Source organism: Lathamus discolor, chromosome 13 (assembly GCF_037157495.1).
Source record: "Lathamus discolor isolate bLatDis1 chromosome 13, bLatDis1.hap1, whole genome shotgun sequence".
NCBI classification, from domain to species: Eukaryota; Metazoa; Chordata; class Aves; order Psittaciformes; family Psittacidae; genus Lathamus; species Lathamus discolor.
In genome coordinates this window covers 2,928,444-2,994,477 of record NC_088896.1, presented here as the reverse complement: position 1 = coordinate 2,994,477, position 66,034 = coordinate 2,928,444, and the positions used below count along the sequence as shown (strand labels likewise).

The window sequence follows — 66,034 nt, the reverse complement described above, 5'->3', positions numbered from 1 at the left end:
AGGTGGTGGCCCAAGAGGACTGTGTGCTGAAGCTGAACCGGGGACTCAAGGATGCTGAGCACAGCTGCAGTGCTGTGCAGAACAACTTCCAGGAGTACTGCCCCGACCTGCCACGGCAGAAGCGGGAGGTGCAGCTCCTCAATGACCGCTACCATGCTGTGGCAGACCAGCTGGACCAGCGGTGAGGAGCTGTGGCATCATCTCTGCTTCTCTTAGCTGACATGGACCAGCATTAGTTAGAGACTCAGGAATATGTTCTTCATTGCAGAACCATCCTGAACACTATCAAAGAATACTGAGGACTAGGTCTGTCTTGCTGTGTAGTTGCTTCCTTCCTATGCACAGCAGAGGCTTTGAGCTTCCAGATAGCTGTGAGAAGGTGGCCTTAAGTAGCTGACTGCTGGCCTCTGCCTGATCCATGACCCTGCCCAGAGAGACCCTGATGTTTAATAATTCTCACAGGCATTGCTGTTGCTTGCCTTTTTCTTTCTCTCATCCTCCCAGGTTGCAGTAGCAACCACAATGTGCACAGCTGTGCTCCCCACTCGGGGACCAGTTATCACCCCTTTATTTTTGTTGTTTTGGTGTTTATTGTGGTGACATTCTCCCCACAGTGTCTTTTTAGGAACTTGCACATGAATCTTTGCCCTTCCCCTTTATGTTCCTGATCACTTCTGTGCTATGCAGAGAGAAGACCCTCAGAAATATCAGCCTCACCTACCAGCAGTTCCAAAACTCCAATGAGAACCTGATGTTCTGGATGAACAACCTTCCCAAGCACCAAGTGAAGACCACTGATGGGCCAAGCCAGATCAACTACAAGCTGCAGGCACAGAAGGTGTGTTCTAGGGCAAGCATCATAACCTGTAATGTTACTGGGATTGGGGAATGTGGTTGTGAACAGCTCCTAGTTGTGTGCTCCACCCATCACAGTGAATGAACTAGAACAAGGAGGCAATGATTGCAGCCCACAGATGCTGTATCTCACCCAGCTGCCTTCATCCTCAGTGCTGGTGTCCTCATCTGTGCCAGTCTCCCCCAGGTTGATAACCTTTCCATGGAGAGGGCACACACAGATCCTGAAAGATTGCACCTTGGGCTGAGATGTTGCATCTGGGTCCTGCATCTTTCTCTCCCTGAGCAGATCCTAAGCTGACTAGTTCAGAGGATGAGATGTGGAGGTCTTTGTGTTGGCTGGTATTTATCTCTTACATGATAAATCAGTATGGCAGGTCCTGGGCAAGTGCGAGTGCTGCTGAGATCCTCTGAAACCTCTTCCTAAATGTATTCGTGTTCCCACCACTCTAGTACGAGGCTGAGCTACTGCTCTTGATTGTAAGGGTATTATTGGGTTTCTGTATTTCAACCTGTCCTTAACATCATGTGTGTTTCTTGCAGAGGCTGGTGGAGGAGATCGAAAGCAAGGAGCCAGAGAAGAACGCAGTGATCAGACTATCCCGGAACGTGCAGTCCACACTCAATGTATGGCTGGGTGTTCCCAGGTAGCACGTACTTACTGTCTCACCTGAGAGATCCCAACTGATTCTTCCGCCTCTGCTCTTAACAGGACTATGAGCTCCAAGCAGGCAAATACAGCTCTTCTCTGGACCCTGCCCTGACTGACTTTGCTGCAAAGAGGCTGCGTGTGACACCCCTGCAAGAAAGCATCCAGGCCCAGGTAAAATGTTGAGATAAAGGCATGGAAACAGTTGTCCAGCTCCTTGCCCAAACCTCATGTCGTCTGCAAAGCCTTAATCCAGCCTTGCCTCGAAGCCTTAAAGTGATCATGGTCCTAATCCCAAAATCAAGTGTCATCAGGGATCTCTTTGTCTATCGGTCAAAGCAGCATGTGATCCAGAGTTAAGGGTGTGCCTGGTACTGCACATGATGCCTCCTTACCATATGGTGTGTGAAGAGAAAACACAGGGTAGGTGTGTGGGGACAGGACTGAGCCAGAGCTCCTGTGTGCTCTTCCCAATTGCACCCAAGTTCTCCTGCATCAGCTTGGGCTGTTTGCCCACTGCCATCCATGTGTGGCCCAAAGTGAATCTGGAAGTCTGGACCATATGTAGGCTAGCAGGCACCTAACAGACATTCAGCTGAAGGGGACAGGATCTCTTACGTGAGCCCTTAGACTCTGTGTCTCTAGAAGGTCAGACGTGAAGACACAAATCCCTGGAATATTGCAGTACACAAAGTGCATCCAGGTGAAAGGAGGAGTGGCAGAGTGTGCTGTCCCAAAGAGCTGTGCCAGGGCGAGGGGGACAAAGCTCTCACTTCCGTTTCTGTTTCAGGAAAACGATGTAGCCAAGCTCTACATGGAGCTGGCAGCAGCAAACAAACAGCAGCTCAGCCGGCTGGAATTTGCCAAGAAGATTGTTGAGAAGGTACCAGCTTAACAGCTCCCAGCAAGACTGGGGTACTCTAGCTTGGGGATTGAAATGATCTTTCCAAAGCTGTCAGTCTGGGATCATACCGCTCCCCCCCAGGTCTCCACATCCAAGTGTGAGGAAGGACAGGAATGGAAACCCCTGTGAGATAAGGACCACGAGTTACCATGGTTTCACCCACACTGGTCCTGTTCTCAGCTACATCTAATCGATGTTCACAGGCTGAGAGTTTCAGATTCAGCTGTGGCTGGTATTTAGTGCTCACAAACTTCTGGAAACATTCCAAAGCAATAGAACTTCTATGCCTTCTTAGAGCTTGATTTACCTGTATTAAAGATTTCTGGGCTGTATGATTTTCAATGTGCTCAGGAAGGACAAGAGATTAAACTGGGGCACTCTGTGATGCTGCCATGAACCAGCTGCATAGTGAGGACTGGCCATGTTACACTCCCTCAGCTGCAGATACAAGGCAGCACAAAGCACCTTTACGGGCTGCTGCAGCACCTCCATGACAGTGGGAAGACACTAAGTCAGTTGCTTGAGGTATTGAGAGTGTGTCATAGAAACCTAGAATGGTTTGTGTTGGAAGGGACCTGAAAGCTCCTCCAGCTCCAACCCCTGCCATGGGCAGGGACCCCTTCCACTGGAGCAGCTTGCTCCAAGCCCCTGTGTCCAACCTGGCCTTGAGCACTGCCAGGGATGGGGCAGCCACAGCTTCTCTGGGCACCCTGTGCCAGAGCTTCAGCACCCTCACAGGGAAGAGCTTCTGCCTAAGAGCTCAGCTCAGTCTCCCCTCGGGCAGGTTCAAGCCATTCCCCTTGGGCTGTCCCTACAGGCCCTTGTCCCAAGCCCCTCTCCAGGTTTCGTGCAGCCCCTTTAGGCACTAGGAGCTGCTCTAAGGTATCCCCTTCCCTTCTCCGGGCTGAACAACCCCAACTCTTTGCTGTTTATCAGCAGTTTTATTTGGTGGTTCTCTGTGGATTCTGTACCAGTTCTTTCTGACTCTTACCACGCTTTGTTAGGAAAGGCCTCAGTGCCAGATTCAGGGACTCAGTTTCCTTGCCTTTTTTTCTCGTTTTAGTTAATTTTTGGTTTTCCCTTGCAGAAGGAAGTGCATGAGGACATTGAAGCTGTACGTGAGCAAACCCAGCAATCAGAAACCAGAGCCACAAGCAGGGAATCTGAGGGGTTGAAATCGCAGCTGGAGGAGGAAAGGAGGAAAGTGGCCAAGATTGAAGGGGACCTGGAGGAACACAGAAACAAGCTGCTCATGTTGAAGACTCAGAAGCCCATTGAAAAAGTGGAAGAAAAGGAGGTGATAGAATATTACAGAGACCCACAGGTGGAAAGCAACCTGTCTAAGATGGCACAGCAGATTGAAGAGGAAGGTAAAAAGAGGCAGAGGTTGCAAGAAGACATTGACTTGATGAGCCGGAAGCTTGCCCAGATGGAGAGTGAGAAGAAAGACATTCCTGCCCAGCTCCTCACCAAAGAGATCACAAAAATTGAGAGAGATCCAAGCCTAGAGAGCCAAGCAGCCAGTCTTCGTCAGGAGATCAAACGTCTCCAGGAGGAAAGCTTGGCTGCTGCTTCTGAACTTGAGCAGCATAAGAGAGAGCTGCACATGCTGGAGCGAAAGCAGCCCAACATCCGAGAGAAAGTGGTGGTGAAGGAGCTGATCAAACTGGAGAAAAACCCAGAAATGCTGAAGTCTGTGAGGACCCTGCAGCTACAAATTGATGAGGAATCCTTCAAGAGGAAGTCTGCGGAGGAAGCCATAGTGAAAGTGAAGAACAAGATTGAGGAGGTGGAAAGACTAATTGAAATGGCAGAACCCAAAATTATTGTTAAGGAGGTGAAGCAGGTAGAGCAGGACCCAGAGTTATTGAGAGAGTCTTCCAAGCTGAAAACTCTGATTGAAGAAGAGAGGAGCAAAAACGTGATGCTTACAGGTGAGCTGGGAGAGCTGCAGAGCCAGTACAGTATCGCAGAGAAGCAAAAACCGAGGGTAGAGGTTAAAGAGAGGGTCAATGAGATTTTCCTGGTGGATCCTGAAACAGAGCGGCAAATTGCACACCTGAAAAGGGAGCTGCAGGAAGTTACTCTGAAAAGGACAAAGGTTGACAGTGAAGTGGAGGAGGCCTTAGCAGAGCTCAACGTCCTCAGGTCGCAGAAACCAGTGGTGGAACTCAAGGAGGTTATAGAAGAGGTGGTGAAACATGAGAAGAGCCCAGAGATTCTTAGAGAAATAGACAGGCTGAAAGAGCAGCTCAATGAACTAGTGAACACCAATGGCAGGACCCAAGAGCAGCTCATTAGGCTGCAGGGTGAAAGGGATGAATGGAAGAGGGAGAGATCCAAGGTGGAAACCAAGCTAGTCAACAAGGAAGTAATCCGCTATGAGAATGATCCACTCTTGGAAAAAGAAGCTGATCGCCTCCGTCAAGAGGTGCGTAACATGTCTCAAAAGAGGAGAGCTGCAGAGGATGCAATCTATGACTTGCAGAATAAATACATGCTACTGGAGAGGAGAAAGCCAGAGGAGAAGGTAGTAGTTCAAGAGGTGATACTGACTCAAAAGGATCCGAAGCTCCGAGATGAGCACAACAGGCTACGCAGGAGTCTGGATGAGGAGGTGAGCAACAGGCGTCGTCTGGAACGTGATGTGCAGCAGGTTCGTGCTCTGGTGGAAGAGCAGGAGAAGTTGCTCAACTTTCAGGAGGATCGCAGCAAGAGGCTTGCACTGGAGAAGGAGATGAGACAAATTACACTGAGAATAAAGGAGCTGGAGGAGAGCCCAGCCCCAGTGCAAGAAAAGATCATTATGGAAGAAGTGGTCAAGTTGGAGAAGGATCCAGTCCTTGAACAGTCTGCTAGCAACCTACGCTTGGAGCTGGACCGTGAGAAGATGGAGGTGCTGAACTTGCAGAGAGAATGTAAGAACCTGCAGATGCAAGTTGATGTCCTGCAGAAAACAAAATCCCAGGAGAAGACCATCTATAAGGAAGTGATTCGAGTAGAAAAGGACAGAGCACTGGAGAGTGAACGTGCACGCATCTGGGAGCTGCTGAACAGGGAGAGGGGAGCCAAGCAAAAGGCAGAAGAGGAGGTGCGGCGGCTTAGGGAGAAGATTGAGAGAGCTGAAGGCATGAAGAGGACATGGGCTCGTGAAGAGACGGAGCTGCAGAAAGCCAGGAACCTGGCCATCCAGGAGAGAGCCAGCTTGGAGAGCGAACTGCGGGAGCTGGAGAGGCAGAAACAACAGAAAGTCCTCTTCCTGAGGGAGGAGTCCAAACTGCTTAACCAACGGACGGAGAATGACAGGCAGAAGAAGAAGCAGCTGCAACACGAGTTCTCCCTGCTGGAGGCAGACATCCTTAGGGAGAAGGATCAGATCTACAACAAGGAGAGGTTCATTCGAGATCTCCAGTCAAGAGTCAACCGGGAAGAAATCAACCATGAGACCCAGATGAGAGAGACAAACCTCTCCACCAAGATCTCCATCTTGGACCCTGAGACAGGGAAGGATATGTCCCCTTACGAGGCCTATAAGAGAGGAATCATAGACAGAGGTCAGTACATCCAGCTGCAAGAGCTGGAGTGTGACTGGGAGGAAATCACCACCCTGGGCCCAAATGGGGAAGTCTCATTGCTCCTTGACAAGAAAAGTGGGAAGCAGTACTCCATTGATGATGCGCTAAGGCTGAGGAGGATCACAAAGGAGGAATATCAGCTGTACCGGGATGGCAAGATTCCCATCTCTGAATTTGCCTTGCTGGTGGCTGGGGAATCCAAGCCTCCCCCATCCCTCTCTATTGGTTCCATCATCTCCAAATCCCCAGTCTCTTCACCCACCACTCACCAAACCCAAAGCTTCTTCCCCCCAGCCTCACAGAAGGGCTTCTGTGATGATACATCCCCCATTGCCGGGGTGTATGACACCACCACCGACACCAAGTACAACATCAAGACTGCCGTTGTAAAGAAGCTGCTTGATCCCATGACAGCTCAGAAGCTCCTGGAAGCCCAGGCTGCCACAGGGGGCATCATAGACCTCATTTCTCGGGACCGGTTCTCAGTCCATAAGGCAGTTGAAAGGGGGCTGATTGACAGGACCTACATGCAGAGGCTGCTTAATGCCCAAAAAGCTTTCACAGGGATTGAGGACCCGGTGACCAAGCGAAGGCTGTCTGTGGGGGAAGCAGTTCAGAAGGGATGGATAACCAAGGAGAGTGCTTTCCCCTATCTGGAGGTCCAGCATCTAACTGGAGGGCTCATCGATCCCAAGAAAACTGGTCGCATCCCCGTGCTGGAAGCTGTCCAGACAGGGATGATAACAGGCAACCTGGCCAACAGGCTCCAGGATGAGTCCAACTATGAAAAGGATCTCATTGACCCTATCACAAAAGAGAAGATAAATTACAAGGAGGCCATGGCCCTGTGCCAGAAGGATTCTCTGAGCAGCTTCCTGCTGCTCCCAGCCGCCTCAGAGGGCTATCAGCGGTACCACCAAGCGAGCCGTTCCCCCAAGCTCTCACGGTTCAGGCACTGAACGGATTCAGGCACATACTGGATCTGGTTCCTTCAGGATTTCTTCCCTTCAAAACACCCCTCCCCATGGAGGCAGCAGCGATCACAGGAACAGAGCATCTAGCATTTAGGGCTGCACACTCTTCTATCTTAGCTATCTGCTTCCCAATGCAGCTTGGCCGTGCAAGGAAGGAAGTGTGATCGTGAGTGTGTAAAAGGGGTCTCCACAGCCCCCCGGGCGCTGCTGTGACAGCAAAGGGGGGTTGATTGTGAGAACTCCACTGGCAGTAGGTTAAATGTGTTCATGGCCAGAAAGGAGGAAGAGCCAGAGTGTTTTCTAGTTGGGTCATTCTTCTGCATGCAATAAACATAGAAAGTGTGTCTCTGTGGCTGTGTTGTCTCTGTAGGCTGAGGAGCAAAGTGGCTGAGGACATGGCTCCACTGTGGAGTGTCCCCTGGCTTTATGGGATGAGAAAAAGGAGTTTCTATTGAGATGAGCTGCTTCTCCCCCTCTCCCGAGGGCTCTTTTAGCTGACGTTGTTTGGGAACTCTGACACACCCAAAATAATCCATAAGGGTAGAGGTTTTCTCCCTCTCCTTCCCCCATCAGGGCAGCAGCATAGCCTCTGTTTCTATACAGCCTAGCTGGGATTTGAAGTCAGGGCTCCAAGAAGTAATTGTTCTCATACTGGCAAGCTCAGTACAGTCACAGGTCCCATTCCTTTCCTGCTGATAGGTAGTGGTAGTGCTCAACATTAACAGTTGAGTCCCATATAGAAATGCCATTTCCAGTCCAAGATCTGCCTGGGCTCTGTCCCATCCCTGCAGGGTCTGTGTTTATTGTCAGGCCTATGGCTGGTGTCTGTGGCCATCTCAGCTGCCATGATAAACAGAGGGCAATTTGTTGGGTTACAATGGGGAAAACTGATGCACACACCCTAGAGCATCCATGCATTCCCAGCCAGTTTCCTCTTGGTATAGCACTGCTGTGACACGGCGCACTGCGCTCCCCTCCTGGCTAGTCTGGACCAGGGGACACATCAGGAGAGAAATTCTGGCCTGATCTCCTGTCAGGGCAAACCCAACAGCCCTTGGAGCACAGGAATATGGCCAGATGAGAATCACATCCCAGCACAACCAGTGTGGGTCCCAGCTCCTCAAAGCTACTGGGAGCAGCCTTGCTCTGCTCCAGACTTCTCCCCTTGGCTGGCTGAACCCTGGGAAGACCCAGCAGCAGCAGGGCTGTTGCCTTCCTGCAATTCACCTCTGCCCAGCACGTGAGTTTGCTTCAGCCTTGCTTTGCCCCGTTCCGTGGGACTGCCCCTCTTGCCAAGGAGACAGAACAGCGCTTGCTTTTAATGCACAATGTTCACGTACATGGTGACTCTTTCCTGAAGTGCTGATTGAATGGTTCTAGGGGAATGCTCTGTAACTGAAGGACTTGGAGTCCTGGTAATTAGGCAGTCAGTTAATTAGTGTGGATAAAGTGTTTCCCAGCTGTGAGGTGGGAGGTGTTCACCCAGGACTAGGTGAAGGCATTAAGAGATGATCAGGTGCCTGAGTAGGCTCCCTTCAAGGCTGGTCTGCCTTTACTTTCTGAATAAAACCCCACTAAAACCCCTTTTCTTTGGTACCAAGTGGTCCTCACCTGCAGAAAGTAGCTGGTATCATGTATTCCTGATGTGCCTCTACGAAGCACCACACAGCCGTGGAGATTCCCCAGAGCCCAGGTGGGTTGTGAGTTGCTCACAGGTAGTGCTTTTCCTCCCTTCTTGTGCAGAGGGTGATGTTGCCGCATCATGGCTTTCCCAGAGTGGGTGTTTCGACACAGCTATTATTGGGTTCCTTTGTTGACAGTGGGGTTGGGTCACAGATATTTGAAATTCAGGCTGTTGCTTCATTTTATTGGGCTAGATGAGCTGTAGTATTTTAATTTATGTCTCTGGTCTGGAAGAAGGCTGTATGGAGACCTCAGAGCAGCCTCCAGTATCTGAAGGAAGCTACAAGGATGCTGGAGAGGGACTCTTCCTCAGGGACTGTAATGATAGGACAAGGGCTGATGGGTTCAAACTGAAGCAGGGGAAGCTCAGGTTAGATATAAGGCAGAAGTTCTTCCCTGTGAGGGTGGTGTGGCACTGGAACAGCTTGCCAAAAGAAGTGGTAAATGCTCCATCCCTGGCAGTGTTCAAGGCCAGGTTTGACAGAGCCTTGTGCAACATGGTCTAGTGGAAGGTGTCCCTGCCTGTGGCAGGGGGTTAGAACTAGATGATCTTAAGCTCCTTTCTAACCTGAACCATTCTCTGATTCTATGAATGCCCTTCGTATTTATTTTTTAATGCAGATCTTAAGAAAACAAGTCAAAAAAGCAACCTCTTCTGAAAACAGCTTGTCTGGTACAACACAAGCGTTTGCTTGCATAGAGCAAACAACAGAGTATTGTCTCCTTGAAATGAAATAACCTAAAAAAATATATGCAAGCGCAGGGAAATTATTCCCGTAGCAGAACTCATCCATGTCTCACAAATGTGCCTCTGTGAGCTGGATGTTGTCACATAGAGGCTATGAGATGCTGCAGGAGCACAGCTTCTCAATCTTCCTGCTACGCAGCTCTAGAGGCTGCTGTTGAGCCCAGCCCAGGGGCAGGTGAGCAACATGTCCCAGGGTTTCGCTGTGGGGATCTGTCAGGAGTTGTCCCAGGGTTTCATTGTTGGGATGTGTCAGGAGTTGTCCTAGGGTTTTGTTGCTAGGATCTGTCAGGAGGTGTGGCTGCTGCAATAGGGATTCCAAAGGTCTTTTTGATGTCAGGAATAAAGCAGAGCCACCAGCTGCCTCGTGTTGGGTGGGGAAGAGGAATGAATGATGGAGGATGTCCTCAACATAAAAAGTACATGGAACTGTTGAAACAAGTCAAGAGGAGGGCCACGAGGATGATCAGGGGACTGGAGCATCTCCTCTATTTTTTTCTCACAGGCTGAGAAAGTTGTGGCTGTTCAGCCTGGAGAAGAGAAGGCTGTGTGGGGACCTCAGAGCAGCCTTCCAGTATCTGAAGGGGGGCTATAGGGATGCTGGGGAGGGACTCTTCATCAGGGACTGTAGTGACAGGACAAGGGGTAACGGGTTAAAACTTAAACAGAGGAAGTTTAGATTGGATATAAGGAGGAAGCTCTTTGCTGTGAGGGTGCTGAGGCACTGGAATGGGTTGCCCAGGGAGGTTGTGAATGCTCCATCCCTGGCAGTGTTCAAGGCCACGTTGGACGTAGCCTTGGGTGAGATGGTTTAGTGTGAGGTGTCCCTGCCCATGGCAGGGGGGTTGGAACTAGATGATCTGAAGGTTCTTTCCAACCCTAACTATTCTATGATTCTATGATGCCAAAGGATGACTGAACTTGGCTTTAGACAGGCAGGTCTTGGGCTGAGAGGGCTTTTCAGAAGACACTCTAAAGCTTTCCTTCCCCTGTGCAAGTTCTCTGATATGTGGTATATGAGGAAGGGGAGTGTTGCTACAGCTCTGTGTGCTCTGTGTGCCCCTCTCCTTTACTGCAGTGTTTATCTGTCATGAAATCTATGAATGTGATGCCTTTTGGGATAGCATTTTTATGCTGAGGATCACAGTCATTAGGATGGCACGTGTGCGAGTGTGTGCATGAAAAGCAGAAGCACAGAAGTTTGTCTTTCCTATGTTAAAAATCTGTCTTTTGGGTATTTAAAAAGTAGAACATAACTGAAGTGGTTTGTGGGAACCTCTGATGGAAAGCAAGCCCATCTTACCATCAAGACAGCACTGACCTGCAAAACCATCAGCCCCATGTCCACAGTGGAAGTGAGAGTACATCTCTGCACCCGCCAAGGGTTTGGGCTGGAAAGGATAAAAGAAAGATCAAAAAAATAAGAAAAGGACAAGAGCTCTGTGGGAAAAAAGGCTGAGCCAGACTGGGCTGCCTCACTACCTGATGGGCTGCCCCAACCAAAGAACAAATGCCAAGGCTTCTGAACAAATGACAAGCCTTTATTTTTCTTCTGTACTGAAAAGAAAAAGATGTAAAAACCACACCAAAAGTTAGGGACAATTCTCGAATCATTTGAACAACAAAAAACATTTTCAAGATAATAAAGTGAAGGAAACAGCATTATGTCTGGACCAATGGTGGACAACCAGTGTTCTAGCTGTTTCTGTTTCCAGCCATATGCAATAAGTGCTTTATGCTAACTGGATCTTTTGGATTTTTGGTCCCAGCTAAGGTACAAATTAAGACATCATATAGTGCACTTCAGCTTGTGAAAGAGCAGAATGTCAGCTCTGTTAAACAGCTCAGATTGAACAACTTGTCTAGTGCTGACAACCCAAAGCTCTGGTAACAGCAGCAGAGCAGAGAAGTGCTCCCCTCCCTGCAGTGGAGCGCCTGCACACTCTGCTGTCAGAAACTGTCACCGGCACAACTGGAGATGTGCCCGGTGCTGGAGATGCGGGGATGACTGCAGTGCTGGCAGACATCCCTTTGTCACCTTAGCTCACCAATGCAAGGACAAACCTCTGAAAGATGATCTCTCACTTACATTTCAGTGTTTTACGCTGATAAATACCCCCCTACTTTTTCACGTGACCCATTTAAAAGGGTTCTACCAGCTCTAACTCAAACTTTCCCCCAGGAAAACAGGTTGAGAGTCAATAAATGCAAGAATGTCCCCTCCAGGCTCCTCAGGAGAAGGGATCCTAACTGTGTTTTCTCATCTACAGTGCTTCAGCAGCACACGTTGCTCTTCAGGCTTCCGAGGGCTTCTCTGGAAGAAGTACTGGTGATTGAGGGCTGCCTTGGCTGAGATGCGCTTGCTGGGGTCATACAGGAGCAATTGCTGCCAAGAGGAAACCCAGAATTAGCAGTTTAAAAACAAAACGATGGATTGTACCTGCATGTGGTTGTCCTAGATGCAGATGTTGGTCCTGCTTTTCCTCCTCTCTAAGCTTTGGGGGTAACCCACAGCTGGAGTTACTATGGGAATTATGTTAGAAGGGTTTCTTGACCCCCAGTGCAGTGGTTTCCTAGAGGAAGCTGCAATGACAGTCCTGCTTTAGAGCCAGGACTGAGCCCTGTTTGATGATTTGTTGTTTCTGCAATGGCAGAGATGAGCATTAGAGCCAGGTCAGCTAATGCACATCCAGGTAGATCAGTCCCAAATGTCCCTGTTCTTTTCCCAGTTTGAAAACGTCCTGCATGTCCCAGGGTCTTGTTCTGATGACTCTGTGGTCAGAACAGAGTCCCTAAAAATAGTGCATTTGCTACTCACCACCAGTAAGTCTCTACCATCTTGATCTAAGCTGGGAACAATTTCCGTCATCTCCTTCCTTGCCCACTGGGGAAAGTTCTCCTTGTAGTCAGGCAGCTGGGTCACTCCAGGCCAGGTCGCCTCAGTGGGAGTGCCCAGAGTGCGAAAGATCCGGAAGAGCTGATCGATCTCAGAGTCCCCTGGAAACAGGGCCTTCCTGCTCACCTGTCGGGGAAAGAAAAGCTAATTCCTACCTTTCTATCAGCTCTATTTCCTGCTCAAGCAACCCTATGTCCCAGCAGTTGCAAACAACTGCACAGACCAGGCAGTGGCTGGGAAAGCCACAGGTGTCTGGCTGCTTGTCTCCATCCAGCTCCTCTCCATGGATCCATGTTCCCCTGAAGCCGTCCCCCTTTCAGCCAGTTCCTTATCCTTCTTTGTCTCCAGTTTCCTAACACCCATTCTTGCAGGTTAGCTCCTTCCCCTCTTACTTGCCCAGGCTCTGCTGCTTGGCAGCTCCAGTGGCTTCAGGAGCTAGGGATAGTGCTATTACACTGCAGGGATAACAAGAGCTCTTCAAAGTGGTGTATGGACCCTCAGGAGATCCACTCTGCCATGCTGTGAGAGTGTTAGTTCTCTGCAGCCTATTATGGGGACATCTGCAAGAGGCATCTCCTCCCAGGATCAAAATGCTGCAGCAAAAAGATTGAAGTTGCCCCTTCTGCAAAGGGAGGCACCAAATTCACACCTACCTGGAACTGCAGCCAGACTACAGAGGCTTTGCCTTCTGCCAGGCCCCTGAGGGTGGCAGATTTCCTTCTGCACCCACAGTTAAAGATCAGCTAACCCTCACAGAATCATAGAAAGGCTTGAGTTGGAAAGGACATTAAGATCATCTTTAGTGTACTTCCCATAAAACACACCCCAGCATAGGGTGGGATCACACTATCACAGATGCTCTATGTCTTGCCCCTTCTTCCCCACTTCCCATTGCAGGTGCATCCTCCCTGCTCATTAAAAAGGCTATTTAAACCCATTCTACCATTTCTGCAAAGACGCAGCCGATGCTCCAGATATCCACAGGGGTCGAGTAATATTTGCATCCCAACAGTATTTCAGGGGCTCGGTACCACAGAGTCACTACCTGGTAAGGAACAAAGAAACAAGCTTTGTTTGTTTCCCTGGATGAAACCAGAGGTATGGAATCCTCTCTTCTCAGCTATAATGCAGTGACTGTACAAATCAGAGCATGCTAAGGCCATGCTGAATTAACAAACACCTTAGTGACAGCAAGATTGGGATTAACAGATCATCCTTCAACAGGAGCCTCTGCAACAAACAAATATACCCAATGCAGGGAAGGTGGGAACCCAGCTTGCAGGCAGGCTAGGGTAGAAGCAGTCAGCACACTCCGTGGGACATGAGGTATCCCTGTAGCTGCAGACGATGTTAACAGCACATGCCTGGGCAGGCCTGTGCCTCCGTTATGGATGAGTAACTCATGATGCTGCTTTTGTTCATGCACTATGGATTGTGTACCCCACTCTCGGGTAGCAGAGAGCCCCAACAGTACCTCATGAGTGTATGTGCGCAGGGGGACACCGAAAGCTCTTGCCAGCCCAAAATCAGCCAGCTTGATTACTCCTGCTTCATTAATGAGCAAGTTCTGTGGCTTCAAGTCCCTGTGGATGACTCTATGTGAGTGGCAGAAGCTCACACCCTGCAGCAGCTGGAAAAGGTAGTTCTATGGAGAGAAAAGATTTCAGACAAGGCCACAGTGAAACTACTTTGAAGGCTGGATCTCATTTATAGACCTGAACGGGAAAAAAGACCTTGTTATAACGCAATACTAGGCTGGCAGGCCACTACTCAGAGACCCACACAAACTGCTCCCACCCTACATGGAGACAGAGAGACTCCAATGCAGCGGCAGTTCCTTTCACACATCTATTACTCCGTAACAAGGCAATTAGTAATAGATCCCTCAGTTGTCCTCTTAAGAGCAGTTTGTGCTGCAGTGAGATGGGCTGGAGAGCCTGGAAACAGCTGGGAAATAAAAGCACTGAGCAATAGTGTCATGAGGGTTTCCCAGCGGAAATGTTTGAGATTTGAGAGGTTGAATGCCTCAGCCAAGGATGAGTCTCTTCAGATGCAGTCTGGGTACGAACAGCTCAGTGCTGGCTCTGCCCAGCAGAAGGCAGCAAGGACACATGCCTTCTGCCCTGCCTGTTAGCATTCCTTTCACACTGTACCTTGACCAAGCTTAAAGGAAGCCCTCTGGGTTGGGATGAGTCCATATATTTCTTCAGGTCCTGATTCAGATACTCAAACACCAGATAGAGCTTCTTCTGGCTGTGTATGACATCCAGAAGCCTGCAAAAGAAATGCAAGTGCTCCCTTCGGTACCTTTCGGCACCTTCTCCAGACCCAAAAATCCCTGCACCCACAGATAGCTCTGCTCTGGGAGTCCTTTGGAGCAGAGAGAGGCAGATACAAAAGCAGAATCTAGCATAGGATAGCAGCAGCTTGGACCAGCCTGTGCTGCTGGAGTGAAGTGGCAGTGCTGTGAGCTATTGCTGAGAACCAGGGAAGTGTAAATCATTCCTGCATTTTCCTCTTTATTTGGCTCCTGTCCTGCAGTCAGGAAGGACAGGAAAACCTCTCTTGCTGCCTGTACCCAGAGCTCCCAGAGCAGAAGCTCATCAATGAGCTGGTGGGGAGCGTTCATCCAGGTCTTACCTCACTATGTTGGGGTGCTTCAGCTCCTTCAGCAGTGAGATTTCTCGGATTGCAGTGCTGGGGACACCCTCCGTGTCCCTGCGGCAGAGACAGGCTGCATAGCTCCCATCCCTCAGGATCCCACAGCCTCGGTCCCTTCTCCCTCCCTTTGTACCCCATCGCCCTGTGTGGGGCGGCGTGTCTCCTGCTGGGCACCCTGAGTCTGGGATGGAGCTGTGTGCGAGGCAGGCTGGAATGAGGCACGGGGAAATGGAGCCGTGGGGAAGGAGAAGGAAGGAGGGGTGGCCTTAGTGCAAACTTTGAGCAGAGCTGGTTTTAGAGCACCTGAGGGCACACTTGGAGAAGCAGCAATGGTTGAGACGCCCGAGCCTTGAAGTTGTCTCTGAGGGAGATGGAGCCTTGCAGGCACCATGTCCCTGAGGAACACCACACCTCCCAAAATGGTGGCTGCTTCCCCCTGCCCTGTGCTGTGAAGCCAGAGCCACACAGGGCCAGATCAGGCCCTAGCTGCTTGCATGAGCTGGTAAGAGACATTTCTTTCCCTCAAGTCAGGCTTTTTTGAGCCTCTTGCCCCATTTTGGACACTGGCAGGGCTCAGGACCCTCCTGCTCACCCCCATGCCAGGCCTTCGGCCTTAGGCCCCAGAGGAGCCATTTGCCTTCCTCACCCCCCTCTCGCCGCAGCACCCTGCGTGGCATTCCTGGGCCACGGGCTTTTCCCCACTCACGAGTCCAAGCGGATCTTCTTGAGGGCCACCAGCTGCCCCGTGCGCTTGTTGCGAGCCTTGTACACCACGCCATAGGTGCCCTCCCCGATCTTCTCCAGCTTCTGAAACACCTCCTGGAAGGGGTCCATGAGGCTGCCGCTGCCCCGCGACGGCAGCGGGGGTGGCTGGCACTGCTTTCTGAGGAGAAAAAGGAAGTGGGGGGGGAAACCTACAGCCAAATGTGTGTGGAAAGGGTTTGCTCTTCCCCTGAGCTGCTCTTGGGGTCTGGGTCCCCTCTTGCTGCTCCCCCAGCGCAGGGACCTGCCTTCGGCTGAGGCAGCAGCAGGCAGACAGAGCCCGGTGGGGCTCTGGGGGGTGTTTGGGGGTCTTCAAGCCCACCCGAAAAGCCAAACACACCGTGCAGCAACCAGTACTGGCTGCAGCGTGACCCACAGTGTGCTGGCTAGAGCAAAAATAGGGCAAAATGGAGGCAAAGGGTGCTTTGGGCCTGCGGCACGGGCACAGGGACCGCGCAGCGCCGGGGGAGGCTCTTCAGCCCTTTTACAGTGCCTGGCACCAAGGCGATGCAGCGAAGAACGGAGGGTCCCTGGGGATGCTCAGGTCGAACATACAGCAGAAGTGTCTGGTTTTCCTCATTTCTTGTTTCATGTGTTTGTTTTCTCTTGCGCAATTGTCCCTTGAAGCTTCCTGCTGTGGGCTGTGCCACTCAGCCTTTCGGGAGATGTCCTTGGGGGGGTTAATCATTGACTTGAGAGCTGGCAGACAGCAAGATTAAAAAGCCATTATAAATATTTTGCATCGTGGCACACAGGCAGACAGAGCCATTGGGCCCGTCCTCCGGAAAGCCTGGGGGTTCCATGTCTCTGGGTGGGCACAGCAGGACATGGGTGCGTGGGTCCACAGTGCAGACCCCAACTTTTAGGACTGCTTTAACCCATTTTACGACTGCTTTAAGCCATTCCTGAGCCAGCTTAACAGCCTTGTGCAACTGATCCTGATTTCTGCCAATGTGAAAGACCCAAAGGGCGGTTGCTCTGTGGCTGCAGAGGAATCCACATGGCTATGGCCAACCCCAGTGTGGGTTCCCCAGTGACTTGTGAAGGTTGAATTTGTCCTCATGTCTCCACTTGGAGTCACTGCTAAATCTGCTCTCTTCATGGTTGGTTGATTTTCTGGCTGGAGTTTTCTTCATAACACTTGTAGGAATCTGGTATTTTGGCTGTTCCCAGCCCTGGCATCCCAGCTATTACAGAATCCCAACTCTGTGGCAAGCCTGGCCATTTGGATAAAATTTAAGCATGGGGAGGAAGGTGGGAGAAGAGACAGGAGATGAGGTGTAAACATAAACCCATCATGACAGGCTCGTCACTGTCTCTTAAAGAACCAGGTTAAAATCTTGGCTCTTGAGTTCATGTTTTTGGACTTGGGCAGAACAAAGTGTGCTGAGGCAGGGTTTTTGTATTTCTCTGTGTGAATGAAAAACATAAGGCTAAACTAAGATTAAAGATTATAGAAAGCACTCTAATTACTGAGCTATCTCAGGCCCTTGAATCAAGCCTGTTGGTAACAGGGGACTTTGCCAATACCTGTTGTGTTTTGATCTGCTGCTGTGCATTGTACTGCTTCAGTCCCTATTTTCTGAACATTTCACCAGCAAAAAGCAGAAAAGGCTGAATTTTGCCTGCAAACCACAGTCCCAGCTACCTCCAGGTCTGGGGATTCCTATAGCACAGGAGTCTCCTCTCTTGAACTAACTTATTCTCATCTCACGTTAGATGATGGTTTAATTCTGCCAGGTGGGCTTAGCACCATGTTCTTAAACCAGAGTGGCTCTGATGTAACTTCATCTCCACTTCTTGCAACTTTTTCAAAGCCAAGCCCTTCCTTATACACCCAGTGCTGAGAAGGAGGCAAACTGCACATTGCCAACTTTTCTTACATCATCCACCCAGGAAATCCAGGGGTTTCTGCAAGGCCTTTGCGTTATGCATTTGCCTTAGCAAGAAAGAGGGTTTCAATCAATAAGAGACGGGCTGCCTTCTTTTTAAATCTTTATTTAGGAATATATCTAGCAAAAGCTTCAAAAAAGTCATCTAAGGTCTTCTAAACTTAGTTGTGTCAGGGAAGAAAGTCGTGATTCTCAGGGCATTGCAGATATGTTTTTTAGAGTTAAAATTGCACCCCCTTGTACACCAGCTCCTGAAAACCTGAAGAGGCAGTGCTGCTGAAATAGTAACTCTTTGTTTTTCTTGTTTCTTTGCTGGTCAGCGCAGATCTGTGAGTGTTTTGCCAGGAGCGCTCCTGTATGGAAGCTGAGTCATAGTAACCAAGCACATGGAATCATGGACTTGCAGCCACACAGGGCTCATGAACTTTGTGCTAATGCCCTTCACCCTCCATCTGCCAGCAGCCCAGAAGCTGCTGAGCTTTGAGAGTAAGTTGCTTAACTCCAGGTTCAGAGACTTCCCCTGTTTCCGACCTCTCCAAGCTTTGCATTACAAAAGGACCAGTATAACCCAAGTGCTCCATTTCCTTAGCCGCCCTTTTAAAACAAACCAACCTGCTTCCCAGAGGTTATTTTCAGCGATGACACCTGCATGAACGGACAACCCACAGGCACATACTGACTCACAGTCTTCAAGTGTTTCCCTCATCGTGACTTTACTTTGCTATTTACCGCAGCAAACCCCAGCATGTCGCAAACCCACCTTCTAAATTTACTTTTAACACCGCTGTTGCAAATGGCAGCGCAAGGACCAGCATACAGCTGGTCTCAGAGCTGCTGTCAGGATGTGCTCTTTCCTATCTTCTCCTCCTGCCTCTCGCTGAAGTATTTCCTCTGCTCCTGTATGGCTTGTTCCAGCAAGGGCACGTTCAGCCCTTCCACGCAGGTCAATATTCGTGCTTTTACAACGGGACCCTCACCTGGGAAACACAGGAAGTTTCTGTATAAAGAAAACCAGATGGAGCAGCTCAGAGGCAAACAGAGAGGTTCCCTCAGGCAGCATATGGCTCCAGCTGACCAAATAATCATAGCCTGAGAACTTGCAGGAGACTGGACCAGCCACCAACGTGAGCAGCAGGCCCAGGAGCAGGTTAATTTAGTGATGTGCGTTCCTTCTGTTGGCTACAAAATGCTGACACCGTGCTCTCCGTGCACTAGGGAACATTGAGCCTAGGACATGCCAATGTCTACCATGCAGCACCTGTTTACTTCATGACTGGATGAAGTTTGGATTTCCCTGTCTGAAAAGCACTAGGGATGGGTTCTAAGCTCATTTCTGAATGCCTCCATGCAGATGAGGACAGAACAAAGCTGGGCTTAGAACAGGCTCAATGCTGACTATAACTGACAGTTCGCTGGTAGCATTCAAATGGTAAAAGAGATGCACAAAAGAGGCTAAACACTGGTGACACAGCCACCATCTCAGCCTGCTCCCCTTCCATCCCTGCAAAATGGGGACAACTCACTCCTAAGCTGTGATAAACAAAGTAGCATGTCTTTCTAAAGGAATTCTGTAGCAGTGGCTTAGCCAGTTACTCACTCAATGCCATGTGCAGTGTGGCGTTCCACATGCCACTGAGGGTTTCAATGGCATGAATGCGAACGCTTGTTGCCAGGTGTGGGCAAGACAACACTTGGGATTTGCTTCCCAGCCGCACGGCCCAGCCCAGATCAAGTCCCCAGGCAAAGAACCATGCAGCTGGAGTAATGCTCAGGGCACCCAGGAAAGGACATAACAGGGTGCCCTGTTACACAACAGAGCCTGCTGCATTCCTCACGCCCCATGTCTGAGGGATATAATTAGAGCCTTTCAAGGATGGCAAAGACCAACCCAGCCAGCTCACAGTGAGGTATTGCTGCAATCAGCCACCTTTGGAGTGAAGATGATATGGTGGCTGGCAATGATGCCAGAAGGTTCCAGTACAGGTTTCACTAACCCAGCGATGCTGCTGAGGTGTCTCTTTTTTAGAACAAAATCTGTGCCAGAGCATCGGATTTTCACCAAAATAATGGTGGTGGCTCTTCTCATGGTCAATGGGGAGAGACAGGCTGCTCCTGCCCTGAATCACACACTTGTGTGACCAGAGGCTTTGCCTTGGCCAACACCAACCTCAGTGACAGCGTGTCTCACTGTGCACGCAGGGAGCCATGAAGAAGCTGTTGAACAGCAAACAGCAAAGGGCACTGGTGCCTGAAGCATTTACCTTCCCTATGTTCAGCCTCTCCCAGGACCATGTAGCGAGATCCCAGCTGGGCTTGGAATGGCTCCACAAACTTCGTGTCGACACAAACCTCGTACTGAGCTGAGCTGTGCTGTGCAGTGAGAACAGCTTCAGACCGGGCCAGGTCATAGCAGCGTAACCTGGGAATGATTGATTTGGGAAGCTCAGCAGTGCAGAGATACAACAATTACAAAGGGAGGGGGTCAGCCAGTGAAGAAAAAGCCTGGCCTGCAGGGAGAGCAGTGCACCCTTCTCACCTGCCAAATGTTCTCAGTGCCTCGCCTTCTGGGACAGAGCTGTTGATCTCCCATGGAAAGTAATAGACACCAGCACTTGGCAGCATCTCTGTCAGGCCTGCAGTAAAGTGAAAGATCTGAGTTCATGCCACCCCAGTACCTGACCTAGATACCAGGTGACACTGCCCCAAAACTCGGTCCTCGACCAGGGCGTCCCCACTCAGAGGACTGCAGGAGCTTCATAGCCTCTCTGCTGAGTCCTGCTGGCAGCTCAGTGCACATGTGAAGCCCCCAGCATCCTGGCATGAAGAGTGGCTACCTTCCCCTACCACAGTCCAGCATTAACAGCAACAGGCAGCCCACCAGATCCTCCAGGTCTCCCTCAGGCTATGGATGGGTTGAAAAAGGTTAACTAAGTGGGAAAAATGGTGATTGAGAAGTTCAGAGAGTGTGAGGGACTGAGATGCAGGAACAGACCCAGCTGCTGGGCTGATGGGGCACCATGCAGCAAGATTAGGATCCCAAGGCTGTTCTTATGCTGCAGGATAAGAAATTCTGTCAGTGTCTGATCCTGCAGCTGGAGAATAATTACTTGGATACAAGCCTGCCTGGCTTCATCAGGAGTCTAGCAGGCTTTAGAAGACAGCAACGAGTTAAAATGATTCACCCCAAAACAAGACTCAAGTAGGGCCTCCTGTTAGCTCCAGTATGGAGCACATGCAGGCTAGCCAGTGCCATAGCTAAGCTATTGCTGTGCCCCAAAGTGGTTTCTTTTGGCATAATTTTTCCTCAGATCTCCCTTGCAGGGGGCCTGTGTTTGGCATGTTTCCATGCTTCATTTATTGTTTTTCATCCTGTTTTTTGCCCCCCCTGGGGGGGACCCCCAAGAGCTGCACAATGGCCCAGGCATCCTGCAATGCAGACACAGGGGGGCCACCCCAGCAGCTTCGAGGATCTCCCATACTGATTATGCAGCAGCAGCGACACAGCGAGCTGTAACCCTGTGACTTTAATGCCTGCTTAACCCATACATTGGTCAGGGGTTGCAAACTTGCAAAATGCCAAAATGCCAAAAGTCCCATCCTTGATGTGGGAAGCCACCGAGACCAGGGTGATCCCGCTCACCCCGTCCCTGCACACCCCTGGGTGCCGGTTCTGGTTGCCCCGTGTCCCTGTGCAAGGCCATGAAACCCCTCTGACAGGATCCTAACCAGGAGTGATGGAGGTGGATCTTCTCCACGCAGTCTGCAGCTCCCTTCATCCCCACCTCACCTAACCCAGATTTAAAAAGCAGGTTCAGTTCTACACCTGTCTAACAGGGCAAAGGCTGTCCTACATTGCTCGAGCTGTGCAGCACGGTGGGATCAGTCAGGAACGTAGGATGCTCAATGCGCATTTAATGCTCTTTTTAACACATGCCCAACCTATGTGCCTACTCAGTGCACGATTTAATGCACATGTAACCTCAACTGCAGGACGTTGCATGTGCATTTACCATACACTTGGCCCCAAGTGAAGCACCTTACATGCAGATATACATACACCTAATGCAGTACTTAATGTGTGACCAAGAGCAGCACGGGCTCTTAACGAACTACGTATTTAATGAACCACAAAACGCCTGGCTGCAGGTGCAGGACGTTACGTGCAGTCTCAATGCGCTACGCCACTGATCTTAAAGCCCTTTCCCAACCTAGCTGATTCTGAGCAGTGCCCAACTTCACGCACGCCCAGCCCGCTGGCCGTCCGTCCGTCCAGCACGGCCCTTTGCCCGCAGCGCACTACGCACCCGCTCCCCGCCGGCAGCCCGCGGCCGGGCCCCTTTAAAGCGCGATTTAACGCCCACCCTAGCACCGACCCGCATCCGCCGCTCACCGCTCGCAACGCCTCTTCCCGCAGGAGGGAGCGGTCACGTGGCCGGGCGTGACGTGCGGTGGGGGCGTGGCTGGTGGAGCCGAGGCCGGAGCGGGCGCCGGGGTTGAGGCCGGCTCGAGCTGTTGCTGCCGCTGTCACCGCGATGATGAACGCGGATCTGCGGAGGGAACGCGCCGCTGCCACCTTCCAGCCCGAGCTCCTCACGCACATCCTGGATGGCGGCCCCGACCGCACCCGCCGCCGCAAGGAGCTCGGTGGGGATGGCCCCGGCCCGGTGACCCTTTGCCGCTGAGGGGAGGGCGTCCTGTGGGGAGGGGGAGACAGCTCGGGGAGGGCTGTGAGGGGAGGAGAAGGTTTTAGGAGGGGGAATCGGGGGTGTGGGAGGCGAGAGGCTGCGGGGGGAGAGGGAGGCCCGGTATGGGGCTTCTGAGGAGAGGGAAGCCCAGGGAGAGAGTGGGAGGGGGGAGGATGTGGGGAGAGGGGGACCCGGGGAGGGGGTAGTGGGGAGGCCGGCTGCAGGGCAGGGAAAACCTGGGCAGGAACTTTTGGGAGAGACCCCGGGAGAGGGGAAGCTGTGAGGAGAGGGCTTGCAGGGGAAGGGCGCTGCCTGAGGGAAGGGTTTCTGTTTGATGGGTTAGACAGGAGCACTGTTGTGTCCCTGATCCCTGTCTTCTCCCCTTCGCTAGAAGTATTAGAGTGGCCCTAATAGAACAATGTCCTACCTCTCAATTGTCCTTTCCTTCAGAGGCAACTTCCCATGGGCATAGTTCTTGGGCCCTCTCCCTTTCTTCTTTCTAGTACACTTGTGCCCAGCAGCACATGTACAACATGATTGTCACTCACCGTTCCTGTATGTGAGATTAATGAAAGAATACCGGCATCCTCTTTCCAACCCACACTGGGGTGAGACTCCCAAAGGGTTGTGTAACTTCAGTTCCAAAGGGGACCATGGCTTCTGGGTATCTTGGTTTCTAGTTGGCATGATTGGAGTAATAGATGTGCCCTTTTCCGAGGAACAAAGTTCATGAGGCAGCTTTTCTGGCAGTAAGGGTGATTATCTGAGGCTTTGAGATGGTTATTGAGGGGCTTTGCAGGTAAACTGAGGGCCTCATTGGTGAATTAACCTCCTGCCAGGTGTGGTTTGAACCTAAAATGTGTTTTATGTGTGGAATGGGAGAATGCCCTGTTGCTAGAGTCCCTTTCTCCACGAGCTCTGATGTCTTTCTAATTGCATTAGCTGTTGTTTTGAATGTTTTGTTATCTGTACCTGGAGGTCCAGCAAGTGAAATGTTGAATCATTTCTCACCTGCTGCCTGTTGAGGTTTGTGGAAGCTGAGTTTGTTTTCCTCTTCTCTTCTGTCCCCAGAGGCCTTAGTTATTAATGACCCTGACTTCCAGCATGAGGATTTGAACTTCCTGTCCCGCAGCCAGCGCTATGAGCAAGCCATCAGGAAGAGCTCTTTGATGGTGATGAAGTTAAGAGAATATGGAATTGCAGACCCAGAGGAGATCTACTGGTTTAAAAGGTACCTCGCTATGGAGTTTGCTGCTTGGATCATCACCAAGGGTGTTAAGAGTTGGGCTTTTTTGCTGTGTTTGCTGTTTAAGAAAGCTCAAGACCTGTACAAAAGCCTTCTGAAGATTTGGCTTCAGTACATTGCAGCTGAAACCCTGAATATTGTGTTATCTTAGATTTTTGACTAGAAATGCACCATTAATAATCACACCCTGTTTATTATATATGGTGCAGGAAGTAAAAAAAGGACTCGTAGTCTGATCATTTTTTCTTTTCCAAAAGAAATAAAAATTATACTAAAATATTTTGAATCTGGACAGATCTGATGAGGTTGCAGCTTCTAATGAAATCTCTTAAAACTGATTACTTCACTTTGCACTTAGGCCTAATAAAGTTGCATTACAGGCGTAGTTGAAAATGTGCCAAGATAGCTTATGCTTTTTGTTTATAACTGTCTCTCCTATCTCCCTGCTTCAGGCTCCTGGTGCTGATAGTGGTTGCCTTTCACCTAGAGGCTTTTTGTTGTATCTGACCTTTATCTGATAGTATTACCCTTGGATTAAGTTTATAAAACTGTCCTTAACATCAGAGTTTGATTCCTTGCAGCTTGCAGGGAAGTTAGATCCTGACTTTGACATATTTCTCCCCTTAGTTCTGTTAAACTCATTCTCATATAATCAGACAGAAACTGCTTAACAGAGGGAGATTGCACAGCTCTAGACACATCTGGACATACCATGAATACTCTGGCACATTACATGAGCATTGCAAATGAAATAATGCAGTGGTAGCATCACAAGCCCCCTCTGACTAGATCTGTGGGAAAGCTGTTGTTAGCCTCAGGGCATGAATATTGGGAGTAGCGAGTTGGAGTCAAATTTGTCTGATGGAGTTTGAATTTCAAAGAACTTGGTCTACACTGACCTGCTTCATGAAAGCTCTCGTGGCAGTAGTGGAAATGTTATTTGAGAATTGGCACTGGTGGACAGTGACAACAAGAATGAAGTTCAGTGACTGCATTGGGTTATTTGGTACTGCGTGGCAGGAGTTAATCATTAAATTTTTTCCTATATGAGGATTATTGGAGGTGATAGGGAAGATTTTTAGTTATTTTTATGGAGAAAACTCGGAGCAGCCTATCGAGCGTGCCAGCTGGCAGACTTCAACAAAGCTTGCAGTATCGGTGCTGTCTTCTGGTACCATTACTGACAATACTTTATGAAGACAGGACTTTCTGAAGTAGTCAAATGTTAGATTCTACTTTTGTCCTTCCATAAACTTATTTAGAAGTCAGCAATTCTTAACATTAAATAGATGAAAGCTTAGTATTTCATATAGGTACCAAATATCACATCCAGATGTTATGTGCTGTGAATAGTTAGGTGTGACTAGTCAGAGCTCATGATCCAAAATCAACTGAAACCATGAGGAAGAATTACTTCTTTCAGAGTCAATTCTAATTGTGGGCATTGAGGATTTCAAGAGAGAATTGCATTACTACAGACTGCATTTTCCAGTATCTTATGTAATAACACAAAGAATGAAGAGCAGCACATACACTTCTTGCCTGCAAGTGGAATATGTTTGCTCTGAAAACTGTATTCTGTTCATATTCCTGATTTCCTTACTTTAACACCTGGTGTTTGCAAGGGAGGCTGTTTGCTTTGTGCTGCATAGAAAAGGGAAGAAATGAATGGATTATTTTTCCATCCTTTGATTTCATTTCCATTTCATTATCTGTCCCCACTTTCTCACCTGCTGAATGCCAAACACTTTAAATTTAATGAACCCCACCCACCTTGCAAAACTTTATTTGGGACTTTTTTATAAGGGACTTTATTTGTGTAACAGCTGAGGTAGAGAAACTGTGGTTTTGTTTTTCTGAACTGGGAAATTGAATGGGTATAATGGTGTGACATAGACATACCTTGGACAAAGTTATTGAAATAGATGGAAGTCCTTGATTCAGATGCCAAGTTGTATTTATTGTGATTGACCATCAGATTTTTACATATGGAAACTTAAGATATTTTGTCATCAATTCCCCATGCCTTGGACTATCCCCAAACAGCAGGGACAGATTTGTTCACATACGCAAATTGGGAATTTTGAGCTAGTTGCTTTCCTATGGCTTTTCCGTCCTGCCAGAGCTTCCCCAGGGAGCTTTGTGTCTGACTGACTGAGTTTATAGCTTAATTTATGAAGAGGAGAGGAGAAATGCTTCTTCCTTCAACTGTCCTGGAGACGAACAGTTGTTGCTGCTGTGACATGTCCAACTGAAAGCTCCTCCTTCCTGTTTCCAAAGGGCTTTGCATTCCAAAATGTAAGAAGATCTATCAAATACAATGAGAAATCATTTTTGTTGCTTTTCAGCTAGTTCTTCATGTCTTAACGTGTGGCAACACTGCAGTTGCTGCTGTGGCTACAGCTTTTGAAGGCCAGCAGCCTAAAAGTGCCAATAGTTAAGATTTTCTTCACAGTCTGGTTGCAGGAGGGTGTAAGTCAGCATGGAAAATGGGAATTGTTCTGTGCTACACAACTCTGAAGAGAGCAATCTAGTCAGTTTTAATTCACTTTCAAGTTTAAATAACCTTCACTGAGGAAAAGGGGAGTAAATGAAGAAGAAAAAAACAGTTGGGAGAAACTGGGTCAGAGAAGAAGAGAAGATCTGAGAGCTGCAAATCAACAGGTGATTCCTGTGTTCATAAGCATTGCATGAATGTGGACTTTCCCTGTGAGAATTAGTACTTCTTATTTTGAATCTAGTGTCAGGACCTGGAGTAGCTTTCAGCAAATCAAACCAGCAAAAGCATAGTAGGGCCCTATTAACCACTGCTGAATTAATTTGGAGTTGGATGAGTCTTTTTGATACAGCTAGTAAAGGTGTTTATTACCATAATATCTATTAACACTGAAGCCCTTCATGCTCTTCTTTGAGAGGGTTACCTCAGGAACCACAAAAAGCTAGAAGAGTTTGCTTCCAGATTGTGCTTTAAAGTAAATGGCCTCATTCTGTGACCTAGTTCTGCAGCCTGAGAATCTTTGCAGTTGTTCATTTAGCTTTGGAGTCTCTGAAAACGTGGACTTTGCTTCTGTTGTACTCTATTCACTGATAGATACACTGTCAAACTCATCTGTCCAATACAACTGCCTTTTACTATGTGGGTGGTGTTGGCTGCAGTGAAATCTACGAAGATCTGTTATTGCCGAAGAAGCGTATCCTTCTCCCGTAAGTGGATTTGGAGCTGCAGCCCTCCTCTTGACTTGCTGATTGTCATGACAAGTCTGACTTCAGACTGACAGGACCATTGCTCATTGATCAAATGGCTCGTGCCACATTCAGTCCTGATGTAGCAAAGTCCTCGAACAGTTACACAATGCAGCTTTTGGGGAACAAGCTGTGTAAGTAGTGGGAATGTAGAAATTGGAAGGGGAAGGAGTAAGCATTTGAGAGAGGAAAAAGAAGGAAAGAAAACCTGTTGTTCCTCTGTTCACAGCAAATACCTCTTTTGTTTGCTCTGAGTCACAAGGAAAATGGGATTCTCTCTGTCATTCAAATTGTTAAAAGACACATTAAGGAAGTCCTAAACATTCCATGTGGAGTATGCAGAGATGAGAAGTTTCTGCTGTATATTAGCTTTCAGTTATGCTTTAAGCCTCGTTAATGCAAGAATGCTATGTGTTTAGTCAGTGAGATAGCATGACCTTCTGATGCAGGGATGTTAAAATATTCACTCCCAAAATGTCATTCTTCTTACTGCTATCAGAGAAGGTGCTAGTTAAGCATGAAACATCTGACAGTTGTGATTAAGCTTTAGTGATGGGCAATGACAGCTGCTGGTGAGACCTTCAATATTTTTCTGGAGTATGACCTTCAAAGCAGCAGTGTCTGACATGCTTTTTCTGGCAGCAAAGCATGTGCTGCACCTTTTTCACAAGTTCTTTCAATGGCTTTTGAAAACATGCAGAGAACTGCACAAGCTCTTCCCAAGCTGCCCTGAAGCAGTGTATTTCATAGTCAACACTTGGTTTCCCTCTGTGGGTTTGTCCTTTTTGGGCCCAAGGACTAGATGTAAGGTAATTGTGCTGTAAGCAGTGAGGAAGTGAAGGGTGCTCCTCTTGCTTTATGGGTCTGAGAGTAAATAACCCATGTAGGAAACCACAGAAATGCTGAAAAATACTCTGTCTGGCTGTCCTTGTAGCATTTTTAAGGCGTAAGTTTGACTTTGTAACCATGTGCTCTTGTAGGCAACAGAGTATTTTCTGGTAAGAACACTGCTTTGATTGCAAGCACTCTAGACACCAGCTTGAAGCACAGTTAGTATGTTGAGTGCCAGGTTTAGATTATATGATTGGTTTTGCTTCTGGAAAAATCCATCACTTTTTCAGTCTTGTCTATTTGAAAACTGTTCCATTTAAAACAAGCATCTTCAGTGTGCAATTCAGGGGTGCTTGTGGAAGGTTTGTCCTGCTTTCTCTTACCCTAAGGCTGAGCTCCGCAGCTTGTGTAAGGGATGTGGTTTTGAATTAGCATATGCTCTCTGTTCCCAAGCACTTATTCCAGTCCTGGTGTAAAATGCCAATCACAAATGCTGCTGTAATTTGACAAACTATGCATAGCATCTGCTATGTAATGTGGATCTGTGTTGGCAACAAACTCTGTAATATGCTCCCTGGGCAGGTATTAGTACCTTGGGATGGAAGGATGTATCTTTGAGTAAGTGGGGAGTTCTGTTCCTGCAGAGCACTCATTTTTTTCCTTCTCCAGCTTAGAGTTAGGATGGAACACTTTTGTGTACAATAGATTGAAGGTGAAAAAGCTGTTCTGACTGCAGAATGTCAAAGGGAAGACGTCATTTACTACACAGATTATACACAGTGAAACTTTCTAGCATGTTTGTGTTACGGAGCTGCTTTTAATTAGGAATGTACTTTGCCTGCCGTTGTGGCAACTAAATTACTAGAGTTCTCTCATGAAATAACTTCTGTTTTGATGAGGCACACCTAAAATGTCTGACTTCCTTCCATCCCCTCCAGCACTAGCCTGTAACAGTGATTTTAATTGAAGGCGAGTTCTGTATCGGGTAGAAGCAGCTACATGGAACACAGAACTCTTCTGAGAAGCTTTTTCCTTTTCAATACATAGTGCTTGTAGCTAATAATGGCTTGGTTTTAGGCTACCAGCAGCAGTGGGATTTATTCCCACCAAGCCTGAGAGGTGCGGGAGAAGATAACTTGATTTTCATGTCCTCAGTTTAGAGTTCCCCTTGAACCTTTGTAAAAGATTTTTATTTTTTTTTTCCCAGTTACACAGTAGCAGCAGGATTCCTGGGTGAAGAAAATGCCTGAAAGAAACATTTATTTCTCCATCAGCATTGCTTCTGAAGGGGGCTACAAGGATGCTGGGGAACGATTCTTTGTCAGGGACTGTAGCGATAGGACAAGGGGTGATGAGTTTAAACTGAAACGGGTTCAGGTTATATCTGAAGCAGAAGCTCTTCCCTGTGAGGGTGCTGAGACGCTGGCACAGGGTGCCCAGAGAAGCTGTGGCTTGCCCCATCTCCAGCAGTGTTCAAGGCCAGGCTGGACAGAGCCTTGGGTGACATGGTCTAGCGTGAGGTATCCCTGCCCATTGCAGGGGGTTGGAACTGGATGATCTTAAGGTCCTTTCCAGCCCAAACCATTCTATGATCCTGATGCCTCCAGATTTGGAGGCTGACTGTGGGACAAAAGAAGAGGTTTAAATAGGTAAAGAAATCATTATCTTATTGTAGGGTTGGCAAAAAGCCTTTCAGGATCACAGTAAGACTGAGCTCCAGATCCCTCTATTTCTCTCCTGTAGAATATGCTTGGGCAATTTTCCTGAACCTTTCGGTCTCCACTTCAGCATGTTTCAAAAAACCTTAGAGACCCAAACGACTGATGCTCAGAAGGAGAAATGGCTGCCCCTGGTCCATGGAGTCAAGATAATTGGCACCTACGCCCAAACCGAAATGGGACATGGTTAGTTCCCAGCAGGGATCAATGGGTAACCTCTGTTCTGTAACTCCCCTTTGGAAATGGATGGTACTCCCTAAGTAAAGCTAAAAGGGGGAAAGTAAAATGGGTTGGTTAACTGTGGATATTTCCTGTCCTGTAGCTAGACAGCTGCTTCATTTCACATCCTAACAGTCACAGAGTTAATTTTGGTCTTTTCCAGAATGCACCTCTTAGCTGATCACTGACTTTGTAGTTCTTTACTTTTGCTTTAAGGTGAGGAGGTGGTTCTAAGCTGTGGGAGTCTGAATTTCACTTGAACTGGTTGTAACATGTTAGTCAGCAGTACTGTGGGTTTGATTTTTGCCTGAATTTGGGTCACATGTGTCTTGGTTCTTAGTGCATGACTGCCCTGCTTAAACAGGTCAGAAGTACACCTTCAGATGCAGTGCAGCATGGTGAGGTTGTACAGTTTTGTTTTTGAGAGTAAGATATGCTTTGCCCCAAGCACTTTTCTTCCAGATCCTACTTGATTGCTGCTGTACAACTTCATGGAAAGATCTTGGTTTCAAAGAAGAAAAACATCTGATTCCTGCTGTTGTTGAAAATGACTCATTCTTCAACTGGAAGAACATTTAATGGATCAGAAAGCAGTCTTTTAGCCCTGAACCTGGAATTATGGCTGTTAAATATGTGCAAGAGTAGTTAACCAAAGCAAAGACTCCAGTGCTTGTGCTGGCATCTAAACTTGGAAAGTGGGATTCGTACGAGTCTGGACAACTGCAGAAGTTAGCTGGTGATGCCAGTTGCTGTTCACTTACAGCCACCTGTGGTAGCCGAAATGTTTGTAAAAGATGCAACAGAGGGAATCCTGAGTCTCTTCTGCTTGGGAGAGATGGAGTGAGCAAACCTGGCTTAGCGCCAGTAGCTGAGGCACACCTGGGTGGAACCAATAAAATCCTGTTGACCTTCTTTCCTTTATCACACCAACTTCTTTAAATCAGACACACATTCACACCAAAGTGATTTGTTCTACTCACTATTTCACATCAGATCATTGCACTTCTTTGCCTGGTGGTGGTCTGGTTTGCTTATAGTTCATAATTCTCATATTGTTTGATGGTAAAATTAGTAGTTTGACACTTAATAGGGCTGATATGGTGATAGTGTGGTAAAATCTCTCCATGCTGAATAATTCAAATGCAACTGTTTGGCATTCCTGTGGTGAATGTTGAGTATCTGAACTATTATATCAGTAAAGCTGCAGCAGCAATTGTCACTGAGTTCTCCTTAATTTAATCCTGATAGTTAGAAACTGGTGATGTGGAAACAGACCTCTGCATTATTGAGCTGAATCCTAGCCTGGATGGGTTACTCAGTTTTATCTTGGTGAACTGATTTTAATCCATAATGAATTAGTCTCTTGGAAAAAAACTAAAGAAAGAAAAAGCACAAATCGCACAGGGCTGTAAAAGAAACCAAAAGGAGTATTGACACTACTGTACTGTTTCTACCTGGATCATAGCTTTTGCTAGTAAATAGGGTTTTCTTTCAGTCAGTGACTGTCAGCTGTGTACTTCTTACCAGTACCGAACTCTGTTATTCCTGATAAGCTTGGTCACTGCTCAGTCAGAAAGCTTAGGAAACATTGCTACTGGGTTTATTAGATTGTTGAATTTATTTGTAGGTGTCTGAGATATCAAAGAAAAACACTACAGTTCTTAGGAAGCTGTAGAGGTAGAGCTAGTTCCTATTAATGTGTGTTTAGAGGTAACATGACATAACAGTGTTCTTCCCACTTTGCTGAGAATGTCAGCTGAGTTTGAGCTAAGCTCAGATCAGTGCTCTTTCCATAATGTACTTCTTATTTAAATCTATGTATTCCTGTTAGACCTATTTAATTATTTCATACATAAATGAACCAGATGGACAACCTCTGTACAGAAGGTACTGATCCTCCATCTATATCCCTGCTCTTTTAATACTCAAACCCATCAATATTTAAAGGTTTAACATGCATTTAATTCTGTATATCAGAAAACCTTAATAGACCACTTACTGATAATGGTGTTTGACAGAGCTTGGAGGAAGAGTAGCTGTAATGAAACATTTAATTGGAGAGACTGTGCTGGTTGAAAAATGTTGGCTTTCTTGCCAAATTGTTTTGTGTTCACAACTTTGACTTACACATGCAGAGCACTGTCCTTTTAAGAGAGCTTTTAAACATAGCTAAAGTTGAAGGAGCTGGAATTGAGTGTACTCTAGTTGCATCTGATCTTTAATAAAAAAGAGAAGGTAGATAGCATAGACAGCCAGGACATGCCTTTTTAAAATAAGAAAAGCAAGCTCAGTTGAAACTTGGCTCACTCAGCTGGATAAACTGAGAGTTCTACCTCATTCGACCCTGAGGAAAAAGTGGACTTCATATCTTTCTTTATATCTATGAAGTGTGGTGCACCAAAAATACAGGAATGCTGCAAATTCATTTTATATAGCATTAGCAGGAAATGCACTGCAGGATGTTTATTTTGGAGTAAGGGTAAGTTATTCAGCCTGAGAAAGGACAGTGCTCTGGTTTCTGTAATGCATTTGCTGAATTCTGATTTACACCTGAATCTTTCTTTTTTTTCTCTTTTTGTCTCTTCCTGAACCTCCACCATAATCCTCATGCTTGCTTCCTTCCCATAACATTCCCTTCACACTCCCATCCCATGGCACTTCTTCACAGCTTTGTTCATCGTGGACGGCCTGAGCCTCTGGACCTTCATCTGGGCATGTTCCTCCCCACCCTTCTCACCCAGGCAACCCCAGAGCAGCAGGATCGCTTCTTCATGCCTGCCTGGAACCTGGAGATCATTGGCACTTATGCCCAGACTGAAATGGGCCATGGTACAGTACATTCACTAAATGCTCTTTCTAAGAATGGCTTGTGTTCAAAGGAGTCCCCTGCCTGGAAAAAATGGTGTGTGTTTCTCCCCAGTCTTCACATGTGCAGCTGGGGCTGTAGGGAAAAGTGGACTGCTGGAATTTTTAATGGATCATTGTGCCACTGCTGTTTGTCTTTTTATCTCCTATAGGAGAGTTTAGTGTCTGTAGCTCTATAGATGAGCATACTGAATGCTCCTGTTGTGCCATTCAAACCAGTATAGACTATCACATGTGGCTGTGGTAATGTCAGTTTGATGACATCTGTTCATTTCTACACTTACCATTCTTTCCAGTGTGATTTCTGTTTTTCTCTGCTTAATGGTCGGTGTGAAGACAAAAGAACAGAGCTTTAAGGTACTGAAACAGATGCTAAAAAGAAAGGTATTGAGTTGCTTGTCACCCTGGGACTGACCTTGGACCAGAGCACACGTGGATGACTTGGTTCCAAAGCTCATGTTTTGTGGGGAGCTTTATTCCTCCAGTTCTTTAGTTCACTCCCATGTGTTCTTTTTAATTGGACCACAAATTGTTGTTTTTAATTGTCTGTCTCAAGTAGACTTTGTTCTCTATTGCTTTTCCTTTGCTTTCAAGCTTCAAGTGGATTTTGATAACTCCAGCAGTATTGTGATTGCAACACTTTTAATGCAAGTTTCAAAGGGATGATGTTATGCTTTGGGGACCTTGATTTTTGACATCTGAGAGTTGCAGATAAGAATCATTTTCTAAAAACGAGCAGGATTCATCTTTATGCTGAAGTGAAATGTAGAGACTGAATGAAGCACAAATTAACTGCAAGCCTGTGGAGAATCTCCTGCAACTTAGTGAGGTTTGAAGATCCTTTACCAACAAAGTAAGTCTGTGTTAAGCTGCCTGTGGAAGTCTACCATGAACTCCACGCTTTGGAAATGTGGTTGCATCAAGGTGATAAAAATTTTTCATGTTGAAGCTTTCATGTAGAGTCACTGGTTCTATCAGTCCAGACTCAGGAGTGTTCACAGCTTTCTAGTTCAAGCAAGTAGGCCCAGTGATTTTGGATTTACATGTGTAGGAACAATGCCACTGCTGAGGCAGGTGTGTGTGTGAAGTGTAAGGAGTTGGGAGTAGAAGACAAAAGACCTTTCCTGTATTGGTTACCTTCATCTTTTTGCAGTCTCTTCATCTACCTGCATCAGTATCCTAGCATATTCATGCTATATGTGCTGTCTTGGAGTTACGGATGATCTTGTTTGGGAGAAACTGCTCCATCAAGTGAGGAGAATGTAGCCTGATGAGGGAAGGAAGAGATGAGGGGTGCTAATTCTTTCATCTTGTGCCTGAAATGTAGATGATTTTTGTTTTGCCATTTAATCAATTTGCAGTTCTAGTGACATCCAGGTGAGCACGTTTTCTTGGACCTTTTGAAATGAGCTTCTGGGGTGTGAGAGAAAAAAGGTGTCAGTTTGGAGGTGCTTGGAAAACTCGTCATAGACCAGTGGGGAAAAAAAAAAGCCCCAAACCAACAAGAACTTGTTTTCTGAGAATTAGCTTCAGGTCCCAGAATATGGTCTGACTCTCACTTGTTCTTCCTGAATTGGTTGATAATCCTTTATGTAGCCTAAAACAAAACTTCAAATTTGTACATTACTACTGGAGTTCAACTTCCATTTATCCAGTTCTGTCCTAGTCTCTCTTGTGACTGACTTTCTGCCAAAAACATTGTGTTTTGCTTATTTTTAGGAACTCATCTTCGGGGTCTAGAAACTACAGCTACTTATGACCCTGCTACCCAGGAATTCATCCTCAACAGCCCCACTGTGACTTCCATTAAGTGGTGGCCTGGTGGACGTAAGTGCATCACTGTGTGCCCAAATCAGGAATATGCATGACAGAGCTTAGGGAGGTGATGTCCTGTGTGTTCTGTCTATAGGATGGTGGTTGAAAGACAATCCAAAGAGTCGGGTAAAAGGCAGTTCCTCTTGTGCAACAAATAACAGACTTGGCAGAGCCTACTAAAACTTTGCATTGTGTGTGTGCTCTGATTTATTTCTCAGAATCATTCACACTCCATGGATTTGGTGTAATTTTTGACTGGTTGTATCAGAGCTTAGGCTTCCTTCGGCTTCACTGACAGGTTTGCCAAGGACTTGGTATTGTATAGTCAAGAGAAGCATACTGTGCAGCTTTCACTGACTTGAGCAACATTTTCTAGCTGTAGAATTCGGCTGATAACCTGTGTTGTAAATCCAGTTCTCTAATGCATGATATGCTTAAGGTAATCTCAGATCCTGCTTTAAAGAAAGGCACTCTATGTATGGAATTATGTTTGTTTTTTTCCTTCTGACTCGCACTCCTTTTGCAGTTGGAAAGACATCAAACCATGCCATTGTCCTGGCTCAGCTCTACACCCAGGGCCAGTGCAAAGGGCTGCATGCCTTCATTGTTCCCATACGGCAGCTGGGCACCCACGAACCTTTGCCAGGTAAAACTTAAGGGATATACCTGGAATATGATCTGTTCCTTTCCACCTATATACAGCTGTGTGTGTCTTCTTGATGTATGTGGCTTCTTTCAGCAGCTGATTTCAGTAAGTAGTTGGTGGGTCACAAGGCTTAAAGGAGTCTTTCTTATGACTGAACTACCACTGAGTCATTTTTCATCTCAGGCTTTCAATGGGAAGGTTAGTTTGGAATTTGATCCCAGTGTTTCCCAGATCTGCATTCTGTGAGGCAGTATGTCTCACTTTCTGAAAGGGAAAGAGTAACTTCCATCATCATCTAGCTAGAGGTGAGCTGTGGATGATCTTCAGAGGTAACTGCCCCAGTAGGAGGACTGCACATATGGAGATCCCCATGTTTTGATGTCCACTTGTTGTGGTTCAACCTGGCAGCATCTAAACACCACACAGCCATTCCCTCATAGAAATGGAAAAAGGTAACATTTGTAGGTTGAGATAAAGACAGTTTAATAGGACAGAAAAGGAAGGGGAAAATAACACAATTAATAATGAGAAAAGAATACAGAAAGCAGGTGATGCACAGTGCAGTTTCTCACCACCTGCTGGCGATCCCAGCCAGTCCCTGAGTGGCAGCCACCACCCCTGGTCAGCTCCCCCCAGTTTTATTGTTCAGTGTGACCCTATATGATCTGGAAATCTCCCTTTGGCCAGTCAAGGTCACCTGTCCTGGCTGTGTCCCCTCCCAGCTTGTTGTGCACCCCCAGCCTGCTTGCTGGCAGGGCAGTGCGAGTAGCTGACAAGTCCTTGACTTGGTGTAAGCACAGTTCAGCAACAGGCAGAACTCCAGTGTGTTATCAACATTGTTCTCGTCCTGAATCCAAAACACAGCACTGCACCAGCTACTAGAAAATTAACTCTGACCCAGCCAAAATCAGGACAATGCTTTCTCATTAAAGAGATGAATGTTCTTGTGGGCTGTGACTTCTAACAATCCCAGGGCTGGCTATAAAACCAAAGTCTCTTTACTGGAGAAAGCTTGAACCTCTTCTGTGATGTTTAGTTCCCATTTCCTAACACGGCTTTGTCTGTGGCAGGTATTACAGTGGGTGACATAGGGCCAAAGTTTGGTTATGATGAAATGGATAATGGCTACTTGAAAATGGACAACTTCAGAATTCCTCGGGAAAACATGCTGATGAAGTATGCCCAGGTAAACCAGTGCATTCCAGCATATGCTGTTAGAAATGGACACTTCAAATGCTCTTGTGTGGTTGAATTGTGTACCAAAAAGATTGTAGGTTGCTTTTAAGTGCTACTTGGTGAGTTTAGATCTTGACGTGAACATGTCAAGGAGGACACTTTAGAAACCAGTAGGCTGTGATTTGTTTCTTTTTCTTGGTAGGTTGAACCAGATGGCACCTATGTGAAGCCACTCAGTGACAAGCTAACCTATGGGACCATGGTGTTCATCCGGTCGCACATTGTAGGCGATTCTGCTCGCTCACTGTCTCGGGCTTGTACCATTGCCATCCGCTACAGTGCAGTGAGACACCAATCTGAGTTAAAGCCAGGGTGAGTGCAGTGAGTGGCCTTAAGTGCTGAGAGAAAAACCTGAAGTACTGGAGGGAAGAAGGACTGTGGCTGATGTTTGCTTTAGCACTTGATAGTTTCAGAACACTGTTTCATCTTTCATTCTTGACATTCTTGACAGATGTCTTCCCCCTGCCAAAGGCTTTACTCTAGAGTCTTAGATAGTCTGGCTTGATATGGCTGCAGCTTGTACTCCAGAACCTATTGAGAGTTGAATAGGAATTCTGCAGCAGTTTGTTAGCTGCTGGCATACTATCTCATCTGTATTTTGCTCTAGGGAGCCTGAACCCCAGATCTTGGATTATCAGACCCAGCAATACAAACTCTTTCCTCTCCTGGCAACAGCATATGCTTTTCATTTTGTGGGAGCCTACATAAAAGACACCTATCGTCGTATTAGTGGAGACATCAATGAAGGGGATCTGAGTGAGCTGCCAGAGGTACTGTGTCCTCTGCAATCAGAGGGTTGGTTTTGGGTCTTACCTAAGGTTTCTTCTTACCTAAGATAGCATGGAAAAAAAGGCCTCGAGCCTTTATGGCTTTCACTCCTGAGATGACTTGTACTGCTTGAGATTTGGAGATCTCAAGCCCAGTATGCGCTTGTGACTTCTTCATTTGCACTGTTCATTTAGCAGCCTTCTCTAAAAAAAATATGAATTAATGCACAGTGAGAAAGCTACTGGGAATATATTCTTTTAAAAGGTGACTTTCAAGAATGATTGCATATTGCTTGGGAGCAGAGTTAAGGCTGGTCTTAGGCTTGTGCTGTAGCTCCTTGATTGTCCTTCCAGATGAGTAGGGTGTTGATCAAAGGTATCAGTACTATACTGAGGGGTTAGGGTTGTATAATGGTAGTTTTCAGTTGGGGATTCTGTCTCGAGAACCTAATGTGACAACAGGCAATTGAAGAGAGTTTTGTACATACAATGTGTAGAGACAGAAAGGATGGGCTACTCAAAAGAAGTCTTTAGATGTACAGAGGTATTCATAAAGTCTTCCTCAGGGAAGAGTTCTTGCAAGATGAACCAAACCTGTGGGACAGTGGAAGGGTGGTGTTGACTCTACTTTTTCTGGGAGCCACAGTACTGGGCATGTGGGAAAGCTAAAACTGGAAAATAAATATGTAAACTGGCTTTGCTTTTGTCCATCAGCTCCATGCACTAACAGCAGGGCTGAAGGCATTCACTTCCTGGACTGCCAATGCTGGTATTGAGGAATGTCGGATGGCGTGTGGTGGGCATGGCTACTCTCGCTGCAGCGGCATTCCTGACATCTATGTCACGTTCACCCCATCCTGCACCTACGAGGGAGAAAACACAGTCATGATGCTGCAGACAGCTAGGTATGATAGCTCTGTCCAGAGGCATTCTTGCCTTGACATTATGATCTTTGAAGTGATGAGCAGAAGAGTATCCCATTTTCCCGTGAAACTCATCTCCTGTTTCTGTCCCTTGCCCTGTTTTTGACAGAAAATAAGCCTGCAGCTGTTTGTTGCTAGTCTGAGCCTAGGTAAGCTGACTTCATTCAAACGACTCCTGTGTAAGAGTTGCTGTTTGTTGTCTCTGTTTCCAGATTCCTTGTCAAAAGCTACACCCAAGTGAGTTCTGGGCAGCGGGTTACTGGCATGGTGTCCTACCTTAATGATCTCTCCAGGCAACGTATCCAGCCACAGCATGTGGCTGCCAGGACTGTGACTGTGCGGCTTAATGATCCAGTCAGCTTGGTAGAGGCCTACAAAGCACGTGCTGCTTGGTGAGTTCACGCTTCCCAGGCTGAGCCAAGCACCAGTCAACTGTGTGTCACGGGAGGAGATGGTGGTGTGCTGCCCTGTCAGTGTTGTGGTTTGCAAAGCTTTGCTCCGTGTGTTGCTGTCAGGTTAGTGACACACTTTACCAGATTAGGGTCAGTGTCAAGTGGTTTTGAGGTTAAAGAGGCTCCTTAGCTCCTCTGTTCTCTGTCCCATTTTGAAGTATCTCTTATTTGCATGTAAAGTATATTTACGCATACGGGTACATTGTTCAAACTGTTTCTCTGGAGAGAAACAATCCTGATACTAAAGCCTGTTGTGAAGGAAGTGTGAGAGTACAACAGATGCCTACACGGAGTAGGTGTTCAGGCACCACAGATGTGCTATCCGATATCCTCTTACCCTCTAGCTGTGTTCTAGCTGCAGCAGTGATGATTGGTGATTTAGAGCCACAACTTTTCACTCAGTTTATTCGGTTGTGGCACATGATCTCAGAGTAGTTCAGATGTGTTAGACTGAAATTCATGTGAATTCAGTGTATGTAATCCTGTTACTGTAGTGTTACTGTGTAATCTGGTTTTCTTCCTTTTATGAAACAGGCTTGTAGAAGCTGCAGCAAAGAATTTGGAAGCTGAACTGAACCACAGGAGGAGCAAGGAGGATGCCTGGAATAAAACTTCTGTTGATCTTGTGCAAGCATCTGAGGTGAATGATGTGTCTGATAATGGAAAGCACTAGAAGAACTTCTCACCTTCTCATGAGCCTGATTCACTTTCCTTTTTGTTTCTTGTAGGCACACTGTCACTATGTGATAGTGAAGCTTTTCACAGCAAAGCTGGCTGAGGTCAGTAATGCAGCAGTCCGTGCTGTCCTGACCGAGCTGTGTCTCCTGTACGCTCTCTGTGGGATCAGCAAGAACACAGGGGACTTCCTGCAGGTTGGTGCCTTCCTCCAACGCTTTAAATCTTTTAGTGCCAGACTCATTGTTTGCAAAGATGCTTTAAATGTGGAGTTGCACAGGTGCTTAGGGGTAAGTTATGTTGACTTCCAGAAGGCCATTAGCAGTGCAGGTCTAATGGAATGCTCTTGTCAGGTTTTAATGGCTATCTGCTACAGAAGCAGAGTTGGATGATAAATGGTAACATGGCATCAGTCTAGGTTAGCTTGAGTGTTTTGCAGTTGGTGACCAGGTGCTGTATGTTCAAAACCAAGGAGTCAGTAAAGGAGATGCATGTTAGACTTCAGTGAACAGGTTTATATTATCAAGCGTTACTTCATTCTCTGTTCGAGAATGTATTTGTGCAGCACTGTTTTACTTTGTTTTCAAGCAGGCACAGTATATTTTGTCTTCCCATTTTCCTCTCTGCTGCTTTTAGTTCCCTAAAACCAGGCTGAATTTAATATACACTTACAAATATTCTTCAGGACGCTTGCTACTAAAGTAAGTTCAGGCACTCTAAAGAATGAGTCACCTACCCAGGGTTAAATAGCTGGGCAGTGTGGTGGGTTATGCTAGGCAGCTCCTTTTGCTTGTGCACAATGGCAAACTTGATTACTTAGCACTTGGGAAAGAACACCAAAATCCACTGTCCTGTGAACTGCTGTGTTTGGGGGAAAGGCTGACCTGTGTTAGAACACGGGAGGGGAGGGTTCTTGTGGCCTGGATTCTCTTCTGCTAATCTCTGTTTTTCACCCCCCAAGGCGGGTATCTTGACTGATGCCCAAATTACTCAAGTGAAGCAGCGTGTGAAAGAGCTCTTGGCTGTGATTCGTCCCAATGCTGTTGCCCTGGTGGACTCCTTTGACTTTCATGACAGTCACCTGGGATCGGTGCTTGGCCGCTACGATGGCAATGTCTATGAGAACATGTTTGAGTGGGCAAAGAAATCCCCACTGAACAAAACGGAGGTAAAGAAACCTTACTTCTTTGTCTCAGGCCATGTGTGCCTAGAGAAATAACTCAATTTAGAGTTCTCTGCTGAGACCATTGGATCAAAATGAATTGATGAAGGGGGGGAGAAAAGTCACTGGTGGTAATAGACCAAAATTAGGAACCTGGCTTCTGCTCCTCTGCTTTCAAGCATACTTAGTTCCTCTCCTTTGTGTACTTCACATGCACCCTGTGGGACACTTCAGAGTTTCTCAGTTAAGAGGGAGGAAATCATATGCTCCACAGAGAAAAAATGGAGTCATCTCATGGAATTTAAAAGCAGTTATCACTTGCTGTTAATTCTGCTTAGTGACTGGAGCTGTGAAAGTCCTACCTACTTCCTAGCAAATCTGCCAGTGCCTTCAGGCAATAGTAAAGACTGGAGAAGAAGACAAATTGCTCCTTTGTAGTACTTCAGTGTCAGGTGTTTCATGTCTGCATCTGAGCTAATAAAATAAACTGAGCTGAGAAGAGGCAGTGTCCTTCTTCAGTCAGCCAAAGCAGAACCCTAAATCTTGTCTCAATGGCCTTTGCTGCCTTTATTTGATTTGGACAGACTGTATCTCCTATGATGGGCTGCCAGAGACTGCAGCTGTAGTTAAATCCCAACAGAACGTGACCCATTTTATTGAGTTCCTGAAGTCAGTGGGGCTTAGGAGCTTCATTAGTTGCCCTAGGAGACCTCTCCTATTTGTGTTTTAATTCAAATGCCCCATGGTCTGTATGGATGTGAGATACCTTGCATGCTTTTCTTACAAGAAAGGTAGGGGGGAGGCTCTTTTCTTGGGGAGGGTCTTTATATTCTCGTGCTTTGTGTCACACAGACACTCAAATACAGGAGTTAGCTGGCTGATCCTACACCTCCAGAGTGCCTCTGATTTGGATTTCCTTGGTATAAAAGCCCACTGCAAGATGAGAAGAGCTAAAATGGTTTAAAGATGAGGCCTGATCTGCTTGTAACCACTGTCTCCTCTTACAGGTTCACGAGTCTTTCCACAAACACCTGAAGCCAATGCAAGCCAAGCTGTGAAACCTGCTGTTTTTTTTCCTGAGCTGAAAACTGTGTCCTTCCTTCAGGCACCTAAATCAAAGCTCTCAAACCCTGGTAGCTGTAGGACAGTGAATAACTGTAGCCTTTCTTTCCACTTTTCTAAGTCGAGGAGGTCTTTGGGGAGAGTGCATAGGGATCGATGCCTGTTTTTAAAGTGCAATTCTAATGGTAAGATTAACCTTTTAGAAATCTGGGAAAGCTTTATCTATTCACACCAGGATTGCTTTTGGGAAGCTGCTGACTGGAGACAAGTTGCTGTCAACTGGCAAGGTAGCAGGATTTTACTGCTAGGTAGTTGACAGCCCTCAGGCCATGGCTTCTGAAGAGCAGTTATGTCCTCCCCCAAAAAAAGCATCAATGTCTTGATTTGATTTTATTTTTAAAATTAGCACCACCTCTCTCCTGGTTTGGCAAATATTTGTGCTCCCTAAAGGCTCCTGCACCACTTTGTGCACATCAGTCTGCACGGGCACTCCTTTCCTGATGTAGCTGGGAAGGAAATACTCATCCTTCTGGAAAGTAGGTACCCGTCCTCCTCTGGAGCTCTGCTTCCTTCATCCTTCCTGAAAGCATCCTCATGTTTTCCAGTGCATTCTTTCACTGCCCTGCAGCAACAACTTTTGCTGTGTACCTTCTCCATTGCTGGCACCAGACTCTTAGTGTGAGGGCAAAGGAGAATATAGCGATGCTGCTCTGAGGGGGGAAAAAAGAAACATGTAGTAGCAGTAAGCAGATAGGTGCTGCTAAGAGCTATTTCGCCCTTCCTCTAACTTAGTGTTTTCATGGCACTATCTCAAAGCACTTTACGCATGTTACGCAATGGAGATTTGATGTGAAAAACTACGTGGAGTGCTAGAAACTGCAGATTTGGCCTGGAATGATGAAGCCAGTATCTGAGAGCAGAACTCAGTTGACCAAGGTCCTTGGTTCCTCAGGGAGGTCCTTCTGGGTTTTAAAGACATTCTTGAAGAAATTGACAATCCCAAGAGTCCAGATTTTTTCCTTCCTGTGCATTTCCAAGGAGCTTTCTCTGATTTGCTTAATTTTAGATTTATATTGATTTGGGATTGGGGCAGTGATGTCTGGATTTAACGGGACAAAGACTGAACTTGTAACAGAACCTCCTGATGCCCTGGGACATCAGTGCAACTGCCACTGAGCAAATTCATTGCTATTCCTCAGTACCACTAACTCTGTCCGGTAACAATAAAAGCTCTCTTCATGCAGAGAAGAGCATCTCTGAGCTTCAAATGGTAAAAAGCTTTCAGTGTAGACCTAAAGCCTGCAGCTATGAGGAGCTGGTGCTCTGACAGCTTTGGTATCTGTTAGTCTTTCATTTTGGATCAGTTTTTGGGATGATTTTTTCCTGGCACTAATAATGATCTGACACCATGCTTGCCTCCACCTGCTGTAGGTGGACAGAAAGAGATGTTAAATAAAATGATTAAACTTGCCTTTTGGCTGCAGAGTCTTTCAGGTTGAATGGATACCAAAGGAGGCAAAGGGGCTTTGCCTTCTGTTCAGATGATAGACCTGGGGCGAGGTGATGGAGGATCAGGTTCAAATTACTTTCCTGAGAAGAGTACTGGCGATCTATGTACAGATTTAATAAACGACCAAACTGTTTTCGGACAAAATGTGTCTATTTCGTGCACTGCCTTCAGGATCTCATGTGAAGTAGCAGAGGTGGTGTGATGGTGGTGTTGGGCAGGAGCAGCTTTAAGTCACAGAAGCTGTTGTTATTGTTTCAGCCGTGTTTCTGGATAGGGATGTGTGTGTTAAGGCTGTGCTGCCCTGCGCCTTGGCAGGGCATTGGCCACTTGGTTCATCTCGCCGCTGGTGGCGGTGGTACCCGGGTTCCCCCCCAGCCCGTGCCTTGCGGGCGCACCGGCCCATAGCGGCGGTTTGAGCTGCCGAGCGGTGCCTGTGCTCCGTCCGTCGGCGCTGCCGGCTCCTTCGTCTCCGCGCAGGGTGCGCAGCGCTGCGGGACGGGCCGCGGCCGGTCCCGGCTGCCGGAGCCTGCGTTTCGCATCGCCCGCGGGGGAGGGCAGCGGAGAGAAGGGGAGGGAAGGGCGGGGAAGGGGAGGGCAAGCCGGGCCGGGCAGGGGTGGGCCCGAGCCTGACCTGGTCTCTTTTCAGGCTCCCTCCGCTCCAAAACGTCTCTGGGTTTGCTGGGGTGCGCTGCGGGGCCGAGGCAGGAGGAGGAGAGCCCTGGGCACCAGCTCGCGGGGCACTGAGGGGTGAGTGTGTTCCAGACACAGCCTCTCCCACCGGGAGCTCGCTCTGGGCTGCCCAAGCCCATTGTGGCCTTGAGCACTGCCAGGGATGGGGCAGCCACAGCTCTGGGCACCCTGTGCCAGCGCCTCAGCACCCTCACAGGGAAGAGCTTCTGCCTGAGAGCTAACAGCAGTTTCCAGCAAATGCTGGGTGCCGCAGCGGGGTGCATCTTGTGTGAATCTCCCTGACAACAGTTCCTTGTTTAAATCCAGCAGCCCCAGCACTACTGACTTTTATCCCACTGCTGTTTTAGCTCTTTCAGCCTTTCTGTGTTGCACTGGCTGCCTCCCGCCCCCCCCAGCCTGGCCTGGAGGTCCCCAGGGCACCCTCACGTGTGGTGCTGCTGACCCCCTGCTTGTATCACGGGTCCTTTCTGGAGGATGATTTCTTCAGCAGGCGCCGTGCAGAGAACACGGGAGCTGCAGAGGTGAGCCCAAACTTCAGGAGAGAGCCCGGATGTGCCGAGCGCTGGGGCTGAGCCGGGCCAGGATTGCCCCTGGTATCGCCCCATGCAAGTCAGCAGTGGAGTATGAGGGTGAACGGTAAAGTTTGGCTGAAGAGGTAAACCCTGTCCAGCACCCCTGTGGGGTGGGGAAGATGGGGCAGGGCAGTGGCTGTGTTGAGAGAAGGGCATCCAGGTGCCCTGGGTGAGACAGAGCAAAGCCCGGGGGCATGTGTTCGTGGCTGAGCTTCAGGTGAAGTGTTGCAGGAAAGACCCTCACCCAAAAGAGTGGCCTTGGGTTTTCCTGATGCTTCTGCCAGAGGCAGCAGGATCTCAGCTAACAAACTGAGATATGGGGGTTTGGGCAGGCATTCTTCCACCCCACAAAATGAGGAAAACCAGGGGCCGGAGGGAGGGGTGAGGAGTTTGTGACACACGCTCACCTCTGCTGTTTCCCCTCCCTGGTGTGCAGGGATCCAGTTCTCCTGACACAGACCTGCTGCAGACCGAGACGGTACGTGCATAAATACCCTCCATCTCAGCCCCACGTGTGCTGTAGCCGTGGCCTCCAAAGGGGAAGGTGGCACCTTGCGCCTTGGAGGCATGAGTAGCACACTCCCGGCTCCCATCCTCGTCCTCTTGCTTTCCAGTCCCTGGAAGACCTAGGAGCTTTGTTCCTGGCACTGCTAAGAGTGAGTCTTTGGCCACAGGAGACACCTGTGAAAGGTGCTGGGAAATGTGACTCCTTGGGAGGAGAAGCAGAAATCGCAGGGAAGCATCTGGCTCCTGAGAAAGCAAACAAGGAGATTTGGCTTTCCTTTTCACAGCCTGCTTGCAAATGGGCAGGGCATGTTTTTGTGTAGGATAGGGAACAAGAAATGCTCTTGTTCCCGAAAATCCTTTTCCTGGCCCCTTTTTGGGGGAGTGCTGTTCTGGCCATGTGTTGCCCCCTGGGAGATCCCTGGCCTCCCACCAGGCTGTGATTACACCACCAGCATCATCAGCAAGAGCAGCCGTGCTGCTGCCCATCCGAACACCGTGTGGCTGTTCCCTGGTACAAAATGTTCCTCGTGGGATCTTGTTGAGCTCTGTGGGAAGAGAGGCAGAGGGGTTGCATTTAAGATATGCCTGTCCCCAAAGTGTCCTGCTCTTCCCCGGGCCCTACTCTGGAGATGAGTCCTGGGGGTGTTTGCATTTGCACGTGTGCTTCGGTTGTTAATGACCGCCTGTAACACTTGGGAGCCCTTGTGTCAGGGGGATTCTGCCCAGCCTCCAGACCGGGGCGACGGTTTCCTGGCACGGCTGAGATCTGGTTGTCAAAGCCTGTGCTTTAGCCAAGATCAGCATCTCTCAAACCTCGAATGCGCTTTAGGTGATTTAGGTGGACTTTCTTCTCCCCCTTCCTTTGCCTAACGATGTCCAAGCATTAAAGCACTCAAAGTGTGAGTTCTTTTCTTCTAGGAGAAAGAAAACGTGGCAAAGCTGAACAGAAGTGTAATTCCTGTCTGCCTGAAGTTCAGGGAGCCCCAGGGCTGTCCCGGGAGCCCCAGAGTGTAGAACCTGCATTCATGGCTGTGGGCAGGTGAGGTCTCGTGTGCCCATGTGCACGTGGTGGGGGGGGGATGGTGCTTGGCTTAGCACAGAACTGTTCTTCTAAAGCACGCTGGGCTTGTTTGTTTATTGTATTGTTCTCCTTTCCTCTGGGGTAATTCCCAGATGCTGCCTGCAGTAAGGCTTTATACGATGAGAAGCCAGGTTCTCCCAGGAAGCCAGCTCCAACAGGCCTTGAAAGCGTATTAGAACAGGGCAGAAGTAAGTAAACAGGGTTGCTGGATGCATCTTCTTCGTGTTAACTGAATCGGCAGCCTGGAGAGGAGTCTGTGTGAGGTCCAAAGAGGCAGCTTGTCCCGTCTCTTAGTAAGCAGCATGGTCATGTGCAGAGCAACTTGGTAAGGGGGATATTTGTGACCCAGCTCATGAGTGCCTGATACTTCAAGTGTGCCACAGGTTACAGAACTGACCTTTCCTTTCTGGCAGTGGAGGCTCAGATCTTCCCTCTGACCTCATCCATCCTGTTTCTGCATGGTGCCAGATGAGAAGAGGTTTTCTGGGTGAGGATTTGGGTGGCTGAGAGCTCCGCAGTGCTGCCTTTGGGGTTTCAGAGGGCTGCAAGGGACTTGCTGTCTCTGAACAATGGGTGGGCTTAAGTTTGTGCTGTCCTGCGTCTCTCCCCCTTCCCTCCTGCTGTCCCCAGGCTTATCCCACTAGTGCTGTGTGCTGGAAGACCTCCTGCTGCTCTGGGCTGAGGCTGTGCTCCAGTTCATAGGCCAGGGAAAGTGGCTTAGGGGAGCCAGCCTCCTCCCCAGGGGATGGGGATGGAGATGCAGGAGGAGCCGTGCTTTGCCCCCAGAGATACTGTGCAGAGCAGGGTCCCACCGTTGTGCAGGGTGCACATGGGGTGCAGATGTGGACAAGCCTGCCTGAGCCTCCATCCCCATCACCAGCTGCTGGAGGGAGGGAGCAGGACCCTTCTGCTCTGCCCAGGAGACGCCGGCCCTCATCCTTCTGGGAGGGGATGGTTCCCTTTGCCATGTCTGCATCATGGACTTGTCCAGTGTTGAATCCCCACAGCCCTGTTCCCACGAGAGCAGAAGAGCCGGGCCCTGCTGTGCTCACTCAGGTAGGTGCTGGGGCTGTGCCCCTGAGAGGTGCAGGATCAGGGCAGTGATGGAGAGCCCTGCCCACCGACCACCATCATCCAGCTCTGCCTGTGCTCCCCCGGCAGGAGGAAGGATGTGCCCCACTTTGCCTCTCTGGGAGCCCGTGTTCATGGAAGCCAAGTGTGTGGAGAGCACAAAGATGCCACATAGTTCCCCAGACATAAATATATATATATACACACACATATATATGTATATTAATTATTGGCTTTAGCCATGAGCTCCATCCTGACCTCAGCTGTGTGTGTGTTCCACGACAGTTCTGTTCCAGGTTGTCAGGAAATGCCTGCTCAGGCCAGAAGTTCCCCGGGCACAGCCGGGGCGTTCCCAACCATCCAGATCTCTGCGCGCTGCACTCTGCCTTTGCCAGGCAGCAACGGTTCTTGCTACAGCCATGGAGCGCCCAGGCATCCAGCTCGTTGCACTTGTGGAAAGGCAATCTCCATTGCCATGGGATGTCAAGGGCAAAAGAGGAGGCTCTCTCAAGTCTGGAAACCACGGAGAAAGCCATAGTTTTACCGAGGGAGGAAGGGTTCTGCATACTCTGCTGGTTGGGACTGGAGAAGAGGGAAGGAGGGAAGAAAGATGACTCTGTTGCGGAGCTGATGCCCGATGTCTTTATTGAGATAATCAAGGGGAAATGGAGCAGAGGAGAACTTCAGCAATGCCTTTTGGAGGCCGAGTAAAGCTCAGGGAAGAGGCGGCAAGTGAGGGGAAAGCAGAGCAAGGGAAGGGAAGACAGAGGTTTCCTGGGCAGAGAGAGAAGGGCAGCGCGGGCCCCTTCCTGCAGGCGGAGCGGCCGGAGCTGGGCTCCTGTGCAGAGCAGAGCCACGCTCTCGGGGCTGTGTGCAGGGCTTTCCTGGAGGCTGCTGGCGCTGGAGCAGGGGCAGGCAACGCAGGGGCTTCAGCATAAGAGATTGCCACGTCCCAGAGCCCCGCAGAGCCCCCGGCCCAGCCCTGCCCAGCCATAGCCCCCCAGCCCCAGGGAGCCCCCAGAAGCGATGGGCACGCTGGCAGCGCTGAGAGAGCTGCCCACGGCAGCCGAGGCGCTGGAGCCCACGGCTGTGCTCTGCGGGAAGGAGCTGAGGATCGGGCCCGGCAGCGTCACCAGCACTGGCGAGGGCTGGATGGCAACGCTGGAGTCGGCGCAGCGCAGGACGCACGGCTCGTTGCAGCTGTTGGCGAGCGGGGTTGGGCCGCAGGCAGCGGGCAGGCACGGGCTGTAGCACGACATGTCTGCTGGAGGGAGGAGAGCCTGCGGGACCCACACAGGGAGCAGAGGCCATGAGCTGCCGGGCCCCGTCAGGCGCCAGCTCCGCGCCTCTGGCAACGGGCGCTGCCTGGCCAGGGCCAGGGAAAAGCCTTCCCTCCTCCCGCACCATCCCACCTCCCAGCAGAGGGGAGCACAGGGCATCCTGCAGCCTGGAGCCCTGCTCACAAGGACCCCGCACAGGACGGGAGCAGTCCCCCTCCAGCTGCTCTGCTGCCTCTGGGTGCTCCTTTACCAGGGGATTGCCTGCTGGCCCTGAGGGCATTTCACTGCAGTCCTCCTGCTTGCTCCTGAAGGCTTGGTGGGGAAGGCCCCTGGAGAGAGTCCTCCTTAAGCCCCTTCCCAGAATGCGAATATGGATGCTGGGTTTTCAGGTGGCTGGAGCACAGCCTTGACGCTGTGGCCTTAGGCAGGGGAAGATTTTCTACTGCAGATCGAGAGGATCCCTCTCCTTGGAATCGGCTCTGACCTTCCTGGCCATCGGCCCCTCTGCCAGCACCCGTTTGTTCACGCAGCCAAACGCCCTGCCCTCGAGCGCCCTGGTCTTGCCAGGTCGGGCTCCTCCCAGCCACTGCTCTCAGGAGGGGACCTGGCTGAGCACAACGCAACAGGCTCCTGAAGACAGCAGCCACCACGGAGGCAGCGTGAATGGTGGCACTGGCTCTCCTGAGGGAGCTCCTCATCCTGCCATTAGTGCAAAAGCAGCATTGCTGAACGGTGGGCGGTGGAGGGAGTGCCCAGTCATCGGTTAGGCAGTGCTGGCCGTAGGACCTGAGCCTTGGAAAGAAGCTCGGCTGGCCAAGAGACCAACCAATGTCCCGATCCACATCCCAGACCATCCGCCAAGAGCCAGGGAGGCCCTCACCACAAAAAACTGTTCTGCCAACCGGGGAGACAAGGGGCAAAATGAACTGAGACTTACCAACTTCCTGGAGCAGAGGAAGGCACGAGGAGAGGATGGAGGAGCTGGCAGTTGTGGGCCACTTTTATACTGCGGCCCAGAGCCCCAGGGGAGCTGAAAAATGACCCAAACACGAAGCACGTTGAGAAACGGCAATTTTGGCTTCTCAAAGCTGGCTGGAAGATGAAAGACATGCCTCCTCTGCCTGAAATGCTTGGTCCCTTTTCATCCTGGAAAAATCACTCGTGTCACTGTGTTGATAGCAATTGTGGTTCTCCCGCAGACCAGCGCTCCTTTGAGGTCCCATTCCAGGTGCTGGGGAAGCCTTGGGGCAGATTGACGCCATGACTGGGTGTTGTGCAGGTCCTGCCCTTCCTGGGCAACACGGCCACTGCTTACTTAGCACTCTGCCTGTGGAGCCAGCCTGAAGGGCACTCAGAAGGGTCTCCCTGTGGTGGGCTCTGGCTGGCCCTGAGCAAGACCAGTGCCTGCAGGCTATGGAGATGCTCAGAGCCCAGCCAAGCCCCTGCAGGATGGCTGCTGTGCTGAGGGGACCGGGAGCGCCGGGGTGGGTGGGAGGTGATGGTCAAACAAAGGCCTCCTGAGCTGGGGAAGGAAACCCTCTCCTGAGCAGGAGCAGTGGCTCAGCACGTCCTGGAGAGCGATGAAGGAGCCGTTGACTCATGCCTGAGTGTGAGCCATCGCCAAGTGGACCTGTTGGCTTCGGCACACTCTTCCCCAAGAAAACAACGCTCCTCCTTGCAACACTGGAGGGTGGCTTGTTCAGGTCACTGGACCCGGAGGGTCCGGCTTGTTTTGCCCAGCTCAGGGACATGTGGGCACCTTCGGGGCCCTTTAATGGCAAGGTGGCAGCAGCAGTCACCCGAAAGTGCTGAGCCACTCTGAGAGACCTCAGCTCCGCCTCGGGGTGAATCAGCCATGCCCTGGCACCAGGGGCTCTGGGGCAAATGGCTTCAGATGTGCAGAGGTGCAGCCTCACATCCGCGTTCCTGCAGACATGCAGCTTTTTGCACAGCGCTGTCAGGACTGTCAGCGTCTTGCCCAACCACCTGGGGACTCCTTGCAACCCTGCCGTGCTCCTGGGTGAAACAGCAGCCACAGGAGGACAGCACAGACGGGCCCTGACGCTCCCACTCAGAGAGGTTTCCGGAGCGCAGACCAGGGGGAGGCAGGCAGCGAGCACCGTGCCCGGTGCTCTCCTCCTTGGCCTGGCCCTGCCCCGCTGCTGCATGCAGAAGGGTGGGAGCCATTCCTGTGCCACGAGGAGCCCGGCCTTGCCTGTGCCTGAGCAGGGCTGAGGCAGCTGCAGAGGGCACACGCATCCACCTGCCTCAGCAGCCGTGTGGAGCGCCCGAGGCCAGGAAGCGCACACCACAGGCCCGCACTTGCTCCCCGGGAAGCCTTCTGCTTTGAAGTGCAGGCACCAGAGGACACGTCCTTCCCAGGCCGGGCAAGGGCACCCAAAGGGGAAAGCACCCTCAGCCAAATGCCCATGGGTTTGCTCCTCTGCCCCTTTGAGCTGCCACCCAAGGGCCTGACGACTCACTTTGGGAATGAGAATTTGGGGGCTGAGAAATGACACATTGCCCTGCAGCAGCACCTTTCCCCCTCCAGCCTTTTCAGCCCTGCTTTGAGGCCACCTCTAGGAACGCTCCCAGGGCCCCCCTCATTCACACAACGGTGCTTCTCTCCGTCCCACAAAGGGTCCTTCTTTGGCCTTCACCTTCCAACCACCTCTGGGGATCTGAGTTCCCTTCTTTCTGTGTCCCTCGCCCAGAAAGGCGTCCGGCCGGGGCCTGGCTGCTCACTGAGCCCTTCCGTGGCCCTGCGGGACCGGTGCTCCTCAGCCTCAGCCCTTCCACAGGTGACCCAGGCGAGTGCCCTTCAGCAGCAGCGCTCCGCAGCTCAAGGCCAGCCTGAGAGGGGCCCTCACGCTCCCCGGCAAGGATGCGCACGGCCCTCACACAGGGCTGGAGCTACTGAAACCCTTTCTGGAGCCTGGCGGGGACCTCCATGGCCGTTGCTTTGAGGAGCAGCATCGGATGCATCACGGCTGCGCTCTCGCCCAAGGGGGAAATGCAAATCAGACCTTTCAGATGAAAGGGACAATTCTCCATCTCATGGCGGTGCTTTGCTAACCTCAAATTGCTGTTTGTTAACGTGCTTCACAAAGGCACACGTGTTCCACGTGTCCCGAGGCGCTGGCTCCCTGTATAAAAGGCCGTGCCACTCCAGGCCCTTCCATCCGCAGCTCTTCCCTTGCTTTCCTCGTGAACTCGGTACGTCTGAACTCCCCTCTTCTCTTCCTGCTTGCTACGGGGGGACTGCTCCCGTCCTGTGCGGGGTCCTTGTGAGCAGGGCTCCAGGCTGCAGGATGCCCTGTGCTCCCCTCTGCTGGGAGGTGGGATGGTGCGGGAGGAGGGAAGGCTTTTCCCTGGCCCTGGCCAGGCAGCGCCCGTTGCCAGAGGCGCGGAGCTGGCGCCTGACGGGGCCCGGCAGCTCATGGCCTCTGCTCCCTGTGTGGGTCCCGCAGGCTCTCCTCCCTCCAGCAGACATGTCGTGCTACAGCCCGTGCCTGCCCGCTGCCTGCGGCCCAACCCCGCTCGCCAACAGCTGCAACGAGCCGTGCGTCCTGCGCTGCGCCGACTCCAGCGTTGCCATCCAGCCCTCGCCAGTGCTGGTGACGCTGCCGGGCCCGATCCTCAGCTCCTTCCCGCAGAGCACAGCCGTGGGCTCCAGCGCCTCGGCTGCCGTGGGCAGCTCTCTCAGCGCTGCCAGCGTGCCCATCGCTTCTGGGGGCTCCCTGGGGCTGGGGGGCTATGGCTGGGCAGGGCTGGGCCGGGGGCTCTGCGGGGCTCTGGGACGTGGCAATCTCTTATGCTGAAGCCCCTGCGTTGCCTGCCCCTGCTCCAGCGCCAGCAGCCTCCAGGAAAGCCCTGCACACAGCCCCGAGAGCGTGGCTCTGCTCTGCACAGGAGCCCAGCTCCGGCCGCTCCGCCTGCAGGAAGGGGCCCGCGCTGCCCTTCTCTCTCTGCCCAGGAAACCTCTGTCTTCCCTTCCCTTGCTCTGCTTTCCCCTCACTTGCCGCCTCTTCCCTGAGCTTTACTCGGCCTCCAAAAGGCATTGCTGAAGTTCTCCTCTGCTCCATTTCCCCTTGATTATCTCAATAAAGACATCGGGCATCAGCTCCGCAACAGAGTCATCTTTCTTCCCTCCTTCGCTCTTCTCCAGTCCCAACCAGCAGAGTATGCAGAACCCTTCCTCCCTCGGTAAAACTATGGCTTTCTCCGTGGTTTCAGCACTTGAGAGAGCCTCCTCTTTTGCCCTTGATATCCCATGGCAATGGAGATTGCCTTTCCACAAGTGCAACGAGCTGGATGCCTGGGCGCTCCATGGCTGTAGCAAGAACCGTTGCAGCCTGGCAAAGGCAGAGTGCAGCGCTCAGAGATCTGGATGGTTGGGAACGCCCCGGCTGTGCCCGGGGAACTTCTGGCCTGAGCAGGCATTTCCTGACAACCTGGAACAGAACTGTCGTGGAACACACACACAGCTGAGGTCAGGATGGAGCTCATGGCCAAAGTCAATCATCTTATGACCCTGTAATAATTGTCCCAGGAGAGAGACACTTGGGGCTCTCCTGGACTGCAGTGAGCTGCAACCAGGTCCCTCCCTCTGAGTGGGGCACCCCTCAGAGTTCATCAACTCTCAAGCTTACATTCTGGTACACGCACCATTGGCCAAGTCTGAGACTCAGAGAGGAACCAGGCGCACCCAGGCTCCATCAGGAGTTAAGAAAATGATAGGGGTCTGTGCTGAATGTTGTCATTAAGGGGAGAGTCCCCTTACCCTTGTCACCTTCGATCTCCATACAAATCATTTTAGCTCTCTTCTACCTTGATTTTCCTTTATGCATTCCATTAGACACAAATTGTTGACCAAGTCTGAGACTAAGACAAGATCCAGCCACACCCAGGCTCTGTCAGGAGTTTAGAAAGCAGGGGGCATCTGTTCTGAACCTCAGGACTCAGCAGCAGGGTCTCCCTTACATCTTAATGCCTTCAGGCCCTATACCAATACTCTTTAGCTCGGTTTCACCTCAATTTCCCTCTCTACACTTCATCTATGTAACAAGTAGTAGAGTGAGCTTGGCCATCAAATTCTGTCAAACAATGCCTTATTTATAAACTGCTCTTGCTAATACCTTTGATGGTCATTTTTTGAGGGACCCTAAAGCAGTCATTTTCCACCACACTCTCCAACGTCAAACAGAATAAAAAGCCCTCATCATCATCATCAGCAGCAGCAGGAGGAGCAGGACACTGACGAGGTGGCCGAGTGGTGAAGGCGATGGACTGCTAATCCATTGTGCTCTGCACGCGTGGGTTCGAATCCCTTCCACGTCGGTCAGCTCAGTGTGTGCCCCACATAACACTTTGGTTTGAGATGACAGTGGCCTGGAGAGACCTTGCAAGGTGTTCAAGGGACTCAGCACACACCTCAGCCTCTTCTGTCTGCACCTAGGCAGGAGGAACAAGAAGGGAAACAAGGGAGATCCATAAACTCACAGGAATCTCACTGCCTCCTTGATCCCTGCTATGATAAGAGAGCAGAACACCTGGGAAGTGTTTTACAAGAACAGGTAGCACAGGAAGGTGCCTGGGACTCAGAAGCATGGGTTTCTGAAGGAGAAATCTTCCTTACCAAGCTGGTAGTCTTCTACAGGGAGGTCACTAGCCTGATGGAGAAGGCAAGAGCAGTGGATGTTGTTCACCTTGCCTTCAGGAAAGCTCAACAGGTGATAGGATCAAAAAGGACCATACAAGTAAAGCACTTTCTGTCACACCACATCTGAAGTCAGATTTTGATGGGAGACATTACTCTTACCTGTTCACAGAGTCTCAGAATCGCTGGGGGTGGAAGGTACCTCCAGAGATCCTTTAATGGCAGCCAACTGCTCCAGCAGGGTCACCTTGAGCTGCTTGCTTAGCACATCATCTAGTTGGGGTTTCAGCATCTCCAGTGATGTTCACCACAGGAACTTTATCCCCCTCTACAGGGAGTAAAAGTTCTGCTTGTGCTGGTCCAGCCCTGCTGGCACATCCCCTCGTGTTGACCAACCAGGTGGCTTTGGGTAAATGTGTATCCCCATGTTTGAAAGTCCCACCACCCATAGCTCCCAGTGTGGTTTTTAACAGCCCATTATACCGTTCGATTCTCCCAGAGGCTGGTGCATGGTAGGGGATGTGCTACACCCGCTCAATGCCGTGCTCTTTGGCCCAAATGTATGAGGTTGTTCTGGAAATGAGTCCCATTGTCTGACTCAGTTCTCTCTGGGGTGCCGTGTCGCCACAAAATCTGTTTCTCAAGGCCCAGGACAGTGTTCCGGGCAGTGGTGTGGAGCACAGCGTATGTTTCCAGCCAGCCGGTGGTTGCTTCTACCACGGTAAGCACATGGCACTTGCCTTGGCGCGTTGATGGGAGTGCGATATAGTCAACCTGCCAGGCCTCCCCATAGTTATACTTCAGCCATCGTCCTCCATACCAGAGAGGCTCTAACCACTTGGCTTGCTCAATTGCAGCACGCTTCACACTCGTGAATAACCTGGGCAATAGTGTCCATTGCTAAATCTGCCCCGTGATCACGGGCCCATCTGTATGGTGCATCTCTGCCCTGATGGCCTGAAGTGTCATGGGCCCACCGGGCCAAAAATAATTCACCCTTATGTTGCCAGGGCTAAAACTAATTCACCCTTACATCGCCAACCTAAATCCATCTGAGCCACTTCAGTCTTAGCAGCTTCATCCACCTGTTGATTGTTCTGGTGTTCCTCAGTGGCCCGACACTTGGGCACACAAGCATCTACGTGGCATACCTACAGCACCAGGTGCTGCACCCGGACAGCGATATCTTGCCACAGAAGAGGCTGAGGTGTGTGTTGAGTCCCTTGAACACCTTGCAAGGTCTCTCCAGGCCACTGTCATCTCAAAACAAAGCGTTATGTGGGGCACACACTGAACTGACCGACGAGGATGGGATTCGAACCCATGCGTGCAGAGCACAATGGATTAGCAGTCCATCGCCTTCACCACTCGGCCACCTCGTCAGTGTCCTCCTGCTGCTGCCACTGATGCTCCTGCAACTGATGCTGGTGATGCTCCTGGCTTTTTATTCTGTTTGACTTTGGAGAGTGTGGTGGAAAAAGACTGCTTTAGGGTCACTCAAAGAAAGGCCATCAAAGGTATTAGCAAGAGCAGTTTATAAATAAGGCATTGTTTGACAGAATTTGATGGCAAGGCTCACTCTACTACTCATTACACAGGTGAAGTTAAGAGAGGAATACCGAGGTGAAACTGAGCTAAAGGGTATTGGTATAGGGCCTGAAGTCATAAAGATATAAGGGAGACCCTGCTGCTGAGTCCTGAGGTTCAGAACAGATGCCCCCTGCTTTCTAAACACCTGATGGAGCCTGGGTGCGCCTGGCTCCTACCTTGTCTCAGGCCTGGCCAATGGTGCATGTAGTGGAATGTGCCCTTGAGAGTTTATGAACTCTGAGGGGTGCCCCAGTCAGAGGGAGCGACCTGGTTGCAGCTCACTGCAGTCCAGGAGAGCCCCAGGTGTCTCTCTCCTGGGACAATTACTTACAGACTCATATGATATAATAGGCATCACAGAAACATGGTGGGATGGCTCCTGTGACTGGAGTGTTGGAATGGAAGGCTACAGGCTCTTTAGAAAGGACAGGCCCAGCAGGCAGGTGAAGGGGAGTTGCCCTGTATGCTAGGGGTAGGCTGGAGAGTATGGAACTCTGTCTGGGGACAGGTGATCACTTAACAGAGAGTTTGTGGGTCAGGGTTAAAGGGAAAACAGCGATGGTAGACATTACTGTGGGGATCCGTTACAGACCGCCTGATCAAGGAGAACCTGCAGATGAAGCACTCTACAGACAGATAGGAAAAGCCTCACGCTCGCAGGCCCTTGTTCTCATGGGGGACTTCAACCACCCTGACATCTGTTGGAGCGACGGTGCTGCCCGGCACAAGCAATCCAGGAGGTTCCTCGATTGTGTGGAAGGGAACTTCCTTCTGCAAGTAATAGAGGAGCCGACAAGGAGAGGTGCCATGCTTGAGCTCGTGCTCACCAACAGGGAAGGGCTGGTTGGAAATGTGATGCTCCAGGGCAGCCTTGGATGCAGCGATCACGAGATGGTCGAATTTGAGATCCTCAGGACAGTGAGAAGGGCATGCAGCAAGCTCACTGCCCTGGACTGCGAGAGAGCAGACTTTGGCCTCTTCAGGAGCCTGCTTAGTAAGGTTCCATGGGATATAGGCCTGGAGGGCAGGGGGGCCCAAGACTGTTGGTTGGTATTCAAGGATCGCCTACGGCAAGCTCAGGAGTGCTGCATCCTAACTAGAAGGAAGTGCAGCAGGAGGGCCAGGAGACCTCCTTGGATGGATAAGGAGCTGCTGAGGAAAATTCAAAGGAATAACAAGGCTTATAAAAGGTGAAAGCAAGGACAGGCGGCTGGGATGAATACAGGAATGTTGTCTGGGAAGCTAGGGACCAGGTTAGGAAGGTTAAGGCCCGGTTAGAATTAAACTTGGCTAGGGATGTTAAGGATAACAGGAAGGGATTCTATAGGTACGTAGCGAATAAAAAGCAGACTAGGGACAACGCAGGCACCCTCCGGAAGCTATCGGGAGAACTGGCTACACAGGATTTGGAGAAGGCTGAAGTTCTGAACGACTTCTTTGCCTCGGTCTTCACTGGCAAAGGCTCTGACGACACCACCCAAGTCTTGGAAGGTAGATACAGGGACTGTGAGAATGAAGACCTTGGGCCCACTGTAGGAGAGGATGTGGTTTGAGACTGTCTTAAAAACCTGAATGTGCACAAGTCCGTGGGACCTGATGGAATCCATCCGCGGGTCCTGAAGGAGCTGGCGAATGAAGTTGCTAAGCCACTGGCCATCATGTTTGAAAAATCATGGCAGTCAAGTGAAGTTCCTGACGACTGGAAAAAGGGAAATATAACCCCCATTTTCAAGAAGGGGAAAATGGAAGACCCGGGGAATTACAGAGCAGTCAGTCTCACCTCTGTGCCTGGTAAAATCTTGGAGCACATCCGCCTGGAAGGCATGCTAAGGCACATGAAAAACAAGGTGCTTGGTGACAGCCAGCGTGGCTTCACTAAGGGGAAATCCTGCCTGACCAATTTGGTGGCCTTCTATGTTGGTGCTACAGAACTGATGGAGAGGGGTAGAGCAGTTGATGTCATCTACCTGGACTTGTGCAAAGTGTTCGATGCTGTCCCACATGACATCCTTGTCTGTAAATTTGAGAGACATCAATTTGATAGGTGGACCACTCGGTGGATAAAGAACTGGCTGGATGGCCGCACACAAAGAGTTGTGGTCAATGGCTCGATGTCCAGCTGGAGACCAGTAATGAGCGGTGTCCCTCAGGGATCGGTGTTGGGACAAGTCTTGTTTAACATCTTCGTCGCTGACACGGACAGTGGGATTGAGTGTGCCCTCAGCAGGTTTGCCGATGACACCAAGCTGTGTGGTCCGGTTGACATGCTGGAGGGAAGGGATGGCATCCAGAGGGACCTCGACACGCTTGTGAGGTGGGCTGATGCCAACCTTATGAAGTTCAACCATGACAAGTGCAAGGTCCTACACCTGAGTCGGAGCAATCCCAGGCACAGCTACAGGTTGGGCAGAGAAGAGATTCAGAGCGGCCCTGCAGAGAAGGACTTGGGGGTGCTGGTCAATGAGAAAATGAACATGAGCCAGGTCCAGTGTGTGCTTGCAGCCCAGAAACCAACCGTATCCTGGGCTGCATCAAAAGGAGCGTGAACAGCAGGTCGAAGGAGGTGATCCTGCCCCTCTACTCTGCTCTTGTGAGACCTCACCTGGAGCACTGTGTGCAGTTCTGGTGTCCTCAACATAAAAAGGACATGGAACTGCTGGAACAAGTCCAGAGGAGGCCACGAGGATGATCAGGGGCTGGAGCACCTCCCGTATGAAGCCAGGCTGAGGAAGTTGGGGCTGTTCAGCCTGGAGAAGAGAAGGCTGCATGGAGACCTCAGAGCAGCTTCCAGTACCTGAAGGGGGCCTATAGGGATGCTGGGGAGGGACTCTTCGTCAGGGACTGTAGTGACAGGACAAGGGGTAAACGGGTTAAAACTTAAACAGGGGAAGTTTAGATTGGATATAAGGAAGAAATTCTTTCCTGTTAGGGTGGTGAGGCACTGGAATGGGTTGCCCAGTGAGGTTGTGAGTGCTCCATCCCTGGCAGTGTTGAAGGCCAGGTTGGATGAAGCCTTGGGTTGTATGGTTTAGTGTGAGGTGTCCCTGCCCATGGCAGGGGGGTTGCAACTGGATGACCTTGAGGTCCTTTCCAAGCCTTAATATTCTATGATTCTTTGATCCTATAAGATGATTTGCTTTGGCCATGAGCTCCATCCTGACCTCAGCTGTGTGTGTGTTCCACGACAGTTCTGTTCCAGGTTGTCAGGAAATGCCTGCTCAGGCCAGAAGTTCCCCGGGCACAGCCGGGGCGTTCCCAACCATCCAGATCTCTGCGCGCTCCACTCTGCCTTTGCCAGGCAGCAACGGTTCTTGCTACAGCCATGGAGCACCCAGGCATCCAGCTCGTTGCACTTGTGGAAAGGCAATCTCCATTGCCATGGGATGTCAAGGGCAAAAGAGGAGGCTCTCTCAAGTGCTGAAACCACGGAGAAAGCCATAGTTTTACCGAGGGAGGAAGGGTTCTGCATACTCTGCTGGTTGGGACTGGAGAAGAGGGAAGGAGGGAAGAAAGATGACTCTGTTGCGGAGCTGATGCCCGATGTCTTTATTGAGATAATCAAGGGGAAATGGAGCAGAGGAGAACTTCAGCAATGCCTTTTGGAGGCCGAGTAAAGCTCAGGGAAGAGGTGGCAAGTGAGGGGAAAGCAGAGCAAGGGAAGGGAAGACAGAGGTTTCCTGGGCAGAGAGAGAAGGGCAGCGCGGGCCCCTTCCTGCAGGCGGAGCGGCCGGAGCTGGGCTCCTGTGCAGAGCAGAGCCACGCTCTCGGGGCTGTGTGCAGGGCTTTCCTGGAGGCTGCTGGCGCTGGAGCAGGGGCAGGCAACGCAGGGGCTTCAGCATAAGAGATTGCCACGTCCCAGAGCCCCGCAGAGCCCCCGGCCCAGCCCTGCCCAGCCATAGCCCCCCAGCCCCAGGGAGCCCCCAGAAGCGATGGGCACGCTGGCAGCGCTGAGAGAGCTGCCCACGGCAGCCGAGGCGCTGGAGCCCACGGCTGTGCTCTGCGGGAAGGAGCTGAGGATCGGGCCCGGCAGCGTCACCAGCACTGGCGAGGGCTGGATGGCAACGCTGGAGTCGGCGCAGCGCAGGACGCACGGCTCGTTGCAGCTGTTGGCGAGCGGGGTTGGGCCGCAGGCAGCGGGCAGGCACGGGCTGTAGCACGACATGTCTGCTGGAGGGAGGAGAGCCTGCGGGACCCACACAGGGAGCAGAGGCCATGAGCTGCCGGGCCCCGTCAGGCGCCAGCTCCGCGCCTCTGGCAACGGGCGCTGCCTGGCCAGGGCCAGGGAAAAGCCTTCCCTCCTCCCGCACCATCCCACCTCCCAGCAGAGGGGAGCACAGGGCATCCTGCAGCCTGGAGCCCTGCTCACAAGGACCCCGCACAGGACGGGAGCAGTCCCCCCGTAGCAAGCAGGAAGAGAAGAGGGGAGTTCAGACGTACCGAGTCCACGAGGAAAGCAAGGGAAGAGCTGCGGATGGAAGGGCCTGGAGTGGCACGGCCTTTTATACAGGGAGCCAGCGCCTCGGGACACGTGGAACACGTGTGCCTTTGTGAAGCACGTTAACAAACAGCAATTTGAGGTTAGCAAAGCACCGCCATGAGATGGAGAATTGTCCCTTTCATCTGAAAGGTCTGATTTGCATTTCCCCCTTGGGCGAGAGCGCAGCCGTGATGCATCCGATGCTGCTCCTCAAAGCAACGGCCATGGAGGTCCCCGCCAGGCTCCAGAAAGGGTTTCAGTAGCTCCAGCCCTGTGTGAGGGCCGTGCGCATCCTTGCCGGGGAGCGTGAGGGCCCCTCTCAGGCTGGCCTTGAGCTGCGGAGCGCTGCTGCTGAAGGGCACTCGCCTGGGTCACCTGTTGAAGGGCTGAGGCTGAGGAGCACCGGTCCCGCAGGGCCACGGAAGGGCTCAGTGAGCAGCCAGGCCCCGGCCGGACGCCTTTCTGGGCGAGGGACACAGAAAGAAGGGAACTCAGATCCCCAGAGGTGGTTGGAAGGTGAAGGCCAAAGAAGGACCCTTTGTGGGACAGAGAGAAGCACCGTTGTGTGAATGAGGGGGGCCCTGGGAGCGTTCCTAGAGGTGGCCTCAAAGCAGGGCTGAAAAGGCTGGAGGGGGAAAGGTGCTGCTGCAGGGCAATGTGTCATTTCTCAGCCCCCAAATTCTCATTCCCAAAGTGAGTCGTCAGGCCCTTGGGTGGCAGCTCAAAGGGGCAGAGGAGCAAACCCATGGGCATTTGGCTGAGGGTGCTTTCCCCTTTGGGTGCCCTTGCCCGGCCTGGGAAGGACGTGTCCTCTGGTGCCTGCACTTCAAAGCAGAAGGCTTCCCGGGGAGCAAGTGCGGGCCTGTGGTGTGCGCTTCCTGGCCTCGGGCGCTCCACACGGCTGCTGAGGCAGGTGGATGCGTGTGCCCTCTGCAGCTGCCTCAGCCCTGCTCAGGCACAGGCAAGGCCGGGCTCCTCGTGGCACAGGAATGGCTCCCACCCTTCTGCATGCAGCAGCGGGGCAGGGCCAGGCCAAGGAGGAGAGCACCGGGCACGGTGCTCGCTGCCTGCCTCCCCCTGGTCTGCGCTCCGGAAACCTCTCTGAGTGGGAGCGTCAGGGCCCGTCTGTGCTGTCCTCCTGTGGCTGCTGTTTCACCCAGGAGCACGGCAGGGTTGCAAGGAGTCCCCAGGTGGTTGGGCAAGACGCTGACAGTCCTGACAGCGCTGTGCAAAAAGCTGCATGTCTGCAGGAACGCGGATGTGAGGCTGCACCTCTGCACATCTGAAGCCATTTGCCCCAGAGCCCCTGGTGCCAGGGCATGGCTGATTCACCCCGAGGCGGAGCTGAGGTCTCTCAGAGTGGCTCAGCACTTTCGGGTGACTGCTGCTGCCACCTTGCCATTAAAGGGCCCCGAAGGTGCCCACATGTCCCTGAGCTGGGCAAAACAAGCCGGACCCTCCGGGTCCAGTGACCTGAACAAGCCACCCTCCAGTGTTGCAAGGAGGAGCGTTGTTTTCTTGGGGAAGAGTGTGCCGAAGCCAACAGGTCCACTTGGCGATGGCTCACACTCAGGCATGAGTCAACGGTTCCCACATCGCTCTCCAGGACGTGCTGAGCCACTGCTCCTGCTCAGGAGAGGGTTTCCTTCCCCAGCTCAGGAGGCCTTTGTTTGACCATCACCTCCCACCCACCCCGGCGCTCCCGGTCCCCTCAGCACAGCAGCCATCCTGCAGGGGCTTGGCTGGGCTCTGAGCATCTCCATAGCCTGCAGGCACTGGTCTTGCTCAGGGCCAGCCAGAGCCCACCACAGGGAGACCCTTCTGAGTGCCCTTCAGGCTGGCTCCACAGGCAGAGTGCTAAGTAAGCAGTGGCCGTGTTGCCCAGGAAGGGCAGGACCTGCACAACACCCAGTCATGGCCTCAATCTGCCCCAAGGCTTCCCCAGCACCTGGAATGGTTCCTCAAAGGAGCGCTGGTCTGCGGGAGAACCACAATTGCTATCAACACAGTGACACGAGTGATTTTTCCAGGATGAAAAGGGACCAAGCATTTCAGGCAGAGGAGGCATGTCTTTCATCTTCCAGCCAGCTTTGAGAAGCCAAAATTGCCGTTTCTCAATGTGCTTCGTGTTTGGGTCATTTTTCAGCTCCCCTGGGGCTCTGGGCCGCAGTATAAAAGTGGCCCACAACTGCCAGCTCCTCCATCCTCTCCTCGTGCCTTCCTCTGCTCCGGGAAGTTGGTAAGTCTCAGTTCATTTTGCCCCTTGTCTCCCCGGTTGGCAGAACAGTTTTTTGTGGTGAGGGCCTCCCTGGCTCTTGGCGGATGGTCTGGGATGTGGATCGGGACATTGGTTGGTCTCTTGGCCAGCCGAGCTTCTTTCCAAGGCTCAGGTCCTACGGCCAGCACTGCCTAACCGATGACTGGGCACTCCCTCCACCGCCCACCGTTCAGCAATGCTGCTTTTGCACTAATGGCAGGATGAGGAGCTCCCTCAGGAGAGCCAGTGCCACCATTCACGCTGCCTCCGTGGTGGCTGCTGTCTTCAGGAGCCTGTTGCGTTGTGCTCAGCCAGGTCCCCTCCTGAGAGCAGTGGCTGGGAGGAGCCCGACCTGGCAAGACCAGGGCGCTCGAGGGCAGGGCGTTTGGCTGCGTGAACAAACGGGTGCTGGCAGAGGGGCCGATGGCCAGGAAGGTCAGAGCCGATTCCAAGGAGAGGGATCCTCTCGATCTGCAGTAGAAAATCTTCCCCTGCCTAAGGCCACAGCGTCAAGGCTGTGCTCCAGCCACCTGAAAACCCAGCATCCATATTCGCATTCTGGGAAGGGGCTTAAGGAGGACTCTCTCCAGGGGCCTTCCCCACCAAGCCTTCAGGAGCAAGCAGGAGGACTGCAGTGAAATGCCCTCAGGGCCAGCAGGCAATCCCCTGGTAAAGGAGCACCCAGAGGCAGCAGAGCAGCTGGAGGGGGACTGCTCCCGTCCTGTGCGGGGTCCTTGTGAGCAGGGCTCCAGGCTGCAGGATGCCCTGTGCTCCCCTCTGCTGGGAGGTGGGATGGTGCGGGAGGAGGGAAGGCTTTTCCCTGGCCCTGGCCAGGCAGCGCCCGTTGCCAGAGGCGCGGAGCTGGCGCCTGACGGGGCCCGGCAGCTCATGGCCTCTGCTCCCTGTGTGGGTCCCGCAGGCTCTCCTCCCTCCAGCAGACATGTCGTGCTACAGCCCGTGCCTGCCCGCTGCCTGCGGCCCAACCCCGCTCGCCAACAGCTGCAACGAGCCGTGCGTCCTGCGCTGCGCCGACTCCAGCGTTGCCATCCAGCCCTCGCCAGTGCTGGTGACGCTGCCGGGCCCGATCCTCAGCTCCTTCCCGCAGAGCACAGCCGTGGGCTCCAGCGCCTCGGCTGCCGTGGGCAGCTCTCTCAGCGCTGCCAGTGTGCCCATCGCTTCTGGGGGCTCCCTGGGGCTGGGGGGCTATGGCTGGGCAGGGCTGGGCCGGGGGCTCTGCGGGGCTCTGGGACGTGGCAATCTCTTATGCTGAAGCCCCTGCGTTGCCTGCCCCTGCTCCAGCGCCAGCAGCCTCCAGGAAAGCCCTGCACACAGCCCCGAGAGCATGGCTCTGCTCTGCACAGGAGCCCAGCTCCGGCCGCTCCGCCTGCAGGAAGGGGCCCGCGCTGCCCTTCTCTCTCTGCCCAGGAAACCTCTGTCTTCCCTTCCCTTGCTCTGCTTTCCCCTCACTTGCCACCTCTTCCCTGAGCTTTACTCGGCCTCCAAAAGGCATTGCTGAAGTTCTCCTCTGCTCCATTTCCCCTTGATTATCTCAATAAAGACATCGGGCATCAGCTCCGCAACAGAGTCATCTTTCTTCCCTCCTTCCCTCTTCTCCAGTCCCAACCAGCAGAGTATCCAGAATAATTTCTCCCTGGTAAAACTATGGCTTTCTCCATGGTTTCCAGACTTGAGAGAGCCTCCTCTTTTGCCCTTGACATCCCATGGCAATGGAGATTGCCTTTCCACAAGTGCAACGAGCTGGATGCCTGGGTGCTCCATGGCTGTAGCAAGAACCGTTGCTGCCTGGCAAAGGCAGAGTGCAGCGCTCAGAGATCTGGATGGTTGGGAACGCCCCGGCTGTGCCCGGGGAACTTCTGGCCTGAGCAGGCATTTCCTGATAACCTGGAACAGAACTGTCGTTGAACACACACACAGCTGAGGTCAGGATGGAGCTCATGGCCAAAGTCAATCATCTTATGACCCTGTAAGTAATTGTCCCAGGAGAGAGACACTTGGGGCTCTCCTGGACTGCAGTGAGCTGCAGCCAGGTCCCTCCCTCTGAGTGGGGCACCCCTCAGAGTTCATCAACTCTCAAGCTTACATTCTGGTACACGCACCATTGGCCAAGTCTGAGACTCAGATAGGAACCAGGCGCACCCAGGCTCCATCAGGAGTTCAGAAAATGATAGGGGTCTGTGCTGAATGTTGTCATTAAGGGGAGAGTCCCCTTACCCTTGTCACCTTCAATCTCCATACAAATCATTTTAGCTCGCTTCTACCTTGATTTTCCTTTATGCATTCCATTAGACACAAATTGTTGACCAAGTCTGAGACTAAGACAAGATCCAGCCGCACCGAGGCTCTGTCAGGAGTTTAGAAAGCAGGGGGCATCTGTTCTGAACCTCAGGACTCAGCAGCAGGGTCTCCCTTACATCTTAATGCCTTCAGGCCCTATACCAATACTCTTTAGCTCGGTTTCACCTCAATTTCCCTCTCTACACTTCATCTATGTAACAAGTAGTAGAGTGAGCTTTGCCATCAAATTCTGTCAAACAATGCCTTATTTATAAACTGCTCTTGCTAATACCTTTGATGGTCATTTTTTGAGGGACCCTAAAGCAGCCATTTTCCACCACACTCTCCAACATCAAACAGAATAAAAAGCCCTCATCATCAGCAGCAGCAGCAGGAGCAGGACACTGACGAGGTGGCCGAGTGGTGAAGGCGATGGACTGCTAATCCATTGTGCTCTGCACGCGTGGGTTCGAATCCCTTCCTCGTTGGTCAGCTCAGTGTGTGCCCCACATAACATTTTGTTTTGAGATGACAGTGGCCTGGAGAGACCTTGCAAGGTGTTCAAGGGACTCAGCACACACCTCAGCCTCTTCTGTCTGCACCTAGGCAGGAGGAACAAGAAGGGAAACAAGGGAGATCCATAAACTCACAGGAATCTCACTGCCTCCTTGATCCCTGCAATGATGAGAGAGCAGAACACCTGGGAAGTGTTTTACAAGAACAGGTAGCACAGGAAGGTGCCTGGGACTCAGAAGCATGGGTTTCTGAAGGAGAAGTCTTCCTTACCAAGCTGGTAGTCTTCTACAGGGAGGTCACTAGCCTGATAGAGAAGGCAAGAGCAGTGGATGTTGTTCACCTTGCCTTCAGGAAAGCTCAACAGGCGATAGGATCAAAAAAGACCATACAAGTAAAGCACTTTCTGTCACACCACATCTGAAGTCAGATTTTGATGGGAGACATTACTCTTACCTGTTCACAGAGTCTCAGAATCGCTGGGGGTGGAAGGTACCTCCAGAGATCCTTTAATGGCAGCCAACTGCTCCAGCAGGGTCACCTTGAGCTGCTTGCTTAGCACATCATCTAGTTGGGGTTTCAGCATCTCCAGTGATGTTCACCACAGGAACTTTATCCCCCTCTACAGGGAGTAAAAGTTCTGCTTGTGCTGGTCCAGCCAGGTGGCTTTTGGTAAATGTGTATCCCCATGTTTGAAAGTCCCACCACCCATAGCTCCCAGTGTGGTTTTTAACAGCCCATTATACCGTTCGATTCTCCCAGAGGCTGGTGCATGGTAGGGGATGTGCTACACCCGCTCAATGCCGTGCTCTTTGGCCCAAATGTATGAGGTTGTTCTGGAAATGAGTCCCATTGTCTGACTCAGTTCTCTCTGGGGTGCCGTGTCGCCACAAAATCTGTTTCTCAAGGCCCAGGACAGTGTTCCGGGCAGTGGCGTGGGGCACAGCGTACGTTTCCAGCCAGCCGGTGGTTGCTTCTACCACGGTAAGCACATGGCACTTGCCTTGGCGCGTTGATGGGAGTGCGATATAGTCAACCTGCCAGGCCTCCCCATAGTTATACTTCAGCCATCGTCCTCCATACCAGAGAGGCTCTAACCACTTGGCTTGCTCAATTGCAGCACGCTTCACACTTGTGAATAACCTGGGCAATAGTGTCCATTGCTAAATCTGCCCCGTGATCACGGGCCCATCTGTATGGTGCATCTCTGCCCTGATGGCCTGAAGTGTCATGGGCCCACCGGGCCAAAAATAATTCACCCTTATGTTGCCAGGGCTAAAACTAATTCACCCTTACATCGCCAACCTAAATCCATCTGAGCCACTTCAGTCTTAGCAGCTTCATCCACCTGTTGATTGTTCTGGTGTTCCTCAGTGGCCCGACACTTGGGC

At 50.7% G+C, this 66,034-nt stretch overlaps 8 protein-coding genes and 3 non-coding genes across 15 annotated transcripts in view; 6 read left to right on the top strand and 5 right to left on the bottom strand.

The window, feature by feature from the left end:
• EVPL (envoplakin) overlaps positions 1-7,303 on the top strand; it is a 25,060-nt gene extending 17,757 nt beyond the window's left edge. Inside the window, exons 17-22 of the mRNA XM_065693767.1 lie at positions 1-181; positions 688-838; positions 1,399-1,482; positions 1,568-1,678; positions 2,295-2,387; positions 3,496-7,303. The exon at positions 1-181 is cut by the window's left edge and continues 13 nt beyond it. Coding sequence (XP_065549839.1) covers positions 1-181; positions 688-838; positions 1,399-1,482; positions 1,568-1,678; positions 2,295-2,387; positions 3,496-6,942 — 4,067 coding nt within the window. The 3' untranslated portion in view covers positions 6,943-7,303. The remainder of the gene's footprint in view (positions 182-687; positions 839-1,398; positions 1,483-1,567; positions 1,679-2,294; positions 2,388-3,495) is intronic.
• Positions 7,304-10,905: 3,602 nt separating this feature from the next.
• On the bottom strand, positions 10,906-17,597 carry CDK3 (cyclin dependent kinase 3). 2 transcript variants are annotated; one of them, XM_065694006.1, is made up of 8 exons: positions 16,260-17,597; positions 15,649-15,825; positions 14,922-14,999; positions 14,435-14,555; positions 13,756-13,926; positions 13,225-13,326; positions 12,204-12,407; positions 10,906-11,771 (listed from the first exon to the last, which is right to left on the bottom strand). In XM_065694006.1, the coding sequence occupies exons 2-8, from the start codon at positions 15,774-15,776 to the stop codon at positions 11,646-11,648; spliced, it is 930 nt and encodes a 309-aa protein (XP_065550078.1). In that variant the 5' UTR covers positions 15,777-15,825; positions 16,260-17,597; the 3' UTR covers positions 10,906-11,645. The 2 variants fall into 2 exon arrangements, with proteins under 2 accessions (XP_065550078.1, XP_065550079.1); XM_065694007.1 differs by lacking the exon at positions 14,922-14,999.
• TEN1 (TEN1 subunit of CST complex) lies at positions 15,807-22,052 on the bottom strand. 3 transcript variants are annotated; one of them, XR_010615841.1, is made up of 5 exons: positions 21,987-22,052; positions 20,133-20,229; positions 19,858-20,015; positions 18,357-18,573; positions 15,807-15,825 (listed from the first exon to the last, which is right to left on the bottom strand). XR_010615841.1 is itself a non-coding variant. In XM_065694008.1 (4 exons), exons 2-4 carry the CDS (start codon positions 20,216-20,218, stop codon positions 18,434-18,436), a joined length of 384 nt encoding a protein of 127 aa, XP_065550080.1. In that variant the 5' UTR covers positions 20,219-20,229; positions 21,987-22,052; the 3' UTR covers positions 17,687-18,433. The 3 variants fall into 3 exon arrangements, 2 of the variants coding, with proteins under 2 accessions (XP_065550080.1, XP_065550081.1); XM_065694008.1 differs by lacking the exon at positions 15,807-15,825 and having other exon boundaries at positions 17,687-18,573; XM_065694009.1 differs by lacking the exon at positions 15,807-15,825 and having other exon boundaries at positions 17,687-18,573; positions 21,970-22,008.
• Positions 22,015-42,795, top strand: ACOX1 (acyl-CoA oxidase 1). Of its 2 annotated transcripts, none has more exons than XM_065694004.1 (14): positions 22,015-22,240; positions 23,353-23,512; positions 32,207-32,367; positions 34,123-34,230; positions 34,745-34,864; positions 35,935-36,050; positions 36,243-36,412; positions 36,708-36,870; positions 37,582-37,772; positions 38,003-38,182; positions 38,777-38,882; positions 38,971-39,114; positions 39,879-40,085; positions 41,087-42,795. In XM_065694004.1, the coding sequence occupies exons 1-14, from the start codon at positions 22,129-22,131 to the stop codon at positions 41,135-41,137; spliced, it is 1,989 nt and encodes a 662-aa protein (XP_065550076.1). In that variant the 5' UTR covers positions 22,015-22,128; the 3' UTR covers positions 41,138-42,795. The 2 variants fall into 2 exon arrangements, with proteins under 2 accessions (XP_065550076.1, XP_065550077.1); XM_065694005.1 differs by lacking the exon at positions 32,207-32,367 and adding an exon at positions 29,345-29,505.
• Positions 42,796-47,305: 4,510 nt separating this feature from the next.
• Positions 47,306-47,870, bottom strand: LOC136021520 (beta-keratin-related protein). The gene has a single exon (XM_065693835.1). The coding sequence runs from the start codon at positions 47,829-47,831 to the stop codon at positions 47,502-47,504; it is 330 nt and encodes a 109-aa protein (XP_065549907.1). The 5' UTR covers positions 47,832-47,870; the 3' UTR covers positions 47,306-47,501.
• A 3,434-nt stretch (positions 47,871-51,304) lies between these two features.
• Positions 51,305-51,869, top strand: LOC136021542 (beta-keratin-related protein). The gene has a single exon (XM_065693863.1). The coding sequence runs from the start codon at positions 51,344-51,346 to the stop codon at positions 51,671-51,673; it is 330 nt and encodes a 109-aa protein (XP_065549935.1). The 5' UTR covers positions 51,305-51,343; the 3' UTR covers positions 51,674-51,869.
• A 1,241-nt stretch (positions 51,870-53,110) lies between these two features.
• Positions 53,111-53,192, top strand: TRNAS-GCU (transfer RNA serine (anticodon GCU)). Its single transcript has one exon. It is a non-coding gene; the product is annotated as a tRNA-Ser (tRNA).
• A 1,619-nt stretch (positions 53,193-54,811) lies between these two features.
• On the bottom strand, positions 54,812-54,893 carry TRNAS-GCU (transfer RNA serine (anticodon GCU)). The gene has a single exon. It is a non-coding gene; the product is annotated as a tRNA-Ser (tRNA).
• A 3,900-nt stretch (positions 54,894-58,793) lies between these two features.
• LOC136021522 (beta-keratin-related protein) lies at positions 58,794-59,302 on the bottom strand. Its single transcript, XM_065693837.1, has one exon. The coding sequence runs from the start codon at positions 59,261-59,263 to the stop codon at positions 58,934-58,936; it is 330 nt and encodes a 109-aa protein (XP_065549909.1). The 5' UTR covers positions 59,264-59,302; the 3' UTR covers positions 58,794-58,933.
• Positions 59,303-62,736: 3,434 nt separating this feature from the next.
• LOC136021530 (beta-keratin-related protein) lies at positions 62,737-63,105 on the top strand. The gene has a single exon (XM_065693847.1). It carries the CDS (start codon positions 62,776-62,778, stop codon positions 63,103-63,105), a length of 330 nt encoding a protein of 109 aa, XP_065549919.1. The 5' UTR covers positions 62,737-62,775.
• Positions 63,106-64,536: 1,431 nt separating this feature from the next.
• Positions 64,537-64,618, top strand: TRNAS-GCU (transfer RNA serine (anticodon GCU)). Its single transcript has one exon. It is a non-coding gene; the product is annotated as a tRNA-Ser (tRNA).
• Positions 64,619-66,034: the final 1,416 nt, after the last annotated feature.

Coding starts and splice junctions, on each gene's coding strand:
- TEN1 (XM_065694008.1), bottom strand. CDS start 20,218: ATGCTGCCAAGTGCTGGTGTCTATTACTTTCCATGGGAGATCAACAGC. Junction 20,016..20,132: donor GCACTGAGAACATTTGGCAG/GTGAGAAGGGTG, acceptor AATCATTCCCAG/GTTACGCTGCTATGACCTGG. Junction 18,574..19,857: donor AGAGGCTGAACATAGGGAAG/GTAAATGCTTCA, acceptor TGTGTTTCCCAG/GTGAGGGTCCCGTTGTAAAA.
- LOC136021520 (XM_065693835.1), bottom strand. CDS start 47,831: ATGTCGTGCTACAGCCCGTGCCTGCCCGCTGCCTGCGGCCCAACCCCG.
- CDK3 (XM_065694006.1), bottom strand. CDS start 15,776: ATGGACCCCTTCCAGGAGGTGTTTCAGAAGCTGGAGAAGATCGGGGAG. Junction 14,556..14,921: donor AAGCACCCCAACATAGTGAG/GTAAGACCTGGA, acceptor TTTCTTTTGCAG/GCTTCTGGATGTCATACACA. Junction 12,408..13,224: donor GCTGCGTCTTTGCAGAAATG/GTAGAATGGGTT, acceptor TTTCCCCGACAG/GTGAGCAGGAAGGCCCTGTT.
- LOC136021522 (XM_065693837.1), bottom strand. CDS start 59,263: ATGTCGTGCTACAGCCCGTGCCTGCCCGCTGCCTGCGGCCCAACCCCG.
- LOC136021530 (XM_065693847.1), top strand. CDS start 62,776: ATGTCGTGCTACAGCCCGTGCCTGCCCGCTGCCTGCGGCCCAACCCCG.
- ACOX1 (XM_065694004.1), top strand. CDS start 22,129: ATGATGAACGCGGATCTGCGGAGGGAACGCGCCGCTGCCACCTTCCAG. Junction 36,051..36,242: donor TGCTGATGAAGTATGCCCAG/GTAAACCAGTGC, acceptor TTTTCTTGGTAG/GTTGAACCAGATGGCACCTA. Junction 37,773..38,002: donor ATGATGCTGCAGACAGCTAG/GTATGATAGCTC, acceptor CTCTGTTTCCAG/ATTCCTTGTCAAAAGCTACA.
- LOC136021542 (XM_065693863.1), top strand. CDS start 51,344: ATGTCGTGCTACAGCCCGTGCCTGCCCGCTGCCTGCGGCCCAACCCCG.